Raw genomic sequence first — 70,580 nt, 5'->3', positions numbered from 1 at the left:
CGAAAATGGAGGTCATTTTGAAAACACGCCATGAAAAGAAAAATGGCCATTACTCAGCCATGCAAAATCCAATCTGATCCAAAATTGATATGCATGATTGTAGTCTGACTTTGACCACATCAGAAGTGGAAAAATCCAGAACAGGTGTAGCGCCACCTGCTGGCAAAAGGAAATGACATGTTTTACTTGGAGCATCACTGCTCCAAGTAAGATGAGCCGACACACCTCAAAATGATGTCCACCTGTTAAAAAGCCATTGAAGTTTACTCTGATAAAAAGCCATAACTTTCAATGCGGGGGTGTGGTCGTGACAGAGCGGCGAAGTTGGGCGTCTCGCCATGCACACAAAAGTTGCTCTCACGTGCACATTCCTTGTCCAATCTCACTGAAATTCAATAGAGGTGATGAGGCTTCCATTCTGAACCCATGGATATGACAATCTTGGACGAGCTCCATAGCGCCACCTAGATATTGACAAATACATTTTATGTCACATTCTGACCTATCTTTTCTCTGTGCTTTGTCCGACATTCATAAAATTACAACAGGAGATACTCATAAGGGTCTTCTCTCATCGTCTAAAGTTTCATGGGTGTACACCTGACGGTGCCTTCGCAAGCCACCACCAAACAGGAAGTGGTTGATTGCGTTGCAGTCAGATAATTAAAAATTCATAAAAAATCAGCCGTTTGTATCACAAGGCTGAGATTTCAGAATGAGATGCCTCTTACATATTTCCAACTTAGATATACAGCACTTGCATGGGTGAACAAAAACGGCTCAATAGCGCCACCTACCATGTTTGTTTTTGAGAGCCCCGCCATGTTCTTTAACATACAAGCTTGATTTTTACAGGACATGTTCATCAGATGGAGACCTACAAAAAAGTCTCGTGGTACCAAGCTGTCAGTTGCACAGGAAGTCTGCTATATTGGTGTCAATATGTCATTTTTGCTGAATTTTGGTCATTTGCAGGCCTCGTTCTAGAACGAACTCCTCCTAGAGATTTTTGAACAATGACTCCAAACTTTGGTTTTGTAAACTAAACACATGTCCGATCCTAAATTGCGAAGCTTTAAAGTTTTTACCGTTGTTTGTGAACGTGGCGGCGCGTCAAAATTTGAGGTCATTTCGAAATCACGCCATGAAAAGAAAAATGGCCATTACTCAGCCATAAATATTCTAATCTGATCCAAATTTGTTGTGCATGATTGTAGTCTGACTCTGAACACATCTGCAGTGGAAATATCCGAAACAGGTGTAGCGCCACCTGTTGGCAACAGGAAATGACATGTTTTACTTGGAGCATCAATGCTCCAAGTAGGATGAGCAAACACACCTCAAAATGACGTCCACCTGTTGAAAAGCAATTGAAGTTTATTCTGATAAAAAACCATATCTTTCAACGCAGGGGTGTGGTCGTGACAGAGCGGCAAAGTTGGGCGTCTCGCCATGCACAAATGTTGCTCTCACGTGCACATTCCTTGTCCAATCTTACTGAATTTCAACGGATATGATGAAGCTTCCATTCTGAACCCATGGATATGACAACTTTGGACGAGCTCTATAGCGCCTCCTAGTTATTGCATAGGGCACGTTCTGCCCTGTATTTCCTCTGCGCTTTGTCTGATATGCATGAAATTAAAACTGGAGATACTCAGAAGGGTCCTCTCTCATCATCTAAAGTTTCATGGCTGCACATCTGACGGTGCCTGCGTAAGGCACTGCCAAACAGGAAGTGGTCGATTGTGTTGCAGTCATAGAAAAAGCTTGATAGGAAATCAGCCGTTTGTCTCAGGAAGCTGAGATTTCAGAATTAGATGCGTCTTACAAAGCCCCACGTTTGAGAAGCAGCACTATACGTACGAGAAACATTTAACCACCTTAATCACCCTATTGTGCTGAAAGCAAATTTTTGGACATTTTGACTTAAGCAAATATTTTTATTATAACTTCTGTTTAGTTTATCAGCACCAAAATAAAAAATATTTACATTTATAAAATGAACTGGTCAACTCTAGGATTTTATTTATTCAATCTTACATCCTCAAGCTTTTCATCAGTCTCCCCTGCTGCAGGAGTGGAGTTAGCCCCCCCCCAACCCCCGGCTGTGTGCTCACATGTAAATTAGCCAGCAGTGGCAGACAGAAAGTAGAACAGTTAGAAAGCCTAGTTCAACACTAAAATACAGCAATTTCCGTCATCCGTAGCACTAATCATTGCTTTTTTATTCATCCAAAATACAATTAACTTTATATTTTATCTTTTTTTTTTTAACAAACAAAACATATGAATGTGCTCCAAAACAAAACCCAGCCTCAGTACACTCCTACAGATGTAACATCAGACAGTAAATGTCTCTTTTATGCTTTTTTAATCAATGCTGCAACTTCTTTTCATTTCCTTTCTATACATCCAATGAAATTAAACTACAACGACAACAAACACAACATATAGCAAATGTCTCTAAGAAGATTGCATATATACAATATGCACCACCTTTAAACACCAAAGAAATAACAAATCTTTCTAATAAAATCACAAAAAATGGAACACAAAATGTAAAACCCAAATTAGGAATTGCAATTTTAAAAAGATACATTTTTCAGCAGCTTTTCAAAATCAATCACATATTTTACTCTTCTGTGGATGAAACAAAGAAGTCCAGAATAATGTAGCCACTTCTCCAAAGTCTCTGTCACCTTCAGTTTTAAACAAAGTCTGTGAAAATCCATTATACATTGGTCACATGTATTCGGAGACCTGCTAAAAGTGCACAATTGTAAAAGCTCTTATATAGACAACTGTTTGTTTGCTTAGAGCTCTAAATATAAAAAAATGCTTTTTATCAACTAGACACAGATGGAGAACCACATCAACTGGAATAGTAACAGGGTGGCATGTTTAGGTTTAAACTTACATCAATAGACAACATGAAGCTGTTCATCACATTTTTGACCTAAACATGTAAACACATCCTTGGCTCTGTGGTTAGGAAATGGTAATTGGGAATCTCTTCATACCAGGAGCCAGCCTGAACATTGGAACATCACCACAGTGCCCATCCAGACTGGGACAGCAACGGGGTCCACTTCACAGCCATGAGGCTGCTATGTTTAACTCCAGCTGTCCCAGCAAGGGAGACAACTGCAGCAACATCCACTGACCAAGCTGACAAGCCCTGGCAGAAAAGATCCCCACAAGAAAAACACTGGCTAAGGCAGGCTGGTCAAAAAAAAATATAGTTTTGCCAATGTCTTGCAGCTCGCAGATCAAGTGGTTTAGTTTTCCAGTAATGTCAGTCAAGAATACAAGTTCAGATTCACCATATTCATATTCACCATATTCAGCAGATATCTCCACCAATAGCACCTTTAAAATCCTGTTCTGTTTTGCTTTGCAGCTGAGGTTTTTTATGCTTTTCACAATAGGAGTCATTATGTGTCCAGAGCCAATCACTTCTGCACATAAGGCCTACTGGTGAATGACGCAGCAGTAATGCAGACATTTTGGAAAGTCTGGGTCAGCTTTACAGTGAGTGATGAAACCTGTTTGTCGGTCAATCATAGCAGGAGCCCCGTCTGAAGGTATGGCTACCAGCTTTTCTAATGGTACCTTTTTCTGCACAAAAACTCCTTCACCGTGTTATACATTTCAACTCCTCTTGTAGTTGTCTGTTAGGGCAGATGTGTCAGGAGTTCTTCTCTTGTGGAAACCAAAAGCTATGCTGTACTGTTGCCGTCCACAGACTCATCACACTGGACGTTAACCACCTGCACTTTGCAAGATCCCGGTCCAGCTAATTGGCCAAGTTATCAGACATAGCTGACACTCATCTAGACATTGTAGTGGAAATTGAATGAGTTCTATTGTTCTCATCCTTAGGGACAGTGATAGGAATTATCATTGCTTGTTTCTTAATCTGATAAAACCTTCTTCTACTTGATGAGAAAATGAGCAGGCCTAAACGAGGCTTAGATTTAAGAATTTTTTTAATGCTATATGCATAAGTCTTTGTCCTTTAAGGCAACAGATTGCAGTCTACCCCCCCCCCCCCCCCACAGGCTGCTGTCATATTAACATTAGCTTGGAGCTCCAGAATGGACAAGAAAAAACAATGAGAATGGCTCGAGCAGGGCGTTGCTCACGGGGCGGTCGCTCGTGCCAGGCGGTGGCACGTGCTCGGGCCCGATAAATGCTACTTGTAGCTTTAATTATTATTATTATTTTTCTTCTGCCGGAAGAATCGCATTTTTGAGGCCTTTAACATACCCCAAAACTCACCAAATTTGGCACACACATCAGGGGTCGCGAAAAATTTCGTATTTTATGAGAAATTGGCATGGGTGCGCAAAAATGGCTCGACAGCGCCACCTACACTGACTTTTGTCCCGACGCCCCGCATACGCTTTAACATACAAGCTTGATATTTACAGGACATGTTCATCAGATGGAAACCTACAAAAAAGTCTCTTGGGACCAAGCTGTCAGTTGCACAGGAAGTCTGCTATATTGATGTCAATATGTCATTTTTGCTGTGTTTTGGTCATTTGCAGGCCTCCTTCTAGAACGAACTCCTCCTAGAGATTTGTGAATAATGACTCCAAACTTTGGTTTTGTAAACTAGACACATGTCCGATGTTAAATTGCAAAGCTTTTAAGTTTTTATGGATGTTTGTGACCATGGCGGCGCGTCAAAATTGGAGGTCGTTTCGAAAACACGCCATGAAAAGAAAAATGGCCATTACTCAGCCATGCATAATCCAATCTGATCCAAAATTGATGTGCATGATTGTAGTCTGACTCTGAACACATCTGCAGTGAAAAAATCTGGAAAAAGTGTAGCGCCACCTGCTGGCAAGAGGAAATGACATGTTTTACTTGGAGCATCACTACTCCGAGTAGGATGAGCCGACACACCTGAAAATGACGTCCACCTGTTGAAAAGCCATTGAAGTTTACTCTGACAAAAAACCATAACTTTCAATGCGGGGGTGTGGTCGTGAGAGAGCGGCAAAGTTGGGCATCTCGCTATGCACACAAAAGTTGCTCTCACGTGCACATTCCTTGTCCAATCTCACTGAAATTCAATGGATATGATGAAGCTTCTATTCTGAACCCATGGATATGACAATCTTGGACGAGCTCTATAGCGCCACCTAGTTATTGCATTGGGCACATTCTGCCCTGTATTTTCTCTTTGCTTTGTCCGATGTGCATGAAATTAAAACTGGAGATACTCAGAAGGGTCCTCTCTCATCATGTAAAGTTTCATGGGTGTACACCTGACGGTGCCTGCGTAACAGGAAGTGGTCGATTATGTGCACCCAAATAATAGAAATTTATTATAAATCAGCCGTTTGTCTCAGGAAGCTGAGATTTCAGAATTAGATGCCTTTAATAACCTCCAGCTTTGATATGTAACACTATAGGGTCTACGAGAAACTTCATCACTTGATTTTTTTAATGAAATTTTGGACTGAACAAAGATTTTTAGCATAAATTCTGTTTAGGTTATCAGCACCAAGAATTCAACTTTCATAGGCATTTATGTGCTACTGCTTCCTAAAAAAATTCAGAATGATTGAAGTTACAGGTGAACTTTTACACAACATTTCATCCAAAAAGGTCCGAAAACGTCTTTTTAGGCAAAACTACAAACACCTATTTTTTTTCATAACTTAATCATCATATATCAACACCATTTATTTTTTTAAATGTAGGGATCTGTGTTTGCTGCCTTCCATATTTTTTTCAGAAGTCCAGGTGAAACAGATGATTTTAAAAAAATCCTGATTCATCCCAAAACCTGTGCTTTTTCCGTCTGGACTCCAAACAAGTGTGTTTTAAAATTACTTATGCTTCAAATATCCACACCAAGTTTCACACGCATATAGCTGAACATGTCTAAATGCTTCTTGAATATTCTTTACAGATATAAAATGAACTGGTCAACTGTAGGATGTCATTTCCTCTTACATGCTTAAGTCTTTTCCTCATGCTGCAGCCTGCTCCTCAATCATCCCTGTTGCTGGAGTCAAATTTCACCCCCCCCCCCCCCCCCCACACACACACACACACCAGCTGCCAGTTCATATGCTAACTAACCCAGAAGTGAGGTGACAAGAGTTTAGACACAAGAGGGAGGGCAGACTGCTTTTTCATTTGTTTTGTATGTCTTTCATAGATTTTTATGAATAATCATTGCTTTTCTAGTCATGTAAAATGCAATTAACTTAATATTTTATCTTTTTTTTTTACAAACAAAACATATGAATGTGCTCCAAAACAAAACCCAACTCTCAGTACAGTTCTACAGATGTAACATAAGACTTAGACAGTAAATGTCTCTTTTATCCTTTTTTAATCAATGCTGCAACTTCTTTTCCTTAATATAAATCCAATGAAATTAAACTACAAAACCAAAAAACACAACGTATAGCAAATTTCTCTAAATAAATTATGTGTATATACAATATGTAGCACTTTTAAACAAAATAATAACAAATCCTTCCAATACAAGCACAGAAAAATGGAACACAAAATTTAAAACCCAAATTTGAAATGGCAATTTTAAAAAGATAATTTTTTCAGCCTGCTAAAAGTGCACAATTGTAAAAGCTCTTTTATATAGACAACTGTTTGGTTGCTTAGAGCTCTAAATATAAAAACAATGCCTTTATGGACGTGGCACGGATGGCACGGATGTTCAGCAGGGTAAACCCCAGGAAAGCGGCGGGACCTGATGGAGTTCCCGGAAAGGTTCTGCGGGCCTGCGCCGATCAACTCTCCCAGGTCTTCACAAAAATCTTCAACCTGTCGCTAGCTCAGGCTTTCATCCCTGCTTGCCTGAAGTCATCCACTATCATCCCGATACCCAAAAAGTCCTCATCCACAGCCTTCCTCACGGACTTCCGCCCAGTTGCACTCACTGCTGTCATCACAAAGTGTCTGGAGCGGCTGCTCCTGGGACACATCAAAGACTCCCTCCCTCCAATCTTCGTCCCCCACCAGTTTGCTTACAAAGCAAACAGATCAACGGATGATGCCATTTCCATCACCCTCCACACTGCGCTGAGCCACCTGGAACACAGAGACACCTACGCCAGGATGCTCTTTGTGGACTATAGCTCAGCCTTTAACACAATCATTCCTGACATTCTGGTCAACAAACTGTCTGAACTAGGACTCCACCCACTCACCTGCTCGTGGATCAAGGACTTCCTGACAAACAGACCACAGACAGTCAAACTTGACCCCCACCTGTCCTCCACCCGGACGCTGAGCACAGGCTCCACACAGGGATGTGTGCTGAGTCCTCTGCTGTATACACTGTACACAGCAGACTGCAGACCAGCCCACACCAGCAACACCGTGGTGAAGTTTGCAGACGACACTACTGTGGTGGGGCTGATCTCTGGGGACGACGAGACGGCCTACAGAGACGAAGTCCTGAAACTCTCAAGGTGGTGTCAGGCTAATAACCTCATCCTGAACACCACCAAGACCAAGGAGATCATCCTGGACTTCAGAAAAAACAGAACAGATCCACCCCCACTCTACATCGATGGAAACTGTGTGGAAAGGGTCCACAGCTTCACCCTCCTGGGCACCACCATCTCTGCTGACCTCACATGGTCTAACAACACCATGACTGTCATCAGGAAGGCCCAGCAACGCCTGCACTTCCTGAGAAAACTTAGGAGGAACGACGTCAGCCAGGAGCTGCTGGTAACGTTCTACCGCTCAACCATTGAGAGCATTCTGTCCTATGGCATCACAGTGTGGTTTTCCCACTGCACTGAAGCAGAACGGCAGAGTCTCCAGAGAATGGTAAAGACAGCGCAGAGGATCATCGGCTGCCCCCTCCCCTCACTGAAGGACATTTACCAGTCTCGCTGCCTCAGCAGAGTGACTAGCATCACCACTAACTCCACCCATTCTGCTTTCCCTCTGTTTGAACTGCTGCCCTCTGGAAGGAGGTACAGGTCCATCTGAACCAGGACAAACAGACTAAGAAACAGCTTTTTTCCACAGGCAATTATCATACGGAATGCACATACGTCCACCAACCACACCTCACTCTAATTTTACTACAATGCGTGCAATATCCTGACTGTCTAACCGGGTCACTGTGCAATAACTTGATATTTATTAAGCTGTGCTCACAGCAACTCATGTAATTCCATTCTATTTTATTCACAAATATTTAATATTTAACAGTTTCTGTCCATATTGTTCATTTTTTGTTAAGAGTTGTAAATACAGTATTTCTTTTTCTATTCTATTTTTATTTTTATTTTATGTAACTCCTTCACTCCAAGGCTGCTGCAATTTCATTGTATCCCCATGTACAATGACAATAAACGATTCTGATTCTGATTATATCACTTAGACACAGATGGAGAACCATATCAACTGGATTGGTAACAGCAACAACCACCGACCAAGCCGGCAAGCCCTGGCAGAAAAGATCCCCACAAGAAACACTGCAGGCTGTTCCATAAAAAATATAGTTTTACCATTGCCTTGCAGATCACAGTTGAAGTGGTTTAGTTTTCCTAAAAAAATTCAGAATGATTGAAGTTACAGGTGAACTTTTAGACAACATTTGATCCAAAAAGGTCCGAAAACGTCTTTTTAGGCAAAACTGCAAACACCTATTTTTTTGCATAACTTATCTTTCAAATATCAGCACAAAAAAATTAAAAACGGTAGGGATCTGTGTTTGCTGCCTTCCATATTTTTTTCAGACTTAAAAGTGTAACAGATGATTTATAAAAAATCCTTTTTCATCCAAAAACCTGTGTTAAATCTGTCTAGACTTAGTATTAAAAACTCTCCAAGATGAATGTGCCTGACTCCAGCTGCAGGTGGATCACAGACTTCCTGACGGACAGACAGCAGTATGTGAGGCTGGGGAAGCTCGTCTCAGATACTCGGACCACAAGCACCGGATCCCCCCAGGGCTGTGTCCTTTCACCCCTGTTACTCTCCCTGTACACAAACAGCTGCACAGCTGGTCACCTGTCTGTCAAACTCCTGAAGTTTGCTGACGACACCACACTCATCGGCCTCATCTCTGACGGAGATGAGTCGGCCTACAGGAGTGAAATAGCCAGGCTGGTGTCATAGTGCAGCGCTAACAACCTGGAGCTTAATGCTCTGAAGACAGTGGAGATGACAGTGGACTTCAGGAAGGCCCCAGCCCCCCTCCCCCCTGTCATCCTCTGTGACTCCCCGGTGACCTCTGTGGAGTCCTTCTGCTTCCTGGGAACCATCATCAGCCAGGACCTCAAGTGGGAGCAGAACATCAGCTCCATCACTAAGAAGGTCCAGCAGAGGATGTACTTCCTGAGGCAGCTGAAGAAGTTTCACCTCCCTGAAAAGATGCTGGTAGACTTTTACACCGCCATCATCGAATCCACCCTCACGTCCTCCATCACAGTCTGGTTCGCTGCGGCCACGGCCAGAGACAAGGCCAAGCTGCAACGTGTCATCCACTCAGCAGAGAAGGTGATCGGCTGCCACCTCCCGTCTCTCCAGGAGCTGCACATCTCCAGGACCTGGAGGCGGGCAGCCAGGATTGTAGCCAACCCCTCTCATCCAGGACATAATCTCTTTCGGCCCCTCCCTCCTGGCAAGAGGCTCCGGTCCATCAGGACCAGGACCTCGCGCCACAAGAACAGCTTCTTCCCCACTGCAGTCAGCCTGCTGAACAGTACCCCAACTCCCCCAGGTGACCCCCCCTCCCCCCCCCCCCCCCCCCGCCCACCAAAGGACTGTCGGTGCCACTTACAGGCCCCACCATCCCAGCCCATCTGTGCTCCCACTTTAATTCACCTTACTCTACTGTATATAGTGTGTTGTTGTTGTTAACTTAATTTTTAACTTATTCTTAATTGCACTATACACCAAGTCAAATTCCTCGTTTTGTAAAGTGCGCTCTACTGAACCTGGCAATAAAACTTTTTCTGATTTCTGATTCTATTAATCATTGTTTTTTATTCATTCAAAATGCAATTAAATCAATATTTTATCTTTTTTCTTTTCCTTTTTCTTTTTTTTTTATCTCTTATATCCTTTTTTATAATCAATGTTTGAACTTCTTTTCCTTTCTATTGTCATGGTTTCAGTTTGTTGTCTTTTTTTTTCGCTTTAGTTCTTGTTCTGTCTTGTTTGGTTCTGTTTCCTGTTTTATTTTGAAAGGTTTCCTGTCTTGTCATGTTTCTTGAGTTTTACTTCCTTTGGTCCCCATCTGCCCTAATCGTGTTCACCTATGTCTTGTCTGCCCTGTCTGTATATAAGTCTTGTCTCTGCCTTCCTCCTGTGCTGGTCCATTAACTTCTGCTCATGTTGATCACGTCTTCTTGTCTGGCGTCCATGTCCCTTGCCATGCCACAGTAAGTTTTTGTTTTTAGTTTTGTCATCCTGCTCTGCAGCACTTTTTGTTAGTTAAATAAACCCACTTGCCCTGAACCCGTTTGCCTCCCGTCTCTGCGCCTGGGTCCTACCTGCTCTCGAGCCTCCCCCCCACACGACATCTATACATCCAATGAAATTAAACTACAAATCAACAAACACAACTGATAACAAATGTCTCTAAAAAATGATGTGTATATTTGCAGAACCTTAAAAACACCAAACAAATAACAAATGCTTCCCAATTAAAGCACAAAAAATGGAACACAAAAAAAAAAACCCAAGTTAGAAATTGCAATTTGAAAAAGATACTTTTTTCAGCAGCTTTTCAAAATCAATCACCAATTCTACTCTTCTGTGGATGAAACAAAGAACTCCAGAACAATGAAGCCATTTCTCTAAGTCTCTCTCACCTTCAGTTTTAAACAAGGTCTGTGAAAATCCACCATACATTGGTCACATGAACTCAGAGACCTGCTAAAAGTGCACAATTGTAAAAGCTCTTTTATATAGACAACTGTTTGTTTGCTTAGAGCTCTAAATATAAAAAAAATGCTTTTCTATCACCTAGACACAGATGGAGAACCATATCAACTGGATTAATAACAGGGTGGCATGTTTAGACAACATGAAGCTGTCCATCACATTTTTGACCTAAACATGTAAACACATCCTTGGCTCTGCGGTTAGGAAATGGTATTTGGGAATCTCTTTATACCAGGAGCCAGCCTGGCCATTGGAACATCGCCACAGTGCCCATCCAGACTGGGACAGCAACGGGGTCCACTTCAGAGCCGTGAGCTGCTGTGTTTAACTCCAGCTGTCCCAGCAAGGGAGACAACTGCAGCAACATCCACTGACCAAGCTGACAAGCCCTGGCAGAAAAGATCCCCACAAGAAAAACACTGGCTAAGGCAGGCTGGTCAAAAAAAAAATAGTTTTGCCATTGTCTTGCAGCTCGCAGATCAAGTGGTTTAGTTTTCCAGTAATGTCAGTCAAGAATGCAAGTTCAGATTCACAATGTTCATATTCACCATATTCAACAGACATCTCCTCCAATAGCACCTTAAAAATCCTGTGCTGTTTTGCTTTGCAGCTGAGGTTGTTTACGATTTTCAGAATAAGAGTCATTATATGTCAAGAGCCAATCACTTCTGCACATAAGGCCTGCTGGTGAATGACGCAGCAGTAATGCAGACATTTTGGAAAGTCTGGGTCAGCTTTACAGTGAGTGATGAAACCTGTTTGTCTATTGATCATAGCAGGAGTCCCATCTGCAGTCACTGCTACCAGCTTTTCTAATTGTACCTTTTTCTGCACAAAAACTCCTTCACCGTGTTATACATTTCAACTCCTCTTGTAGTTGTCTGTTAGGGCAGATGTGTCAGGAGTTCTTCTCTTGTGGAAACCAAAAGCTATGCTGTACTGTTGCCGTCCACAGACTCATCACACTGGACGTTAACCACCTGCACTTTGCAAGATCCCGGTCCAGCTAATTGGCCAAGTTATCAGACATAGCTGACACTCATCTAGACATTGTAGTGGAAATTGAATGAGTTCTATTGTTCTCATCCTTAGGGACAGTGATAGCAATTATCATCATTGCTTGAATTTTTTTCATGCTATATGCAAAAGTCTTTGTCCCTTAAGGCAACAGATTACAGCTCCCACCCCCCCCCCCCCCCCCCCCAGGCTGCTGTCGTATTAACAATAGCTTGGAGCTCCAGAATGGACAAGAAAAAACGACGAGAATGGCTCGAGCAGGGCGTTGCTCACGGGGCGGTCGCTCGTGCCGTGCGGTCGCACGTGCTCGGGCCCGCTAAATGCTACTTGTAGCTTTAATATTTGTATTTTTTTTGATGGACAAATGTGAGATACGCATAATATTTTGAATTTAATCGAGTTTGGCCTATACTTGATGTGTCATTAAATAATAATTAAAATGATTGTGTCTTACTTGTTTTTTTTTCATTATAGATTTTTACAAGGAGTTACTTTATTTGTATGGGTGGTACAGGGAGGTTTTTATTCCATTGTTCAGAACTTTGAGGGGTTTTTAATTAAAAAAGGGCTTTGTTACTTAACTTTGTCAAGTTTATCAGCCATTCATGGTATTAAACTTCAACAATCCATGTCCTTACTGGCTTGAATGAAAAGCATCTACAAGCTCAGTTACATAGATTCTGGCGTAAAGGCAAAAACCAAAATCACAGATATTCAAAAGATGTTAATTTGACAGCAACATGTTTAACACTAGAAGGTGATGTTGTTGCACTGTTTTTATATTTAGAGATGGTACATATTTAAATGTACCATAAGATCAATTATTTTCCAAGTTTTCATTTGATCCATGGTTTGTGGAAATCGGTAAAGAATTGAGGGGGCTAGCCCAATTTTTGTGGTTGATGCCTGCCTGTCCTTAACTGGAACGGTCGGGTTCTGTTGACGTGACTCAGTGAATAGCAATGGCGCACGTAGCTATGGATAATAGCAAATAGGCAAGATAGATAGATAGATAGATAGATAGATAGATAGATAGATAGATAGATAGATAGATAGATAGATAGATAGATAGATAGATAGATAGATAGATAGATAGATAGATAGATAGATAGATAGATAGATAGATAGATAGATAGATAGATAGATAGATAGATAGATAGATAGATAGATAGATAGATAGAAATGATTTACCCACATTATCAAACTTTGTTTTTTCATAAGTAATCCTCAGGGGGCAGAGAAGTGTTGGAATAAACTTGGTAAGGCTGTTGTACAGCTGAAAAATCTGTTGATTGGCAACATATTATTTTACAAATGTTTAAAGCTGTATGTTAAATCACAGCTACATTAGTTCAAGGTCATTATTTACACTGAATAAGGAGTTTTTGAAATATGTTTATATAAATATTTATCTCCATAAATTACTACTGATTTTTATCTTTTATAAGCCCACATTTGCATAACTAGCTCTATCCAGTTATTTTGTAGGGAAGGACTTAAATTGGTTAATTTAGAATTTCTTTGTAAATTAAAAGTATTTTGACCTCTTAAAAATACAAACCCCAGGTATAGATCAATGTTTTGCAGGTGAACTTTTTTATTTCACCCAAACACAATTACCATAAATTGTATATTTTATCTTCAAGCCATATTGGAAAGAACAAGTTAAGGTCTAAGTTTGTTTTCTTTTTTTTTCTTATTGTGATCAAGCAAAACAATCAAAAGTTCTCACATGCAATAAAAATTTAAAGAATAACAGTTAACCTAAATTCAAAAACTTCTAAATTCAAGGATTTGCAGTAAGTGTAATTTCATTTGATTCAATAAATACACTTAGTAACAGAAATGATAAAAACAAACACAAAACAATGTCTCCATTTATTCTGCAAAGATGAAACATTTCTTAGATACTGTAATATTCAAAGTTATGTTAAATGAGCACTGAACTGCCATATATATAGTACAAAATGAAGGAAAATGTTTGGAGTTTCACTGCTTCATGCTGTTGTACACGCATTCGCTCCATGTGGGATCCCTTAGTCGTCTGGACCTGTTTGCCAAGTTGGTACAGACGGCTGCATGGTAGACTTTTTCTGTTGACTTGAAACCCTGTAATTAGAGAGTTCATAAGAACACTATATTTATGAGACGACTGGGAATGAGAAGGATTTATGTATGAAGCAATGGAGACTCACAACAACACTCTGGAACTTTGTGTGTTCTCACACCAAAATATTTAAATTGTTTTCAGACAAAACAACTTCAAACTGGCAGCTGCATGATTTCCTTATTGCCCCAAAACAAGGACCTTGTCTATGTTTGGGTGCACCATCCATTAAATCCATCCATCCTTTTTCCAAACCCGCTAAAGCCCTTTTGAGCTAGAGCCCATCCCAGCAACCGTTTGGGAAGGCAGTTTACACTCTGGACAGGTCTCCAGTCCGTCCCAGGGCCACACAATCACACTCACATCACACTCATAGTCAATTTAGAGTTTCCAATGAAACTATGCACCAAATCTTTGGATGGTTGGAAACACTGAATAAAAGCCACACATGCACGGGGAGAACATCCAAACTCCTCACTCTGAGGCTAGACCATGCAGCCCAATATGTGATTAATGTCACTTAATATGTTTTAACTATAGAAGAAACAAGCTGAATATAGCAGAAAAAGGCTGAAAGTAATACCAATAGGCCTTCATTTGCAGTGGATCTGATATGATTCAGATTTTCACAGTATTGTGCTAAAGTCTTTGACCAAAGAATAACATTTAGCCGCCTTTAAAAAAGCATTTTGTAGCTAAACAGTTCCACAGTGTTGCTTAGTGTGTATCCAATAAGTCAAATGAAGTTATTTACCATGGCACCTTTGGGGGGTTGTGATGACCCTTGTATTAAAAAAAAGAAAGAGATTTAGTCCAAAATGTAATATTTACAAACTCAGATTTTATAAAAAAAAATTAAGAAAAGTTTTAGCTACCTGACATTTTTCTGTTGTGTGATCTAGTCATCAAGCAAAGTGAGATCCCCAGGAAAACACACAGAAGAGTCGTGAAAAAGAGCGCACCACTCCAGAGATAGTTTTGATACGGGACCTCAGCTTTAGAAAAAACATATATTATGAACAACCTTTTAGTTCAGCTTTTTAGGTTCAAATTTCTAGTGATGTAATAACTCACCTGTGAGGTCCACCTTGGTTCCGTTTCCAAACAGTATGTGTCCACATGAGACAACAGCACAGTAGTAGATCCCAGCATGAGACTCTGTCAGGTCCGGCAGCTCATAGACACAGCTGTGTGTTTGTGTGTTGTTCTTTCTCTCACACTGATCATTCCTGCCTCCATGAGTGTAAATGAGTCCTGGATGAGAGTCTTCAGAGTCTTTGAACCAGTAAACTCTGTGTTCTTCATCACAGCTCCCAGTGTGGACTGTACAGTTCAGAGTCACAGAGTCTCCTGCATGGATGTTCTCAGAGGACGACTGATCCACTGAAGTCTGGATGGTTAAATCTGAACCTTTTACATTGACTGTAATACCATCTGAGAATTCAAAGTTGTACAAATAGCTGCTTGCACAGTAATACGTTGCTGAATCTGAATAATGTAGGTTTGCAATCATCAGGTGATTGTTCCCTTTTCTATTATCCAGTGTAAAGCGTGAACTGTTTCGGAATTCCCCATGGAACACTCCTTTGTTTTCATATTTGTACGAGATAGAAATGAGCTTCGGCTTCTGCCCTAAGCTTTGTTTATACCAATAAAATCGAGCATCAACCACATCTTCATAGAAACATTTCAAACTCAAGTTGTCTCCAGGTTTAACGGTCAAAAAATCTGTGTCATGACGGAGAGATGATGACAGGGAGGAGGTTTTTGTCTGAGCTGAAGGAAGAGCAAACAAAATAAAACACAATAAAAACATAAAGCCATATAATAAATCAAAAAGTCTGGTCTGAACAAAAAAAAAAAGGAACTCACCCATTTCACCAGAGAACAAAACTGTCAGAAAGATCGCACATGGTATGGATGCCATAGTCTTCAGATTTTCTTCCTCAACAATAGCTCTTAATCCCTTCTTTGCCTTTTATTGACAGGGTGTGTTTGACAGAATGGACACTTGTGATGTAACACTCCCTCATACTGACACCGTCTGTTAAGTTCAGTGTCACATTTTCTGCAGATTTCTGAGAAAAGGTTAGCTCTTCGCACACAAAAACCACAAACTTACATCTTTCCTGCAGGGCTATCCAAACTGACACATTTGTGACCAAAGCTGAGTATTTGCATGCATCAGCCTCCCAGCAGTTTCTTTTGTCTCATTTCATGTTACTCGCTTGTCTTAAATGTTAAGGGTGGTGCTAGAACTGTAGGTAACTTTTAGAAATAATGTTAGCGATTTGCAATGTATATTTAGTGAAGTATTATTGTTTTTTAAACATTTATCTCTAATAATAGATACTGTTTTAATCTTGCAGGTTACTCAGTTGTTTTGGATGTTGTATTTTAAGCTTTTTCTGAATGTTTCTAAAAAGAAAGTTTACTGACTTCCCATTACATTTTTTTAATGTGTCTAGGGCTGTGAACTGTGTATTTGCAAGAATCTGGCGATATGATACATATCACTATAGAAGTCACAATATGACGTTTTCCAAAGTATATTGCAAAATTGTACTAGGGATAAGATATCACAATTTTTCAGTGTGTGATTTTGAAAATTCTTTGTCTGAATACTAAAGAACCTTTTACATAAAATTGCATAAAATATGTTTAATTTAAAGTGCCTATACCATGTTAATATTTCATAGTAAACAATATCCTTCTCATGGGTTGGGAGGGGCTGGTGCTCAGAGCGCAGGATTCTAAACGAAACTCAGAAATGCATGAACGGATCAAAATAACGCTTTGAGGTTTCTTTTCTTTGGAGAAATTAACATTACAATTCACTTAAAAGCTTTAGAAAAATAGATTTTGCACAGACTAGGCTCTGTAATTATCAAATCAAAGTCCTTTTTTCATCTTTTAAGCTTTATCAAAAAGTGCTCCCAGTGGTCTTTTAATTATGATCATGCCACTTTTTCACCAAAAACAAAAACAAAAAAGTCATTTTCTAGTTTCTGCACAGTAGCAGGAGTTCATAAGAAATTCACCTTTGAGTTGTGGGTGGAAGGAGCCTGTGGCTCGATTCTCGCTTCTAAATCACGACCACGAGGTATTTTTTTGTTTGCTCCTGATCTTCAGTGATTTGAAAAAAGAAATACTTAGAGAAAAATGCCACAGAACATGGTAAAAACACCAAATACACAATTTTATTCTGAGTGGTTCTTTAAACACTGCAACTGTTTCTTATACACAAGTTACTTTAACCTAAAAAAACTCAGTTATTTTCTTTTGGTAAATTAAGACATATTTGTCATCGCGTCACATTGTCTGGCATTTACGACAAAATATTTTTCAGTATAAAAGAACAAAAAAAGCATAAATATACTTTAGCCAATAGGGTTCTGCCTGTTATTGAGAAAAAACGTGCCTCTAAGTCAGCTTAAAAGTTCTTATAAATTTAGCAAGTGGCTGCTGGATTACAAGACAAAAGAACCAATAAAAAATTTTCAACATGGGAGATTATCTATTCCAGCGGATAATGGCGAGGTAGCCCCCAGGCCTGTCCCCACACATGCACTCACACACATTCTCCTGGTTGGCCCCCCCACCCCCCATCGCAAACTCCCTGACCCCCCAGCACTGCATGCCTGGCGACCGCTTCAGTCAAAAGGATCGCACACCAGGCTACCCTGACAGGACCAGGCGGGTGAAGACCGGCCGCCCCTCCCCGATCCCAACTATGCGTTGTTGTGTGGGAGTGAAGTGTGTCTGCTGCAGGTATGGTGGTGTGAATTCTGTATTTGCTGTGTGTGGTGCCAACATGCAGTGTGTGTCTAAAGTGAAGTCAAAATTGGGTGGCATACCGGTGAGAGATGAGCCCGGATGTTTGACTGTGCCCCCCCTCCACCAGACCATCCCCACAAGGCCCTAGATGAATCAAGGTGTCTAATATCCGAGTAAAAGTGGAATGGAGGGCGGGTGCCGACTTGACCCCAAAGAGAGTCACCCCCAGTAAGCCCCCCCAGCATATCCCACCCATCCAATTCCCGGAGCCCTGAGTGCATGTGTGCAAAATTTGATGGGGTGGGAGTGGAACGGAGCAGACGGACGGGCACAACCAAGGAACGAAGGGTCCCCCCGAGCGACTGGACCCCCCGACAGCCGCAGTAGGCGCCTCACCTCCCAGGGTGACCGGGCAGCCAGGAGACAGCCAGCCAGCCGCAGACAAAGATTATTGATTTTTATAGATTGGTCTTTTCTTTGCACTTTGTTGATGGTCCCTTGGCAGTCGCCTTGCTGCTGTGTCTGCATTTACAGCTCGAAAATAACATTTCTCATTAAAAGGCAAAAAAAAAAATTTTTTTTTCTTTTTAAACACATTTGTAGTTCACTCTCTGTTAAGGTAAAATAATACTTGCTGTCACATTTGAATCTTCATCAGAAGTGTTATTGTTAAGTCTGAATCTGTGAATATCTTTTTAACTTTACTGAACTGAGACTATTTCTGATTTTCATAGTGACCGTAATACTAAAAAAAGGTCCCTTAATTTTATTTTTCATGCGGGACAGTGATCTTCAAAGTAGGTCACAGAGACTTAGTAACACAGTGGAAGTGGTTGTCACACAGACAGACTCAGATGGGGAGAGAAGCTGCCGTTACCGGGAGAATCTCTGAACGATCTCATGAACCCTGAATGGATACGTGGTTACCGATGTTTTTGGAGAACTCATCAAAATAAATTCACTTAATCTCTCAACACCATCTGCATCTTCCATGCACTGTAAATGATACAAACACAGACACTGCTCCATGTAGCGATCAGGCTAAAAAACATTAACTGAAAGCTCCTCCCACACGAAACCGTGGCGTCAAGCTCAGGAACACAGTCTACCTAGCTGGCTGGTAGACTGTCGGCAAAACAATCCCCGATTCCCTTTTATTATAGCTTTCTTTTGTTGGTAGTTACTTTTTATTTTTTGTTGTTACTTTTTTTTGTGCCGCAATGGTGGTTCTCGGCCACCGTACTATTCGCATCCTTTGTTACACAAAGTTGCCCATATGTCACTAAGTTCTGTAGAAACAACCGCGATAATTATAAGTAAAGATCTACCACAAGATGGTTCTCAAGATGTCTTGATGTTGTTTTCATGTTGTGCAGCAAACATTGCACATAAACACACAGGGCGACAGTCTGGGAATTCTTCAGATCCAACAAATGAATTTAACCGTCAATACTGCCGATCCAGATGGGCATTAACAAACAACACAGGGGGAGAAAAATATTTAAGGGGCCAAAGATTTCTTTTAAAAATTGTAATTTTGTTATTTTTGCAATGCTTGAAAAAGCTTGTATTGATCATTTCTTAATCTTTGTCAATAATGGTAATAATATTGACCCAAAGATTTTTTGCGTGGGTTTCCCCTGTAGCTCCGCCCCTAGTATGTTACGGGAGAGGCTGGTCCATAATGTTACAGGAGAAGTTAGCAGACGTACCCAGGCGCAGAGATGAGGAAGGGGCAACGACAACGACGGCTCCCTCCCACAGCCAGACTACTCCTGTCGGACACAGAGGTGGGGAACTGGGGCCAGTCAGCAGTCCGAAGGGACCTGGTTCTCTCCGCCTCCTGGAGCCGCATGTCACGCATTCCTGGATAAAGGAAGTCGTCCGACTGGTCTTCATCTGCCTCACGGCGGAATCCTCCAAAAAGAAGCATGTTCCTCACTGCTGGGTACATGTCTGGCTGGTCCACTGTTACAGGAGAGGCTGGTCCATAGTATGTTAATCCCCTGTTTTGAGAGTTTCAAGTTTTGGAGTTTCGAGTTTTGGTTAGCCTGCTCAAGCAGTGGTTTTTGTTTGTAGTTTTGTCGATCTCATTAAATATCCTGTTGCCTGGAATCTCCTGCCTCCTCATCCTCTCTGCGCCTACTTCCTACCTCTCCCCTAACATGGTAGCAGATACTTTTCTAAAGGGCCAAGGTCAAAGCAAAGTAACCTTAAAGGAGACAGATTAGATTCAGATTTGTCTGCTATGTCTTTTTGTGTTGTCTCTTTGACTGTTCTTAACATTCTTTGAGGCACTCTTTATCCATGTGAATCTAAACTTGTGCAATTTGAGTTTAGTCTTCCATCAATTTGTGCAGAGAAACGTTACAAGCTGACATCCATTTTGTACTGCACAAATTCTAGGATCACAACAAGGCTGCTTAGTGCTTCCGATTATCTCTCAGTCTGAGTCCTCATTTCCTGGCCTTTCAGCTGCTGACTTCCAACTGTTTGCCCCTCCAGGCTGGCAGAAAAATCCAATATCCTCTGATCCCAACCACAAAAAGTCAGATGATCAAAAATTCAAATAATTACACATTTTAGACGTCTTCCACAGAAAGTTGAGACAAGCACACCAACCTCCACTTGCTCTGTGGATCATGGGTGTATCCAGCTGCATGACTTTCATTCAGATAGGGAGGGGTCTGCTGTCACATTCCTGCAGGAGGTTGCACAAGAATGAAAAATCAAACAGGGGTCCGCAAGTACTTTAGCTGAATGAAAATATTAATTAACTTAGTCAAGTGTACTTATCCACTGAAGTGTTGTAAAGAGATATTGGATGAGTAAAAAAGTATTTGAAGAGTGCATGTATGTACTCCCCCCCACACACACATACACACACACACATACACACCCGCCCAGACATGCACTGGTACTGTTATGCCAGCAGAAGCAAACAACTTCCTGTGACACAATTCTCTCATCATACCTGAGGTTTGTATGCAGAGTGCAGCTGTGGTAAATCTTGGTGTCCTCACTGACCTACAGCTACATTTCCTGTTTGTGCAAAGTGAGGCGGGGGCCGCTGCATGGTCTCCGGTTCTAAGAACGAGTCAAAGCTGATATGGAAAATCAAAACTCAACTGAACCGTGTGGTGTGATGACTGTGAACCAGGTCGTGTGGCTGTGAAACAGCAAGCCGTGAAAACTCTGAAGAGCCCATGAAGACCTTTGTTAGGTGACAAAATCCAACTCTGCGACATTTTCACATCATTTTCAAAAGTGTTTGAATTGTTCCAAATAAATAACTCATCTTCTCAGTTGAAAGTGACACAACTCAAATATAAATAATTCATCCGTACTTTGACAAAACCTGATGGTCTAATACATTTGAGCTTAGCTAATTTAGTTTAGAAGGTTATAGTTATATGTTCAAGTACAAGTCATAACTGTCACGGGGGGGCTCTAGAGCAGGTATGACCCAAATGCAGAGGCGGGAGGCAAACGGTTCCAAGACTAGAGGGTTTAATGACAAACAGAAGGCGCTGCAGAGCAGGATAACCAAACAAAACAAAACTCACTGTGGCGTGGCATGAAACATGGAAATGACAGTCTGGGACGATGAGGCATGAAGACGTTAATGGACCAGCACAAGAGGAAGGCAGAGACAAGACTTAAATACAGACAGGGCAGACAAGACACAGGTGAACACGATCAGGGCAGATGGGGACCAAGGAAGTACAACTCAAGACATGACAAGACAGGAACCCTTTCAAAATAAAACAGGAAACAGAACCAAACAAAACAGAACAAGAACTAAAGCAAAAACCAAGACAAAACAAACTCAAACCATGACAATAACAACGTCTCTCTTTCACTAGTTAGATTAACCCAGTACACACATGAACACTGAATATAATTCAATAGGACCGTGCCTCTCTGGGACGGTCCTATTGTAAAACACAATTGAACTTGTACAAAATCACTGACACCTTTTTGTTGGATCTGTCACGGGGCACAAAATCACTCCCACACACACACAGTGATACTTTTAGTAACCAATTAATCTATGAAGCATGTTTTTGGACAGTGGGAGAAATCTAAAGTCCTCCACATGGAAAGCATGCAAACTTTACTCAAAAATGTCCCACCTTTTTGAGGAGGGAACAAACGTTGACCATTATGACATAACTGGCTTAAACCTTTTTTTTTGTCTCCTGGAGCTTTCGTCCGGCTCTGCAGCCTCTTCTTTTCCATCGTATTTCCTTGGAAGTCTCTGGTTTCTCCATATACAGAAGGGTGGTGTTGCGCAAGGCCAATAGCTGATTCCTGGTGTAAACAACGGAACCGCTGCTGAATCCATTCATGTCCAGAAGGGATGCTCAGAAAAGTCCAGAAAAAAGGAAAAATCTAAACATGAGAACTGCAAAAGTAGTCTCCCCATGGACAGAACCACATCATGCTCTGGCCACTTCAAACTCTGCCTCATTACCATAACCCAACTGCCATAGCGCAAATGTACAAAGTTCCTTCTGCCTTTTAAGGTTTAACACCGTCAGATTTCTTTCTTTTACTGTTACCATAAAGCCTATTAAAGAATGTACAGTATAAAATAAAAAAGAAAGAAAAATTACTGGTTGTGTTATAAGGCACTGCAACAAAAAAGATGATTCACAAGTGCAACCACACAAACATCCTGTCAGGGCGGGAAAAATGACAGAGCCAATGATGCCGAAGTTGATAGGATGAGTTTCGAAGGCAGCAACTCAATGCATTTAGGTATGTATACAAGGTCTAAGCAAAATGCTGCAGTTAAAACTGAGAAACAGAATAGGGAAGAAAGGGGATTGAAGTAACTTTGAATGTGGTATGGCTTATGGTCGAGCTGGTCTCAATATTTAAGAAATTGCTAATCTACTGGGATTTTCATCCGCAACCATATCTAGGATTTACAGAGAATGGTCAGAAAAAGACAAACTATCCAGTCACCAGCAGTTCTATTGGTGGACATGCTTTGTTCATGCCAGAGGTCAGAGGTGAATGGGCAGACTGGTTCAAGGTGATAAAAAGTCAACAATAACCTCTCGTTGGTTATTGTTGTGGGGGCTACAGCAGAAGATCACACCGGGTGCCATTCCTGTCAGCTAAAAACAGGAAACTGAGGCTACAACTCACACAGCCTCACCAAATCTGGACAGAAGAAAATTGGAAAAACGTTGCTTGGTCTGATGAGTTTTTATTTCTGCTTCAACATTCGAATGGTGGGGTCAGAATCTGGCATAAACATGATGACAGTATTGATCCATCCTGCCCTGTTTCAATTATTCAGACAGATATTTTTGGCACTCTTTGGGCCCCTTACTACCAATTGAGTATAGTTACAATGCCACAGCCTATCAGAGGATTGTTGCTCACCACGTCCATCCCTTTATGACCACAGTGTACCATCTTCTGTGGCTACTTCAAGAAGGAAAATGCACCTTGTTATAAAGCTGGAATCATCTCAGACTGGTTTCTTGAACTTGACAATGGGTTCACTGGACTCAAATGGCCTCCACAGTCCTTTTCTAGTCCATTCCTGTGGTGAGTTATGATATTTTAAAGTAATAACTGAATTGCGCAATTCCACCACAGCAAATCTCTGCATGTGCCAAAAGCAAAACCTAACAGCTCTGCGTCTTGGTAAGATGGAGTTTGGTTCCCTGCGAACCTCACTGCTATTACACTGCTATAATAATGATCAGTAGTGACACCCTGATGACCAAAACTGCCACAGAATTCAGGCAGCAAACCGAGAAAAGATTCTTGGATATTTCATTGTGTTTTGCACATTTGAATGACAGTAAACGTGTTTCTGTACAGGATTTGAATCATGATATTGATGGCCAGGTAAAGTTTTTTCATTTTTCCTTGATTTGCACATTTATAGTTTAGGCAGGTGTTTCATTTTTTTTCGTAGCCTATCTTGAGTCTAATATCAGGAGCGCTTCAGTGTCAGATATAAAATATTCAGTCTGTATAAAATTAAATAAACCAAGTGGTTTCTGTGAATGAATGTGTAATAATAAGTGATTTAGCTACCATGTTGGTGGAGACATTTTTTCCAATTGAGTTTTTGCTCTTATGTTACTGGTCTGGCCCACTTGGGATCAGACGGGTTGAATGTGGCCCCAGAACCAAAATGAGTTTGACACCCCTTCTATTGAGTATTAATTGAACCGGTGTAATCATGAGTGCAGAGGTTACACATATTTGATCCACCATTAGATTTATTACATATTAAACTTGCTAAATCTGTGTGTACCATCTGCATCCGTGTGTACCATCTGCAAGGGGGTATTTGCTCAAGTATTATATCTCTCTTTTGAATTTGCAAAAACCTCTCAGAACAAAGCAGTTTTCAGAGTTTATTTTACTGTCAGTTAGGAAACCTCTACATTCATTCTTCACTGAGCAACACCTTTGCATGGCACCTGATCTATGCAGTGAGTCTTCTGTTTAATAGCTTCACCGAGGGTCTTCAATGTTGCATACCACCTATATTTTGATGTTTGTGTTCCTAATCCTGAAGGTGTAACTCATTTGCCTCTCTCAAAAAACGTTGCTGCTTTATCTTCAACTTTCTTGATGAATTTATTTATTATTTGTAAGTTGTCATTGTGTGTGTTACTTTGAGAATGACCACACTATGCCATCTGTCCGGACACTTCTGCGGACAGATGGCATATCATATCATCCTTATTATGAACTTTACTCCGTGGGCCGTTGCATGGCCTTCTCCACAGCCCTCATTATTTTGTTAATAAAGTTAATTGTTTCCAAGGGGACCCCGAAAGGGATTCGATGGATGAATGAATTTGAATGTTGTAGCTAATCTGTTGACCAGCAGGGAGCAGTTATGCACCAACAAAGGAGACATTTTTGCTTCTGAGGTTACAAAGGTTACAAAGATAATCTGGATAAGAGAAAACTGAAGGATTCCACATCCCTCAGATGTGGTCGTGGCAGAAGATGACACACTCAAATACTTCAGTTTAGTAAAGAGATGAATGAAGAAGATGAAGAAGAAAAAAGCTGAATGTTGTGTCTTCTTTTTGTGGGCGTTCACAAAAACTGTGGTTGACTGGAAAAGCTCTGCAGATCATACAAGCTCTGTGCTCTATTGTTTATCTGCAGCATTAGCAGAGAAACCAACACAACAGCAAAAACATTCAGTGCCTGTTTTTTAAATCAATTTATCAAAGAAAAATAAAAAAATCAACAAAGAAATCAAATCTGTCAATTTTTCTTCCAAATAGGACTTTGGAAGGCAGTTTAGTGTTTTCAGATGCTGTAGTCAATGCTAAAAAGTCCTGGACTTTTAATTCACCCGCTTTGCTGTGCTCATGTCAACTTCAGTAGCTGTTTGGTCAGTCCCTCCTGTCCTGCGTTTGGATAGGATGTGGTTGCATGTGTGATGCAGTTTGTTTGCTGCAACAGGTACTAATCTCACACTCTCGGACATACTCTATCTTATTCTGACACAGAAAGAAGTGGCTTTTTAAATTGGCTTTCCACTATTATGCAACACTTTACGTTATGCAACACATTACTAACACAAAGCGTTGCATAATAGCGCAAGGGTGCTTTTCTTTGCTGCAGAATCAGATGATTTACATTGTTAGCTCAACATTTTCACCAACGTGAAGGGTTGCATATCAGCACAAGACTGCATTTCTCTGCTTTTCCACTGCAATTACTTTAATTGCGTAAAAAGGTTGAAAAGTTACAGTGGTTGAAAGTCAACACTGGAGCTCAAAGCGTTAGAATCAGAGATGATACTGCATCTGAGCTAGGGGGTGTTGAAACCCCACCAGGGGGTCGGTCTTAGGTCCCTGGTTTCAAGCTCGAGAGGAGCCCATTGAGGTGTTTCTGGCATCTCCGGATGCCTTCTGGACGCCATTCTGGACGGCGTGGGGAGGTTTTCCAGGCGTGTCCCAATGGGTAGAGGCCTCCGGGAGGAACCAAGACATGCTAGAGAGACTGCATCTCTAGTCTGGCCTGGGAGCACCTTGGAAAGAAAGGGGGATTGGATGGATGGGTTTTAATGTGCTGAGTCACTCTGTCTTTTCACTGCTGCCTTGACAACTTGAGCCAGGTGATCCTTACTCATTCTTGAGGCTCAGCTGTTTGCTCAAGGGGTTTGTAATCGAACTCCAGTTGTGATACTGAACTCTATCCAAATCAAGAAGCTTTCAGATACCATTTTTAGATGGTATCTGAAAGCTACCATCTAAAAATGGTATTGCGGGGGAGGTAAAAAAAAGAGTATGTTAAGGTGGGATGTTGAGACACAAGTACAGTATGATGCAATGAAAAGTGAAGGTGCAGAGTTCTATAAACTACAAAGGCATAAAATTGATAAGTCACACAATGAAGTTGTTGGACAAAGTAGTGGAAGGAAGGCTGAGGTCAGAGCTGAGTGTTTGTAAGAAACTGCATTTTTATCCTAGGTAAAAGAACTAAATATTTATAGTTTGCTTTGAGGATCGGGCTGCACGGTGGTGCAGTGGTTAGCACTCTTGCCTTACAGCAAGAAGGCCCCCGGTTCAAGTCCCAGCTGGGGGATATGAAAATTACAACATTGATGGGGACCTTTATGTGTGGAGTTTGCATGTTCTCCCTGTGTATGCGTGGGTTCTCTCGGGGATCTCCGGCTTCCTCCCACCATCCAAAAACTTGCTTCATAGGTTAATTGGCAAATCTAAATTACACAGTGTGACTGTGTGAGAATGGAACATTCTACCCTGTGACAGACTGGCAACCTCTCCATGGTTGAAAGTCAATACTGGAGCTCAAAGCGGATAGGCTCCAGCAGCCCCATGACCCTGAAAGGGACCAAACGGAATACAAAATGAATGCATGCATTTAAGGATAATTCTGGAGAAGGACGTATATGACAGAATCCAGAGAGAGGAGCTGTAGTATGGATGACGAAGTCTGGTAGAGACATACAATACAAACTTTTGGTCTGTGCTGTATGTTGGAGTTGTTCAAAAATGTATAAGAGCTGGTTTCTGCTCTGGAAAGTAGAGGAAGGAATTTTAGCTGCAGCAAGACAGTTTTCATTCTTATACACTTACATTTTTGGAAGGCCTTTCTAACCATGTGGAGGACCCTTCCTCTTACATCCAGACTTCAGTAGATCAGTCGTCCTCTGAGAACATCCATGCAGGAGACTCTGTGACTCTGAAGTCCTCAATAACTTATCAGCTGCCAAGACGAGGTCCGGAGACGCTCTGCCGCAGTTCTACCTCCAGCCACGCCGCGAGCCATGCTCTCGCCAGGATCATTCAAAAGCTAAAAACTAACTAGCCATTAAACTTACTTACCAAGCCAGCCACTCCTGTGATCATTCTGGGTTTCAGCGTCTGGGTCTGTCTCGCCTGAACAACATGACAGAGTCAAAAGGAAAAAAAAAACTAAAGGTCTTTAACTGCAATGTCAATGTTGTTCCTGCTCAACAGATTATATCCTCATTAACTTTGTTTCACTGTGATTTAAAGTGGTAAACATTAATCCTGACACTGACTCTGGTGCCAAAACAAAATCACATGTTGTGTGTTCATGTCTACCAGGGGACAGAAGATCTCCATTACGCTGCTTAAAGGCCTGTTCACACCGGGACGAATTTCGCCGGCGATTTTCGCCGACGTCTAACGCCTCGTGACTAAACAAAGGGCACCAATGAGAGTGTGCACACTGACGCGAAAAAACGCCACGCGACAAAGCGTCCAAAAAAAAAACGCCTCGGGTTTTTTTTTTTTTTTTTCGACGCGTCGCGTCGAAATCTATTTGACCAATGAGAATGGCGCTTTTGCACACGTGTCTGGAGCTTCTGAAGTTACAGTAAAACACAACTTGGGGGCGCTCAAACACAAAACTGCCTTGCTGAGCACACATACCAGCGAAGAAGATAGACGCCAAGTAGCGTCAACACTGCCGCAAAGAAATAATGACGGACATTCTTAAATATCCCCGAACCAAGCACCAGTTGGAGCTACTGGTGCTTGAAATATTCATGTTTTCTTTGTATTATTCTGACAAGCGCGTAAATACTTGCTATCTTCTTCTGAGTGAAAAGCGACTTTAAGAAGCGTAAAGTTGCGCAGCGCCACCTTGTGTACAGGAGTATTTCTGTTTACATTAAGCGCCATCTAATGTCAGGGAATGAAATTGCATGTTCGCTCGGCTCACCGTCAGCGAAAATCGCCTGGGTGTGAACACAAAAAACGTGGCGAAAAACGCTGGCGAATAACGCCTGGCGAATATTCGTCCCGGTGTGTACGGGCCTTTAAGGCACAATAAGGCCAACAAGAAGACAGAAGACAGACATCCCCAATGAAGCTGTGTACTCTAGCGTAAAGCTGTAGAGCTAGATTTGTTTCTGTTTCTATGAATTAAACTGTTTAAATCACTCATATTAATGACTCAATGCCAGATTTATTCAGAATCAGTTTCTTCTCCAAATCAGATTTAATAGTTTCTTTTTAACAAAGTTATGAAATACTTTTGTTATAAAGCTCTGCTGTATTCATGTGTTTTACTAAAACTCAGTTTTTTAACTGACTGTTTTAATAAACATGCAAACCGTAATGTTTACATTTTGCTTCAAGTCACAAACTTTTAAAAGTTCTTGCAAGAACCAAAGATAAAAACGGTAATTCCCGACTGTCTTCATCAGTTTGTTTGGAGTTAAACACCCCAGCCCACAGGAGGACGGGGCGGACGCAGCCTTCTGGATTCTCTCTTCTTTAGCTTTGTTTTTTTTAGTCTTTTCTCTTTTGTTTTTGTGTTTTATTATGAGGGGCTTATTTTATTATTTTTTTTGCATGAGTTGGGATTGGTGCTTTTGCATTCTTGTTTGTTTTTATGTACAGCACCTAAAGATCGTATTGTTATGCTTCTTTTCCGTCTTCATCGTAGTTTTGCTATGATGGTTGTCCGCCACTACTTAAAGACTGGTCCGTTAAAACCGTTAATGACGTCATACCGGTCGGCGGCGTTAAAAAGTTTGGGGACCACTGCTTTTCATTATACTCCGTTCACATTTGTGATGGTGGCAAAGCTATGCCAACCAAGCCAGATCACGGGGGGCATTGTGGGGATCACTGTCTTGCCCAAAGACACTATAACACATAATAAACCAAAACAGAACCAAACCTGTGAAAAGAGGTCATCCGCTTTACCTCTGCACCACAGAATGTTTGTTTCTGTACATTTGTGGTGGACATACTGAAAGCTAACTTTTTTGTAAGAACAAAAGAAAAGTGTGTTGAACAACTATAACATATACATCGACCTGCTGACTCAGGCCTCACCTTCCTGTATGTTTGTATCAGGTCTGCGGTCACAAGGTTGTTTTAAACACTTTTCTGTCTCTGCTTGACAAATTTTTGACAAAAAGTCCTACTGACTATTGAAAATGTTGGTTATAATGCTATTTTATTGTTAATCCGTGAGCAAAAGAAACTTCAAGAGAGCAGAATCTTTCTTTTTATTAAGCTCTTTGATTCAATTGTATTGTAGAAACCTTTGCTCTTTAAAGTCACAGAAAACAATAGAGCATGAATATATAAGAGCTTTGATGAAATGTTACAACAGAATCAAGTTGCATAATGATGAATTAAGCTTTGACAGTTTGCTAATATTTGAGTTACAATGAAACTTTTACATTTTGTCAACCCCCAAATGTCAGAAATTTGCATTCGATCTCATGGACTTGCATCACTTTTTCTTACAAAGAGCACACAACTGAGGATAAAGAGCAGAAGAACCCCGGTTCTGATGACAGACAGCTGGACTAACACTTTAATCTGAGCTGCTTGGCCTTCAGTTTGATTTGTCATGATCAGCTTGGTTCCACTGCCAAGCAGCATTTTCCCACAAGAGGCCACAGCACAGAAGTAGGTTCCAGCATCAGAGGAGTTCAGGTCTTTCTTCTGCAAACTGTAGGTGCAGCTCTGTGAAGGAGGCCCTGGAGCAGCGACAGGTCTGCAGTCTTTTCTCTGTGTGTGGAGGACCCCCGGTTGAGAGCCACGTCTGAACCAGCAGACAGTTTGTGCTTCCCCACAGTTCCCTGAATGAACGGTACAGCTGAAGGTGATGGAGCCTCCAGGCTGGATGGTCTCTGACGTCGGTTCCTGGATGATGATTTCTGTGGGGCTCTTTTCTACAGAGAATCAGCTTAGTGAAAATCAGAATCCTTCCTTGTAGAATCACAGCATTTAGCCAAAATTCACCAATGAAAAACATCAAAGGTGCTCACCTTCAACGCTCAGAAAGAGGCCATCCCCAAATTCCACCATGTTGGAGTGCGAGCTTCCACAGAAATAAGTGGCTGAATCTGAAAGCTGCACATCAGAGATGTGTAAGTGGTTGATGCCTTCCTCCCTCTGCAGAGAGAATCGGGGTTTCTTCTGCAACCAGTGGTCCACTTTAGATGGGTCATCGTATTTGTAAAAGAAAGACAGGAGCTCAGGTCTTCCTCCAAGAGGCTGCTGGTACCAGGAGAAGTGCATCGCCATCACGTTTTCATAGAAGCATTGCAGAGTCACATTTTCCCCGACAGAGACGGATCTGACACCAGTGTCCTGTTTAACTGCTCCAGCCCAGATCACAGCGGACAGATGGACTGAAGAAGAGAATATCAGAGATATGGTTTCATGTTTAAACTGTAAGCGTGAAAAACAACTAATATACTCACATAATCCACAGAGGATCACACGCAGCTGCATCTTCTCAGAGCTCTCGATGTCTGAATGTCCGGAGACAAAAAGCTGACAACAGTCGAAAAATAGGTCACATTTGATTGGGTGTTTAGAAGGTCAATTTATAAAAAAAAACCTATATCCTCCTATTATGACGAAATAAACAATTGAACACTAAAAGTACACAAATGGATATGCAGGGATAGAGCTTGTGTTTTTTTATTGCATTAGTTTTTTGTGTTACGGTAATTCTTTATTGATTTACTAAATATTAAGTTTTAAACATTTAAATGAAAATTCACTCGCCTGTTTTCCAGACTTTCAAAGCTGCTTTACCGTACTTCAATTGAATTCTTTGAAAACGGTCAACTGTAGTGTCGTCCAAAAGTGGTTAGCTGCAGGGCAAGCGCTCTGCTTTGCTTCTTTTCTCCTGTGTAGCTCAGCTCAGACGTGTCCTTTTACACACGATTACCGGTACACTGAAAACAAATGTGACTGGATAAGACAACAACGTGAATAAGTAACTGGCCTATGTGTTCAATTTGCACAAATTATTACCGGCATATTAAAATCTTTCAATTATTAACTCACTCATAGAAATAGAATGGAGTATTGCTGCGTTCACATCGAATAAATTGATGTCAGCCGCCTCTATTTGATGCCCCAGACCTATGTGGGAGGAGCTACCACCAAGTGTTTCGAGCCTGATCGATACAAGGAAAAGTGTCTGTTTATATCTCATTTCCAACGTATGGAAGACACTGAAAATGTTTAGAAATCAGGTTTCTATCGGCTACTTGGCAGTGGCCCCCCTCCTATGGTTGCCGTATGGAGTGCCCCCCCCCCTCTTTCGGTTTTATTTGCACCTTAGACATGTAGGGTCCTTGGTAGGGGGGGTGCTTGGACATCACTGCAAGCAAGCAGCAGATGTCCTCCTGGCACCCTACCCGCCAATTTTAACCGCACCTTAGACATTTAGGGCCCCTTGGTGTGGAGGGTGAGGGGACATCACTGTGAGTAATCAGGAGATGTCCCCTTAGTGCCCTACTCGCCAATTTTAACTGCACCCCCCTTAGTACACACACCCCTCCCCCTTCAATATATACATTCAAACATAAACACACACACATGCACACAAACACCCTCTCAAACACACATACACGCACACACATTTTACAAGGAAGGTGGGACCTGGGTCCATCTGTCCCCTACCCCTTCCCTGGTGGGGGGTGCGGGCCCCTTGGCGATGGCGGCCGTGTCCCTTGGGTGCCGGCTCCCTGGGCCCGGCGGTGCTCTCTCCGCACGGTGGGGGGGTTCATATTACACCTGAGCCGGGGGTGTTCGTGTCCCTGGGGGGTGGGTCCTGGTCCTTGCCCCTGGGCGCTGGGCCCCGCCAAACTTCCAACATGGCCGAGCCTGGTCGGGCCATATTTATAACACCCCTTGTGGGCCACCCTTTTTTTCCCCGGGGTTCCCCCCTCCTGGGCGGGGGCGGCGGGCCCCTGCCTTGCTCCTACCTGGACCAACCGTGGGCCGGGTGGGTGGCTGCCTGGAGTGCGGAGCGGGTCTCCCTTGGGGGGTCCTGGCTCGTACCTGGGGTCGGGGCGGGGGGATGCCCGGAACTCCTGGGTGGTGGTGGGGTGCTCGTCTGGGGCTGTGGGCGTCCCTCTCCGGTGGGGCCCTGCGTTGGGCACTTCCGGCGCGGCGGGGGGGCTGCTTTCTTGGCTGGGCTGGGGCGGCGCTCTCTTTCCCTCCGCGCCTCCCTGCTCTCTGGCTCTGGGGGCCTCGCGGCGGTCCTGCTGGCCCTGGCCTGGGTGGCGGTCTTGGTCGCCCAGGGGGCGGTTGTTCCCTGCCTGTTCCCGTATGGCGTTGGGGGAATATCGGCTGCCGCTGCTGCTGCGGCGGGGGTCTGGGTGTGGGGGTGGCTGGGCGCTCCTCCTCCTTCTTCTCACATTCCACCATCCGTTTTAGAAGAACATAAACACTCACTTGAGCACAGGTATTAGCTCACCTTTGCACTAATAGTTTGCATGATTGAATGAATGAAAGATTTCACACTAGTTGGTTTAAAGGCATAGGTATGCGTTCATGAACACTATCTGTTTTGTGTACATGTTGACATGTGGACATTTTTGCAGCTAGCAGGTGTGTTGATAATATTTGAGTGTGTGTGAACAGGCCCCGCCCTTTTTGTACTACATTTGAACCGTACCGTAATGATAAACAACCAATAAACCTGTCTGCTCTATGCTGCTTCATGGTCTTACCCCCCTTCCCCTCCTATTATCACCCTCCTACCCCCCCTCTCTCTAACGTCCCTCTCTATTCTTCCCTTCTTTACTTTTCCGTCCGGTCCAACACCAAAGATTTTCAAACATGATTGAAATTAATAAAGTTTGGCCTCAATTACAAAAGGGGTTTATTCAGACATACCTTTGGTTTGTCTGAAGATTAATAACCCCTCTTGTTAAAATAAAATATGTCCAACACAAGAGGCCCTCAGCTCTCATCTGTTTGCCTAGCTGTTGGACAGGACAGGTTAAAAAAAAAAAAAAGAAATCAGGTTTATTTGTTTTGAAGAGCTGTAAAAAACTAAATGTTTGGTGTTGATGGTGATCCTTCCTTATTTGATGGATTTAAAGGTGGGAAGTTTGTGATGAGTTCCAACAGCAGCTCTGTGTCTCTGAAAATCAGTGGAGTGGATGAGTCTGATTCTGGGCTGTACTTCTGTGGATTCTACAGAAACAGACATACAGTCATTGGAGATGTAACACAACTGATCATTAAAGGTAAGATCATGATTCTCTGATCTATTTCTATTTATCAATTCAATAAAGTCCTTCATTCTTGACAGGGAAAGATGATGATTCCAATGATGAGGAAGTGGGAAACTCTCACAGTAAGATTCTTCTTTTCCTGGAGATTCTGTGATTGTTTTAGTATCTGTCACATAAACCAGAATGTAACCTGTCAATGCTTCATAGATGTGCATGTGAGGATGGACCTGCTGAGTGTCCTCCTGGCTGCTCTGACTGTCCTCCTCTCTGCAGTGGTTGTTGTTCTGGCCGTAAAGATCAGGAGCCTTCTGACAGGTAACTTAATAAATAAATACATTTATTAGAAACTGAACTAATCCATGTTTTGTATTTACATTCAGCTGCACGAAAAGAACATGAAAACACAAAGGTAATGTCTTTTTTTTAAAGATTAAAGTTATATTTTTATTGAGACAGCAGTGTCACTGTGATGTGAACAAACTTAACTGTAGACTTTTCCAATTTTAATATCTTTGTCTAGAAATTGTTCCTGAGTTTGTCTGTGGCTTAAAACCAAGCCAACTGTTTGTTTTTTCGTTTTGGTTTTTAATGTGTGCCTGTGAAGTTTACATTTTAAACATTTTAGTGAAGATTGAATTAACAATTAAATTGAATTTCTGAGTATTTCTTTCTTTCAATTATTGTTACTCTGGAGCAGATGAAAAAAATGCCATTTGACAAAGCTTGTAGCAGTGACAAAGAAGCTACCAGGGCAAGCCACAAGCTCCTGGTTCCGCTTACAGATGCATTCACTTGCAGACAAATAGATCCATGTACATCTTGGTAAACCTTTTCCTGAATGGCTGGATGGCCTTAATATTGCCTCCCATTGTTAGAGGCTGTAAGGACAGGGCGTAAGCACATGGATGTTGGGGGGGGCTTACTTCGCGCCAACACTCCCACCCACGACTTAGAGGTTAAATTCTTATGAACTCCTGCCACTCTGCAGAAACTACGTCCTAAAAAACAACGTTGTTTTGTTTTGTTTTTTTGGGTGGAAACAGCTAAATCACAGTAAAAGACTTCACACCGGGACCACTTTTACATTAGATCAGAAGATGATTGGAATAGGAAGATAAACTAAAACTGACATAATGCTACTTAAAATCAGGATGACTGTCTTTTTACTCGTCTGGTTTTCTGTCAGTGGATGAACAGAGAAAATGAACGGATGTGCAGCTTTCCTTCCTGAGCAGTGTTTGCATGCATTTGTGGGCAAGCGGCAGATTTTTTACTTCAGCCCCCCACCCTCCCTTTTCCACTGCGATGATAGCAGGCCGCAGGCTTTCAGTCATTGTAGAAACACCATGTCCAACAAACACTGCCCCACTTTCACATCATGGCTTCTTTTTTAGCTTTGGTAAATGCTTTTCTGCACTAGTCTGTCCTGAAGACAGGAAACACTGGTTTTATTTGCTTCTTTTTTCACAGTAAATACCTCTTTCAGCTCTCGTAGTCTTCTAAATATGTTGTGGCTTCAGGATAGATGACATAAATTCAAGCTTTACAAATAGTAACATGCGAGACACATTTATTCCTGGTGCAGCAAGATCTGACATAACAAAAGAACAAATAGCCCACTGGAAACAATGCAAATAAATATTGTAATTGTCACTTTATAAACTGCTGCAGAATTTTCCCACCCATGTTAACTCCATAAAAACAGTTTGGAACTGACTGAGTTAGTGTAGTTGAAGTTTTTTTTGCCCCCACAGTTGAACACTACTTTCCTTGAACAGCACTGACTGTTTTTTTTAACTGTAAATGTGTCAAGTCACCAATCAAGAGAGAAAACCCACCTTAGCTTTAACCCTTAAAAATTAAAAGCACACAAGCATGATTGTCAACTTTTTAGCACAGCATTTGCGCTACCAACCCCGTTTTTTTTTTACCTAAACTGAATACTTGTGCCAAGCTGAGTTCTGCTTGCTTGCTATGGTTTTCATGGCTTTGGCAGGAGCATGTGCAACAAAACCTTTAAGTGAACTGTTTGAATAAAAATCAACGCTCTAATGAGGATTTTTGTTGAGGGTTGTAACGTTTTCTTCATACTTCTTGCCTTAATAAGTCCCCCCTGCACCTGTACTTAAGCTCTGTGTCGTCCCGGCTCACATTGATACTCTCATGTATTTTCGGCTCATCATGAACCGGCTAGACTATTCCCTTTTTTTTGCCATCTCATTTTTAGGGAAGTCCTAGCTTTAAGTTTCTTTGAGTTGTTCTTAAGTTCCAGAATAAAGTCCTTCTTTACTCGTCTTTGTTCAAGTTTTAAGGTTGAGCCAGAGTTTTTGCGTGGATAGTTTCTTTTCACTTTTTAATTGATTTTTTCTTTTACATTTTGACCAATTTCAAAGACAGACTAACCATTTTATATGTTTAATTGTTTTATTTTGATAAAACTAATTTTTCACGTGGTGGCCAACTGACACCTTACCTTGCCCAACTAACACCAAAGATTATAATTTTTGGTCACAACCCCCTTATAAACACGGGAGTAAAAGAAGTGACTTGACCACTGCAGAAGCCAAGTGACCTGATGAGTGAACCAGCAGGCCTTTCTTGTGAAGAAACCTTCATTTTTCCTACACTAGGCTGAAGATCACGGGAGGCGTAAAGCCCCACTGCTGGACCATCCGGCCCGAATGGCCCTCTCCACCCCTTCTGGAACAGGACCAAGTAACTCCAGACTGCTTGGTGATGAACCAGGCCCTTCGCTCACTCAGTCACTGCTTAGTAGTCAGAGTTAAACTTAACTTTATCATCACAAACATCTTATTTCAATTATCTCTGAGGATCCATCCTCAACTCATCACTTAAAATTCCCACTTCAGCTATATTTTTTTCTCTTGTAAAATCGTTCCAGATGTTTAAACCTTGTGCTATCTTAGGTGACCCCCCCCTTACATTGACGTGTTCTCCCTACCATGACAAAGGTGGATAAAGGTGGAAAGATTTCATGTAATCTTGGACACCAGTGAAGATCACAAATCATTGAAGAAAAAAGGTTCAGCGCACTGTCTAGTGGGTCTAGATGACCCAACTCCCAATGTTAAAGTGCCTAGGATAGCACAAGAATTACTAGAACTAAAGAGCCTCTCACTTTATACATAGGTTCAAGTGACACAGAAATACTTAGCTGCAAGTGAAGCCAATTAGCATGAATTGGTTAGCATCTTCTTTCCAGCAGTGAAGTAGGTAATTTCTTCTAAAGATGGTTTCAGAGAGGAGTAGGTTCAGACTTGTACTTCTTCAGACGCACTGCTTCTCACTGACCAGACCTGAGACTGTCTCTCTTGTGAGAGTACCTGAAACGCACTGTCCAGGTATTACATGCCCCAAGCCGTGGTGCCTTGCTCTCAAGGCTGTCTGCAGATCCTGCTTCTTCTCAACTGGCAGTCCTCTTCTCCTCAAGCTTCAGCACCTATTGGATGAGGTTATTCAAAAGCTAAAATTATTTACAAAAATATATGCAATGTGGAACCTCATAAAAGAGACCACATATCAAGTCTTTCTAACTAACTTCATCAGAAAATCTGAATAAAAAATTAAGATATAATACGACTGAAATCTGATGTAAAAGTAAACAAATTTCATTGGCTTTATGCCATTTTGTAAGGATTTTACTGTGCAGAAATTTCAAATGGTGTGCAGAATGGTGAACTTTAATTTTCCTATACTTGCCCATCTCTGTATCTGGGATCTAGTGAGTGGCGAGAGACTCCGTTTCAACATCAGCAAAGTGCTTCTTTACTACTTCCAAAGGGTTCTCTTCATGGTTTTGATTACCTGGTCATCATCCTCTTTATGACACAGAATAAGTCTGTGGACTAACAAATTAAAAAATGAATACATGGGAGAATGGTTTATTTCAAACAATAGCAATACCTGTTATGACCGGGACCACATCAGCTGCAGTTGCATCCTCTCTGTTCACCTTTCTGGTCAACTCTTTAAAGAGGATTAGAGCATCTACAATGTTCTGTATGAGCCCCCATTGGTTAACTGTCAATACTGCTGGTAGTGTGCGATCAGTTGCATATATGCTAAGAGGCTGTTTTTGTTCCAGTGTGAGTGCCATGTTTCTCTGTTTCTGACAAAGCTCTGTGACTTATTACCCTTACAAATCTTTGCCCATTTCATTTGGATTCTTGGTTTTGTGGATAGCCAATTTGTTTGCCATGTCTGAATGGATTCATGTTTAAGACCCATCTCTGCTCTGATAACAAATTTGAGTCCATTCGCAGCATTAAGCAAGAGTGTTCATCCGTGTTGATGTTTTATTAACTTAACTCCAGCTTTTCATATTAATTCTGTGCTTCCCCTTAGTTGAAAAGATACTTTTAAAATCGCCCTCATTGATACATCAACTGACCTATTTCATATCAGCTCACAGAGGTGAAACTGTGTCTTTAACATGTTTCCATGAAGTGGATGATGTAATTTGGGTCTCCTGGTACAAAAAAAAAAGAACTTTGGGGCAATAGCTACAGCTTGTCTCTACATTTTTTAGATATTTAAAAGAATTTTGTTTCTACCATGAATTTAATAAAAATCCATGCTTGAGTCTGAATGCACAAAACCAAAATAATCAGCGGACAATTTTAGATCTTAAATTTTAGACATTATTCAGATTCTGCTACTTACTTGTGTGTAGCAAGTCTTGACATGGACCTGGTTTTCAAAGAAGCTCTTACAGTCGATGTAAAAGGACATCCATGCAGGAGACTCTGTGACTCTGAACTGTACAGTACACACTGGGAGCTGTGATGAAGAACACAGAGTTTACTGGTTCAAAGACTCTGAAGACTCTCATCCAGGACTCATTTACACTCATGGAGGCAGGAATGATCAGTGTGAGAGAAAGAACAACACACAAACACACAGCTGTGTCTTCAAGCTGCCCATAAAGAACCTGACAGAGTCTCATGCTGGGATCTACTACTGTGCTGTTGTCTCATGTGGACACATACTGTTTGGAAACGGAACCAAGCTGGATCTCACAGGTGAGTTACAGTGATGATATTTGTGGTCTGGGGTCAACAAAATAGTAAGTCAAGGGTACCATCATTTGTGTCCAGGCCTGTTTCGTGATTTAAGTTTTGAAAATCATTCTGTCGAAGCATTGTTGAAAAGCAATGTCTGACTTTCATTGGTTCAGTTTCATAACATTTTTATTTATTATTACTTTTGTCAGATTCTAGTTATTTCTGTGACCTTTGTGAGCTTCTCTTTCATTTACTGATGGGTACTGTTGGAAAATATAATCTGTCGCTTTGAGATTACTTTCCTTGTTGCATGTTCAATAAAGTCGAGAAGGAGAAAACCACGGGATTCGTCCGGATTAAAGATTAACAAATTTATTCCCTAACAATATTTCTAAAAACAGAGTAAAACAAAATAAAACAGATCGATCTGGGTGTCCAAAATCAAAGCCTGCAATACGCAAGATGTTACATTCCGAATTCACATGCAGCTTGTCTGGAGACACAGGAAAATTCCTTGAGTTCAGACTTTTAAGCATGTGGTCAGAACATCCTCCCCCGGGAGCAAGATGGCCGCCGAATCTCCCCCTTTGGTCGCTGGAGATTGGCTGACAGAGGAGCCCGCCTACTTCCTTCCGTCCATCACAGCATCTGGTCTCTGGCTTCCTGCTTCAAACGTCCAGGGGGGTTATTTCAAAGACGGACCACTGTCCGACCACCAACAGTGTCCCCATGGGGGTCCAGCACAGCCGCCCGGATCCCTCTCCGCAGGCAGTCAGTCCCAACCCTTTGTCCTTCTCATGCGACAATTTAATTCTGGTCCATGTCAGATCTACAGTTAAGGCTTCCAGATGGTCTTAGAAGATCAAAGACTGTTTTCTCCTGGAGGGGGATGAGTTTGCAGCTGCAGCATGAAAACCTCTTTACATATGCAATTATCAGGAAGTCCCTTTTAATTGAAATGACTGAAACCCACACACAGTAAACCTGAAAGAAAACCTTCAAAGAAATAAAGATAAGATAAAAACCTAGGAGAAATAAGAACCAAAAAAAATAAATTCCTTCAGTACCAACAGTTTTGTCCACCTTTATAACCCTAAGGTCCAAAGGTGGTAAATGATGAGAGAGCAAAGCTCCTGCGGGTCGTCCAGATACAAACTGACAGTATGGTAATGGGATGGCATTCGTATTTTAAACAGAGGAAAGCTGTTGAGATGGATGTGGCAATATGAAGACATTGCAAATCAGGAAGTAGGAACTTGAGAAACTGGTGAAATCATGAGGAGCTCTGGGAAAAGTTGTAAAATGCTCAAGTGAGGGTAACAGTGCTGTTCAGAAAGCTGGGTTCAGTATCCTCCAAACTGTAGGAGTCGTTGCATCCAATATTTGGAAAAAGCGTTGAATTCTCTATTTAGCTCGAAATGCTAAACTTGAACAGGGTTTTGTTGGATAGTACAGCTTAGAGCACCAACCAACACTGACACCGGAAAAACGGGCACAGATACTGACAAAATGTTGGTAAGCATCCATCCATTTCCATCTACTTTCTCTTAACCCTCTATATCCCTTTCGGGGTCTTTTGGTTGCCGGACCATGTCCCGGCTACTGTTGGGTGGAGGCGGAGTACACACAAGACAGGTCGCCAGTGTGTGGTAGGGCACACAACCCCACTCACACAAACTCACTCATGCACTATTGGAAAGCAGAAAGTAGGAAAGAGGGAATGTTATACGGCCTACCATTTCAAAGACTTCAAACTCCCTGTAAGAAAAATCTGTTTAGCAACTGTAGTATTGGCTGTCAGTTGTTGTGCTACACGCTGTCTATTAGTATTGAGTTTTTTTTTCATTGCAGTTCCACAAAAAAGACCATAGCTTAGGCATGTAGGAATTAAAAATATGCAATGTTTAGCCTGTTACTAGTTTCCTCTTTAAGTGCTTATCTGGAGTCACTTTTTAAATGTTCTTTAAAATAACACACACACACACAGCATTATCTGTGTGACACCAAACATTTCTCAAATAAAGTTTAAAATGTATTAAGTTGATGGACTTGATTACAAAACAAAATGTCATGTAATTGAACTTTATCATCTAATATAAGACTGTCTGACTTCCATTAAAGATTTCAAACTAAAAGTTCCTCAACTTTCTGAGATCGCTGCACTGATCTTGTCTAGATAAAATCTCGACATGGTTTGTTTCTGTGAACATGTGATCATATTTCCTAAGAAGGGAAAGTGTGTGACTTCAGACAGACCAATCATACGCAGTCTCTCGTCTATAAAGTAGAGAAGGAGTCAGCTTCTTGTCACTTTGGGCCAGAATCCAAACATGGTGACACCTGCTCAGTTTGTCGTCATTCTGACATGTTTGCTTTCAGGGAACACTGGTGAGTTATGATATTTCATGCTTAAAAACATTGATTATTTTTAATCTGTATTAAGATTAAGGTATATATTATTTTTTTATGTCTTTTTTATTCTTTATTTTAGCACAGAGCATTTCTCTGGGATCATCTTCATCTGTTCTTCAAGAAAGTGTTTTTAAATCAGCTCACATTGGAGAAACTGTGACTTTACCATGTTTCTATAAAGAATTTTATTTAAAATATGTCTCATGGTACATATATATTCTGGGGAAAAAACCAAAACAGTTATCTTATTTACGTAAATATGACAAAAATGTAACTCTTAGCGATGAATTCAAGAACAGGTTTACTTTAAAACCAGGAAACCAAAGTAGTCATTTGATAATTTCAGACCTGAAACAATTGGACTCAGCTACTTACTTCTGTATAGCTGGTTATCAAACACACCTGACTTTCACAGCAGCTTTTACAGTTGATGTAAAAGGTTCAGGTTTAACCATCCAGACTTCAGTGGATCAGTCGTCCTCTGAGAACATCCATGCAGGAGACTCTGTGACTCTGAACTGTACAGTACACACTGGGAGCTGTGATGAAGAACACAGAGTTTACTGGTTCAAAGACTCTGAAGACTCTCATCCAGGACTCATTTACACTCATGGAGGCAGGAAAGATCAGTGTGAGAGAAAGAACACAAAAACACACAGCTGTTTCTACAAGCTGTACACGAAGAACCTGAATCGAACTCATGCTGGGATCTACTACTGTGCTGTTGTCTCATGTGGACACATACTATTTGGAAATGGAACCAAGCTGGACCTCACAGGTGAGTTACAGTGATGATCTTTGTAGTCTGCGAAGACACATTAAAAAAAAAAAAAGTTCAAATCAGACATGTGTTTGTGTGACTCTTTGCAGGTCAGCCGAACTCTTTGTTGGTGTATTTCTTAACTGGATCTTTGACCTTCATGAGCATCGTTGTTATTTTTCTTGTTTACAAGATTACAAAAGATATTTGCTGCCAGTCTAAAGGTAAAGAAACTATGACTCTTACTTTTTCTCACTGTTCTCTGAAAATGCTTTTAAACACTTTGTCTGTTAAACCAGATCAAATATCAGCAGCTGGCTCTACACCACAAACAGAGGTCAGATTTTAACTTAAAATAACACCACATACTATTGTCTCAAAGGTTAGAGTTGATTTTTCTTTGTATTTTTTTTCTTCAGATTGAGAGCGAAGACACAGAAAGTCTTCATTACGCTGCTATCAATGTTAAGAGGTCCAACAAATCAAGAAGACAGAACGGCTCCATCACAGACTGTATTTATGCGAGTGTGACACAGCAGAACTGAATCTGTTTTACATCAACGTTATTTCCTACAAATCGTTTATCTACTTTTTGTATGCTTTTCTTTTTTTTTTTTTTTTTGCTTTACTTGTTTTCTAGGAATTATCTCTGCAATATTTGTTTATGCAAAATAAATAGATGGATGTTCTACTGTAATGACTTCGTAAAAAGTAAAATTCTGAAAACACTTTTTTGAAACTTGTTTAATTTTTTTTTTTTTTTTAATAAAACTTGTTTACAGTACAATGAATGTGTTTACCTGTTTGTCATTTTCTTTGAAGCCCAGACTAGTTTCTGGTTCTCTGGAATTTTGCGGCAAAACCGCAACATTGACACATAAAGATACTGGAACTCCTGCATAAGTCTTGGCTTGTGTTGTGGGACGGATGTCAGACACAGACATGGGGTTATTAATATAACAGGGGTTATTAATCTTCAGACAAACCAAAGGTATGTTTGAATAAACCCCTTTTGTAATTGAGGCCAAACTTTATTAATTTCAATCATGTTTGAAAATCTTTGGTGTTGGACCGGACGGAAAAGGAAAGAAGGGAAGAAGAGAGAGGGATGTTAGAGAGAGGGGGGGGGGTAGGAGGGTAATAATAGGAGGGGGGGTAAGACCATGAAGCAGCATAGAGCAGACAGGTTTACTGGTTGTTTATCATCACGGTAAGGTTCAAATGTAGTACAGAAAGGGCGGGGCCTGTCCACACACACACTCAAATGTTATCAACACACCTGCTAGCTGCAAAAATGTCCACATGTCAACATGTACACAAAACAGATGGTGTTCACACGCATACTTATGTCTTAAAACCAACTAGTGTGAAGCATTTAATTCATTCAATCATGCAAACTATTAGTGCAAAGGTGAGGTGAGCTAACACCTGTGCTTAGGTGAGTGTTCATGTTCTTCTAAAATTGATGGTGGAATGTGAAAAGAAGGAGGGACATTGCCCAGCCATTCCCACACCAAGACCTCCGCCGCAGCAGCGGCAGCCAGAACCCCAGAGAGAGAGGAGCCAGAAAGCGCCGCCCCCCCGGAGCAAGTCCAGGCTCCCACCCCCAAGCACAGGCCCTAGAAGAGCTCTGGTCAGGCCTCGACGGGACCGAGGCAGCCAACCTGCCGGGGCAACCGCCGATTGCCTCAGTGGAGACCCCGACCCCCCAAGGTCCCGTACCAATAGTGGGCTCCCCCTCCCCCCCGGAACGCCCCCCCACAGGACAGGGCCGACAAGCCCCCCACCCCAGACCCTGCAGCCGAGGCGGATGACACCCAGAGCGACCGGGGGTCCCAAGAGGGTTGTCCCATCCCGTCCCAGAGCCAGGGCCCCCCGCCACCCCCCCCCCCCCCCAGCACAGGCAAAGGGATCACCCCCCCAAGTCAAGCCAGACCACCACTCCACCCCCCCACCACGCACCCCCACACCCAAGCCCAGAGGCTTGATAGTGTTCTTCTTGATACCAGAAAGAAGAGCACTACAATAATCCATTCTAGATGTTATAGAAGCATGGATTAATAGTTCAGCACTGGCTTTGGACTCTGCCAACAATTCTAAGATGATATAATGCGGTCTTTGTAACTTGGTGTGTGTGTGCTTCAAAGGTAAGATCTGCATCTCAAATCACACCGAGGTTACTGACTTTACTGCACACATTCAGGTTAAAAGTTGATTGGACCTTTTCTCTCTCAGCTTCAGGATCGACAATTAAAATCTTTGTTTTGTCTTGATTGAACTTTAAAAAGTTCTCTCCCATCCACGTTTAAAAAGCAGTTGTCTACAGGCACCGTTTTCAGTGCAGGTGGGTAGCTGTTGACTTTGACTGGGAACATTATCGGGCGGTGGAAGGAATACTTAGAGGATCTCCTAAATCCCACTGACACGGCTTCTTTTGAGAAAGCAGAGGATGAAGACTTGGGGGTGAGGCTATCCATCACCCGAGCTTAAGTCATTGAGGTAGTCAATGTGTTCCTCGGTGGCAAGGCCCCAGGAGTGGACGAAGTTCGCCCTGAGTACCTCAAGTTGCTTGATGCTGCGGGAGTGTCTTGGCTGACAAGTCTTTGCAACATTGCGTGGTAGTCGGGAACTGTAACATTGGACTGGCTGACAGATGTGGTGGTTCCCCTTTTTAAGAAGGGGGACCGGAAAGTGTGTTACAGCTACTGGGGAATCACACTCCTCAGAAAGTCTATGACAGGTTACTGGAGAGGAGAGTTTGTCCAATCTCAGATCCAGAAACAACAGTGAAGTTTCCATCCTGGTCATGGAACAGTAGACCAGCTCTACGCTCTCTTAAGGGTCCTGGAGGGTTCGTGAAAGTTCACTCATCCAGTCCACATCTGTTTCATGGATTTGGAGAATTCATACGACTGCATACCCCGTGGTATCCTGTGAAGAGTGCTCTGGGAGTTTGGGGTCCGGGGAGCCTTATTGAGGGATGTCTGGTCTCACCGGAGCAAGAGTTTGGTTTACATAGCCAGCAGTAAGTCAGACCTGTTCCCGGTACATGTTAGACTCCAGCAGGGCTGCCCTTATCACAGGTTCTGTTCATAGTTTTGCAAGTGATGTTGTCCTGTTTGCTTCATCAAGCCAGGACCTCCAGCATGCATTGGGGCAGTTTATGGCTGAGTGTGAAGTGGTTGGGACCGCTAAATCTGAGGCCATGGTTCTTGCCATCTCTCGGTGGGTGGAGTGTTCCTGCCCCAGGTGGAGGAGTTTGAATATCTTGGGGTCTTCTTAACGACTGAGGGAAGATTGGAGCGCAAGATTGACAGGCGGATCTGAGCAGCGTCCGTAGTTATGCGGTTGCTGTACCGGTCCATTGTGGGGAAGAGAGAGCTGAGCCAGATAGCAAAGTTCTCAATTTAACGGTCGATCTTCATTCCACCTGTGGTCATGAGCTCTGGGTCATGACCGAAAGAACAAAGTCCCAGATACAAGAGGCTGAAAAGACCTTTTTTCTGTAGGTTGGCCAGGGATCCCTTAGAGATAGGGTGAGAAGCTCACTCACCCGCGGAGAGCTCGGACTAGAACCGCTTCTTGTCCATATTGAGAGGGGCCAGTTGAGGTGGCTCAGGCTTCTGTTCCGGATGCCTCCTGGACGCCTCCCTGGGGTGGTGTTCCGGGCATGTCCCACTGGACGGAGGCCCCAGGGAAGACCCAGGACACGCTGGAGAGACTTCGTCTCTGGGCCGGCCTGGGAACGTCTCAGGGTCCCCCCAGAGAAGCTGGAGGAAGTGGCTGAAGAAACTTTTGAACATGCAAACAGGAGAAAATTTGATATGCGTCAAAACAGAGGTGGTGTGAAGGCAGCATCATACTGTGGATCTAATTCAATATTAAATTGCATTGTTGTTTGATGGCCAATAAGTTTTTGATTAACAGCTTTATTTCCCCCCATACCATGCAGTAGATTTCACTGAATGTAAAGAAAAAACTGCCAACATTGCAGCTGGGGCTGCTTAAACGCTTCCATTCACATAAGAAAAACTTCACTGTGTCACATTCAAAACATGTATTTGATGTTTCTGACTTCTTTACTATGATCTTCCCCTGTTTTTACATACCATCACTCAATGATCAAAATAAATTTTGTTCATGAGAGCTCAGAATCCATCAGGACCTCTGTTCATTTTCCAGCATTTTTCTCAACTGGTCTCCTGAACACCAAGTTATTTGCTGCTTGTGGTCAAGGATGAAGTTTTCTTGTGTTAAAGACTGAAACACAACATACCATTACAGAATGATCAAACATGTTATTTCCGTTTTTCTATTTTTTTGTCATTAATTTCGACTTGTAAAAAATAACCTTATTTTTTAGTACAGTGATGTTTAGCTGCACTTTTTTTCTTTTCAGACTCCTTATGTTGAATGTATTGTGATTATCTGAGCTGAGATCAGACTATAATGCTCTGTCTTCCTGTCAAATGTCACTTCTCACATTCTCAAGCTGTTTCAGATACTTATCATGATCATTCAAACCACCAGAGCCTTGTTTGAGTCCCCCTATCAAACATGTCTTTGCTTCTCATATGCACAGACTGACAGCAGTTGAAATAAAAAAAACAGATCTTTATTCAAACAGAACTGTAAGTCTTTCTTCTGACAGAATACATCACACAAGTCTCCAACTTTCTGTTTTCTGCAGGTCGTCCATTTTTTCTGGATTTTGAAAACTTATGAGCAGCAGAGTTTGGGTCAGAAGAATCTTGAGTCTGAAATACAGATATTCTGAATTAAATGCTAACAGCAGAAAACTAATGAAGAACCATGGACTAAAAACAAAAAGCTTCACCTTCAGGCTGTCAGTGTGCAGATTTTCCTTTGCTTAAAAATTGAATATAAAGGCCATATGTCAAGTTTTAGTACAAACACGTTGAAAATGTGCAAATTTGCCTTAAAATTTCTTACTGAACGTACCTGCACAATGATGTTTAAAAATAACAACCAAACCAAGAGCACCAAAAATGGAAAACCCCATCAGAACAGCCAGAATCACAGTCAGAAGGCTGGTATATGGATGTTTCACACAAAAAGTAGAATCTGTTAAGTCAGAAAAAAATCCAAATGTTACATGTTACATTTTTCTATTACATGTTTTGCATGTAGATTCCTTCAGCCCTCAGTTAATTAACACTAAAACAGTGAATGTTTAAAAGACCAAGACGTGATCTATGAAAACTCTTACAGATTCAGAGATGTATGTGATTTAGATCAGGGGTGCTCACACTTTTTTGGCGTCAAGCGTTTGGCTTGAATCGACAATGTCTTGAAGATTTACCTACCTACCTACCTATATATATATATATATATATATATATATATATATATATATATATATATATACACACACACACATATATATATATACTATATATATATCCTAGATATAAAAACTCTTAATAAATGTTTGTTAGTTATGTTTATTAGTTACATGTTTATTTGAACATTATTGTTTATGTACTGATGATTAAAAACTACACAGTAAGATTACACAGAGATACTTTTGTATTAAAAGATGAGGCGTTTTATTACAAAGACAGAAAGCAGCAACCATCGTATGTCATGCTCTGTTGTAAACCGTGCAATGCCGGGAGCATCATGGCATTTCCAAAGCGTGCTCCGTACGAAGCGCTTGCCACGGGAAAATAACAGCTTCCTTAATGAGCTCGTATTTATCAGGCGAGAACTGCAGAACTGATAGCAGGAGGAGACACGCGGGGCGGCTTCAATAAACAGAGTGATCTTCTGCCGGGAACTCGACGTATCGCGGGGCAGAGAGCAACTTTCTGATGACAGAGAGTTTGTGCACAGTGAATTTAAACACGCGTCTGGAGTGACGTTTGTATCAGAGGATGTCCGATTGGCCAATCTACATGTCAATCAAGTTCTGTTCCTTGTCAGTGAGGATTTTGATTGGCTGGTGGATTTTTAAGAAGTACTTTTTTTTTTTTATCTTTTCTGGCCCACGATCTACACTCCTGTCCTTGAAGATCGACTGGTCGATCGCGATCGACGTAATGAGCACCCCTGATTTAGATGATGTTAAGAGGATCACAGCAATAAGAAAAGCATTTTCTGAGGAGCAGGAACCTTACTGTATGACTTACACTTCTCTTTATCTTTGGGCTCATCATCACCTGTAAAGAAAAGACATGAAGGAAGTTCATGAATTCAAAAGCAGAAAGAGATCAGAGAATCATGATCTTACCTTTAATGATCAGTTGTGTTACATCTCCAATGACTGTATGTCTGTTTCTGTAGAATCCACAGAAGTACAGCCCAGAGTCAGACTCATCCACTCCACTGATTTTCAGAGACACAGAGCTGCTGTTGGAATTCATTTCAAATTTTACACCATCAAATCCATCACAGAAGGAAGGATCACCATCAGAACTAAAGATGGAGGAGATACAGCTGACTTCGGTGCCGTTGACCACTCTAAACCAGTCTGTCTGAACTCTGCTTGCGGTGAAATCAGAGCAGAGCAGAGTGACGGTTTCTCCAGACTGGACCTCCACAGTCTTAGACTCACAGAAGCAGCCTGAAACAGACAACAGACACTACCTTACTGAAATTAATGATGCTTCATTCAAAAGTCAGTTCATGAAAGAAACAGCAACTTTACTGCCGCAGAGTTCATCAGATTACTTACTGCGGCTGCAGAGAAGAAAAGTCGTTACTACGATGAGGCTCCTCATTCTGTCTTAAACAGGATTTCAGTATCAAGACACTTTATAGTCAAGAGGGCGTTTCCGCTGGGCGTGGTATTTTATAATCTTCAACATATCAAATGAGCATGTGAAAGAAGACGAATGCAGTATGTAAAGTTTTGATAGATCGTTGATGTTTCCCTCCTGCTGACTTTGCGCTTTATATTCTCTGTTAGAAATCCTCCGTCCTTCATGTGAAGTCTGCTGCTGCTGTCAGTGCTGTTTCAGACAAACTGTTGTCTCAGTCTTCATTTTCAAAAATACAAGAGAGTGTTATCACAGACTCTTTGAAAATCTGAACCACGGTTACTCTTTTTTTTTCAATCTTGCCGATGTCCTGCGGTCTTGGTGTACAGAGTTCAAACTGCAGCCTTTTCACCACAAACTTATAACCCTATTGACCTTTTTGTGTTACGAAACAGGTTGTTTAGTCAAATTCCCTTTAGAAAATACAAAATGTAATCACAAGAGGTCACAATCCAGTGGTTCCGTGTGCAAGTCTCAGAGGAACCAAATCCAGACGGTTGTCATGTGATGTAAAACCCGAGCTGAATCAAAAATGGCAAAGAATTTTCTGCTGAACCAGGCTCAGCACCTCCACCACCATATTATTGGAAATGGCACTGCTGTTGGTGAAATAATAAAATCGATTAATCAAGCTGAATCGATCCAAGCTCAGTAAATCAATGATTGATCCATAAAAGTACAGATCCATCTATATGCCTTTGCTTCTCCGGTGACCTAACACAGCAGTAAAGCCAAAGTTTGCTATTAATGCTAATGTATATTGGTATTTCCCATAGGATGGCTAATGGTTGTGCTTCAGCTGGTTCCAGAAGTGCTCTATGTGGTACAGGTCAGGGGACATAGCTGGCTACACCACATGAGGCACTCCCACTTCCTGAAGTCTGCGGTGCCAAATAGAAATCCTTTTTACCTGCCACGTACCTGTCCTCATTTTGGGTTCCAGCATCTGGAAGCGTAGAAATCATGACAGAACAAACTGGCCCAACTCCGGACCCAGCTGACCCAGAAGGACTCTGTTTCGCTGTCAGCCAACAAGGTATCGCGCTGGGGCGTCAAGCCGACGCGCTGTCTCAAATAGCATCCGCCCAGTAGGAACTTTTTCGACGCCTGGATGGTTTAACACAATTTTAATGGATTTGTCTGGTCAAATAGCTAGCCCTGCAGCTACGGCTACGCTTCCAGCGCCTAGTAACGTCATCACTTCTGCTTCCTCTCCACGTCCGGAAAACTTCAGTCTCCAACCTGAGCCATTCTTCGGCGTCGTCGAGGCATGTGGTGGCTTCCTACTTCAGTGTTGTTTACTATTCCAACAAGCTCCAAGGTTTTACCAGTCCGACATTAGCAAAATCACCTTGGTTATTGATTCCTTTCGTGACAAAGCTCTGCAGTGGGCTCAGGCATTCTTAGTGGTCAACCCTACATCTCATCTGACATTTGAACACTTCATACTGGAGTTTCAGCTGGTGTTCGATCAACCTAAAAAGCAGGAGGAAGCCACACGTAAGCTGTTAACCCTTAAACAACGTAACCGGTCAATCAGCGACCATGTCATAGATTTCAGGATCCTGGCGGTGGAGGCAGGGTGGACTGATCCCGCGTTACGAGGAGTGTTCTATCAATCCCTGAATGATAACATCAAAGACCATCTGTGTACGCAACCTGAAACCCACACGTTTGAGGAACTCGTCACCGCTGCCCTGCTCTCGGACACCCGCCTTAAGGAAAGACATCATGAAAAGACTACCCATCCCCGCAAAAGCCCCGTGCGGTCAGCCCAGGGTACAGCACAGCACTCTTCATCTGCACCCATGTCTGAACATTCCAGCAGTTCTCCTGAGGAACCCATGCAGATCGGGCACTCCAAGCTCTCCTCCGAGGAGCGGCAGAGACGTCAGGCGGAAGGTGCGTGCTTTTATTGTGGCAAATCTGGACATCTTGTCAATCAGTACACTGCACGTTTAACTTTGCAGCCCCCCGCTAGATGAGAGGCCGTGGGTGGGTGAAAGAACTCTTGCTTCCAAGAACTTCCTCTATGTTCCTGTCAAGTTATGTCATGCATCTAAGATTGTTGAATCCCGGGCCCTCATTAACTCTGGAGCTGAACAGAGTCTCATCGACCAAAGTCAGCCTGGCTAACTGTTTGCTTTCTGCTGTTCCTTCCTTGGACGTCACCCCGGTTATTACTCCTGAAAAGATTGATCTTTCTAACGTTCCTGAATGTTACCACGACTTACGCACTGTCTTTAGCAAATCCAAAGCCTGTTTGCTTCCATCCCACAGGCCGTACGATTGTACCATCAACTTATTGGAAGGAGCTCCTCTTCCTAAGGGTCGGCTATTTAATCTTTCAGGGCCCGAAAAGGTCGCCATGGAGAGTTACACTCAGGAGGCTCTCTCCTCTGGACACTTTCGGCCCTCGTCTTCCCCCGTTGGCGCCGGTTTCTTCTTTGTCCAGAAAAAAAGATAAATCGCTTAGACCCTGTATTGACTACTGGGAACTTAACCAAATAACTATTAAAGACAAGTGCTCACTCCCTCTCATTAGCTCCGTATTCGACTCCATTCAGGAGGCCTGCATCTTTTCCAAACTCGACTTACGCAACGCTTATCACCTGGTTCGGATTAAGGACGGGGACGAATGAAAAACTGCATTTAATACCCCTTTGGGACATTTTGAATATCTCGTCATGCCCTTTGGCCTTACTAACGCCCCTGCATTGTTTCAGCGACTTGTCAATGACGTTCTCCGCGACTTTATCACCGTTTCGTGTGTGTCTATATAGACAACATTCTCATTTACTCCAAAGACCCCAGTCAACACCCAGCTCATTTTCGTCAGGTTCTGCAAAGGTTATCAGAGAATCAGCTATTTGTCAAGGCCGAAAAATGCCAGTTTCACTCATCCGTCCTCCCCTTTTTACGGTATATTTTCGAGGCGGGCTGTATCCGCCCAGATCCAGCTAAAATCGAAGCGGTTTACCAGTGGGAGCCCCCCACCACACGCAGAAAACTTCAACAATTTCTCGGATTCGCTAACTTTTACCGTATGTTCATTAGGAACTCTAGTAGTATCGCCGCTCCTCTCACCCAGCTCACATCTACCACCAGATCTTTCCAATGGAACTCTATGGCCCAGAATGCTTTTGACACCCTCGAAGGACTCTTTGTTTCTGCTCCCATCTTAATTCAACCAGATCCCACCATACAGTTCGTGGTGGAGGTCGACGCTTCTGATTCTGGTGTTGGGGCTGTCCTTTCCCAGCATGAAGAAAAAACCAGAAAACTTAAACCCTGTGCATTCTTTTCCAAAAAACTCACCCCGAAACTACGACATGGGAAATCGAAAACCACTCACCATCAAACTAGCCTTGGAGGTGTCAGGAGCCGGGGCCAGGGCGGTTCATCTTTTTCTCACTTCCGGGTTTCGGGCTTTTATTTTGTTAACTCATGTTCTGTCTTCTGTTGGTTCTTTAGGTAACTTACCCCGGTCTTCACCGGCACCTGTGTACCCACCTGTTTTCATTTATTGTGTGTGTATATAAGCTCCTGTTTTGGCTTCACTTGTCACCGGATCGTTCTACTTGTTTGACCTCTGTCTTTACGAGCTTAAGAGCCTTCCTTGGATTAAAATATCCTTTTTGATTCGAACTTCTGCCGTCCTGCTTTTGTGTCCGAATTCACACCCTTGACATTACGATCCGGTCATCATGGACGCATCGGACGCAGGAGTTCCACGAACGAGCAGCGACGCACAGGAGAGGGTCATTCTCCAGCAGGAGGAACAGCTAAATTACCTCAGACGAGGTATGCTGGAGATGGCTGGGCGCCAGGAGCAACAGCTGACCATGATCGGTGATCGCATTGAGACATTGGCAAAGCAGCTCCAGCAGCCGCCGTCATCTCATCCGCCACATCACTCTACCTCTGCGCCGACACCGGTGATTCCAGTCCAGACGACGTCACTCGCCCCGGGGGTTCAACTGGCCCGACCAGAGAGGTTTTCCGGCGACTCAGGGGATTGTCGGGCGTTTATCACTCAATGCGAGCTCCATTTCGAGCTGCAGGCAGCCAGTTTCCCTACTGATCGGGCCAAGGTGGCATTTATAATATCACACCTCTCTGACAGAGCCGGAGCATGGGCCACTGCGGAGTGGCAACGTGGAGGAGCGACCTGCGCCTCTCTCTCTGCCTTTCTCGACGCCTTCACCCAGGTTTTTCAACACACGAAACCCGGCAGAGAGGCGGCTCGGGCGCTGATGCGGCTGACACAAGGTAACCGTCGGGTGACGGATTGTGCTATTGAGTTCTGGACTCTCGCTTCAGAGAGCGGGTGGAACCCCGCAGCGCTTACGGACGCTTTTCTAGAGGGATTATCAGAGGAGCTGAAGGACCACTTAGCTCCCTTGGAGCTGCCCTCATCCCTGGAGCCTCTTATCGCCCTGGTGATTCGTATCGACAATCGACTGCAGGATCGTCGGCGGGGGTGCCGGGTGGACGTTTCCCAGTTCAGGGGACACCCTGACGTTTACGTCCAGCCCTCCCCTCATATGTCTTCTGTTACCCCCACAGTGCCTCCTGCAGCCCCGTTGGAGGAACCTATGCAGCTGGGTCGTGGCCGTTTGTCCCCCACTGAGCGTAGACGAAGGATGGCAGCAGGTGAGTGCCTTTAATGTACTTTACTTTACTGTACAGCTTCAGTACATCCAGAATGCTGCTGCTCGAGTCCTGACCAAAACCAGGAAGTATGATCACATTAGTCCTGTGCTCAGGTCTTTGCACTGGCTCCCTGTACCTCAAAGAATAGACTTCAAAGCAGCTCTGCTTGTGTACAAGTCTCTCCATGGCCACGCACCAAAGTACATCTCTGACATGTTAGTGCCATATGAACCATCTCGTACTCTGAGGACCTCAGGGACCGGCCTCCTGTTGATTCCCAGAGTCAGAACTAAACAAGGGGAATCAGCGTTTCAATATTCTGCAGCTAAAATCTGGAACAGCCTCCCTGAAGGCGTAAGACAGGCCTCTTCTGTGTTCATGTTCAAATCTAGACTTAAAACATTTCTGTTTAGCCGTGTATATGACTGAAAGGTCCTATCTGCACCTTTCTTTCCTTCCTTTCTTTTTAAATCTTTTTTTTTCTTCCTTTTCTTTTAAAGTAAATTTTATGTTGATTATTTCTATGATGTATTGTGATTTTAATGCATTTTTCTGTTTTGTGAAGCACCTTGAATTAGTTTGTGTACGAATTGTGCTATACAAATAAACTTGCCTTGCCTTGCCTTGCCTTTACTGTGGTCAGCGGGGTCATTACTGTAAGAACTGCCCAAAAGCTTCCGCTCGTCATTAAAGGTGGGCACACTGACGAGCGGAGGCCAGGTGCCCGTCGATTCTAAATCCACCTCCTGTCTTTTGGAGGGTCACATTGTGTCTAAGGGTGGGGGGTTTCCTGTTCGGGCCTTGTTAGATTCTGGGGCTGAACAGAACCTTATGGATGCTGAGCTAGCCAGACAGGCCGGTCTTAGGACCAAGTCGCTTCCCCGTCCTTGGCGGGTGATCTCCCTCAACGGTGAGGTGGTCGCCACAGTTAACCAGATCACTGAACCTGTTCACCTCATCCTTTCTGGGAACCACCACGAGCATACCAGTTTTTTTCTTTTTGAGTCCCCTCGTAATCCGGTGGTTCTAGGATTTCCCTGGCTTCTGAATCACAACCCAGTCATTGATTGGCCAACCAATCGCGTAGTCAGTTGGAGTACTCATTGTCACAAGGCCTGTTTACGCTCAGCTCGGCATCCAGAGTCTGACTCCGCTGACCCGGTAGGGGAGCCGTCCTCACCTGACCTCTCCAAGGTGCCTCCTGAATATCATGACCTGGGGGAGGTATTTTCCAAATTCCGGGCTCTCTCCTTGCCCCCGCACAGGCCGTATGACTGCTCTATTGAACTGCAGCCGGGTGCCACACTGCCCAAGAACCATCTCTATAGCCTGTCCAAACCTGAGAGGGAGGCAATGGAGGAGTAGGTAACTGACTCTCTTCAGGCGGGCCTTATCAGACCTTCTTCGTCTCCTGTGGGGGCGGGGTTTTTCTTCGTGGGGAAGAAGGATGGAACATTACGCCCATGCATTGACTACCGAGGTTTGAATGCCATTACGGTAAAGAACCATTATCCTCTTCCACTTATGAACTCCGCTTTCGAGACGCTGCAGGAGGCCCGGTGTTTCACCAAATTGGACCTACGGAATGCGTACCATTTGGTTCGCATCAGGGAAGGTGACGAATGGAAGACGGCCTTCAACACGCATTTGGGACATTACGAGTATCTGGTGATGCCTTTTGGACTATCTAATGCTCCAGCTGTATTTCAGGGCATGATAAACGATGTACTCAGGGACTACATTCACCATTTTGTTTTTGTGTACCTTGATGATATTCTTGTTTTCTCCAGGAGTTCCGGCGAACATAGGCGGCATGTTCATCTGGTTCTTCAGCGCCTATTGGAGAACAAGCTTTTCGTCAAGGCAGAAAAATGTGATTTTCACTCCTCCAGTGTGTCTTTTTTGGGTTTTGTGATTGCGGAGGGGGAGGTGCGACCGGACCCAGCTAAGGTCAGCGCGGTGGTTGATTGGCCTGCTCCGGTCAATCGGAAGCAGCTTCAACGATTCCTGGGGTTTGCCAATTACCTACGCCGTTTTATTAGGGGTTATAGTTCGGTCGCGGCCCCCCTTACGGGTTTGACCTCCACCTCCTCTCCTTTTGTTTGGACAGAGACTGCAGAGGCAGCTTTCCGGCGGCTCAAACACCTTTTTACCACCGCCCCAGTTCTCATCCAACCGGACCCCTCCGCCCAGTTTATTGTGGAGGTTGATGCCTCGGACGTCGGGGTTGGAGCTGTGCTGTCCCAGCAGCAGGGTGCTGACAACAAGCTTCATCCTTGCGCTTTTTTTTCCCGCCGGCTTACTCCGGCGGAGATGAAATACGACGTGGGGGATAAGGAGCTTTTAGCTATTAAGCTGGCGTTGGAGGAGTGGCGGCACTGGTTAGAGGGGGCGGGACAGCCTTTTGTGGTCTGGACGGACCACAAAAATCTGTCTTATATCCGGAACGCAAAACGGCTTAACCCGAGGCAGGCACGGTGGTCACTTTTTTTCACTCGGTTTGATTTTGTGGTGTCGTACCGCCCTGGCTCCAAGAACATTAAACCAGATGCTCTCTCCCGACAACTGGAACCGGCTATGGAGGATTCCCTTCCTCAGACTGTAATTCCTGCCTCCTGTGTTCTGGGTACCCTCTCCTGGCAGCTGGAGAGGGAGATCAAGACTGCACAGGCCCGGGAGCCAGACCCTGGTGGGGGCCCCCCTAACAGACTCTATGTTCCCAGGGCCGTAAGGAGCTAGGTCCTCCAGTGGGCGCACGCTACTCGGCTTACCTGTCATCCCGGGGTACACAGGACGATCGCCTTCCTGCGTTGCTGTTTCTGGTGGCCCAGTTTGGCGAGGGATGCCCGGGAGTTCGTTTCTGCCTGCACGATCTGCGCCCAAAACAAGGTCAACAATCGACCCCCAGCGGGCCTGCTGCATCCCTTACCTGTTCCGAGCCGCCCTTGGTCCCACATAGCTCTAGACTTTGTGACCGGCCTGCCCTCATCTGCTGGCAGAACTGAGATCCTGACTGTTGTGGACCGATTTTCTAAGGCAGCTCACTTCATGCCCCTGAAGAAGCTGCCTTCGGCCTCAGAGACCGCCAGACTCATTGTGGAACACGTGTTCAGACTGCATGGGATCCCGGTTGATATAGTTTCTGACCGTGGACCACAGTTCGTCTCACAAGTGTGGAAGACTTTCTGTGCAGCTTTTGGTCCCACAGTCAGTCGCTCTTCGGGTTTTCACCCACAGTCAAATGGGCAGGCCGAGAGAACCAATCAAGACCTGGAGGTGGCCCTCCGATGCATCTGTTCCCGGCACCAGACCTCTTGGAGCACCCTTCTGCCCTGGGTTGAGTATGCCCACAACTCAATGACGTCATCTGCCTCGGGAATGTCCCCATTTGAGGGTTCTCTAGGCTACCAACCCCCATTGTTTCCAGAGCAGGAGAAGGAGGTGGCGGTGCCGTCGGTACAACACCTCTACCGCCGCTGCAGACGGATCTGGAGGGAGGCTCGCGCTGCTCTTCTTCGCTCGTCCGCAGCTAACAAAAGACTGGCTGATCGGCATCGGTTACCGGCGCCTACCTACGTGCCAGGTCAGTTAGTACTCCTGTCCACTGCCAACATCAAGCTGCGGACAGAGTCTAGAAAGCTGTCTCCACGATTCATCGGACCGTTCGAGGTGGAGAAGGTCGTCAACCCTGTGGCGATCCGACTACGCCTTCCTCGGTCCATGCGCATCCATCCAGTTTTTCATGTTTCCCAACTCAAACCCCATGTTACTAGTCCTCTCCAGCCCCCTCCATCTCAACCTCCGCCACCTCGCATCATCGACGGTCTGCCTGCATGGACGATCAAACGTATCATGGACGTCAGACGTCGGGGCCGGGGTCTGCAGTACTTGGTTGACTGGAAAGGTTACGGTCCTGAGGAGAGGTCCTGGGAACCCACATCGAGGATGTTGGACAAAGGCATGCTCAGGGAGTACCACAGGCGTCACCCTGACAAGCCCGGTGGTGCGCCCAGAGGCACCCCTTGAGGATGGGGTACTGTCAGGAGCCGGGGCCAGGGCGGTTCATCTTTTTCTCACTTCCGGGTTTCGGGCTTTTATTTTGTTAACTCATGTTCTGTCTTCTGTTGGTTCTTTAGGTAACTTACCCCGGTCTTCACCGGCACCTGTGTACCCACCTGTTTTCATTTATTGTGTGTGTATATAAGCTCCTGTTTTGGCTTCACTTGTCACCGGATCGTTCTACTTGTTTGACCTCTGTCTTTACGAGCTTAAGAGCCTTCCTTGGATTAAAATATCCTTTTTGATTCGAACTTCTGCCGTCCTGCTTTTGTGTCCGAATTCACACCCTTGACAGGAGGAGTGGCGGCACTGGCTGGAGGGAGCGGCTCAACCATTCATAGTCAGGACTGATCACAAGAACCTTGCTTATCTCCGTACCGCTAAAAGACTGAACTCCCGTCAAGCCCGTTGCTGTTTGTTTTTTGATCGATTCAATTTCTCCATCACTTACAGACCAGGCAGCCGCAACATAAAACCAGACGCCCTTTCCCGCAAATATTGTATACACAAAGCAAACTTTATAGTGGGTGTGGGCTTCATAAGGCAAAGTATTTTAATTTGTTTGTGGATTTGGTTTTCTTGCATGACATTTTAAGCTGCACGGTGGTGTAGTGATTAGCACTTTCACCCCACAGTTAGAGGACCTTGATTCAAATCCCCAATAGAACCTTTCCGTCATGAAATGCCTCCTTTTATCGTTTTATGTTTTGATTAGTCTGGCAGGCTGGGAGTTTTCCTGGATTCCTTCCCCTCCTCTGAGGTCTCCTGTGAGAGTCACAGCCACAGTCTATTTCTCATTAAGGTCTGATAAAAGGTGAGGCTGTCTTGTGTTCAGTGTCTTGGAATCCACTGGTTCCGGTTATTCTGGTTATTAAAACCTTTGTTAGAGGACCTCTTGTCATGTCCTTCCTGCTCTTGGGTTTCATCTTTGGCCAAACCGTCACACTTTCTGTGCAGAGTTTGCGTGTAGCTCCGGCTAAAGTCACCATGGCCTCATTTTGGGACCATTTTTGTCCCAAAGCTCTCAGAAGTGTTTCCACTGGTGGAAACTTTACACTGTACTTCACAAAACTTTACCACAGGAATAGAGGTTAAACAGAGACCCTACTCTGTGCTGAGAGATGGACCCTGATAAAGGTGTAAAAAGATGACAGGGGATTTACCAAAGCCACAACTTATGTGTTGTTCTGTGATGCAGAGATGCTGATGCATGTGACTGCAGTGCATCATGAGATATCCGTCAACACTGTATGGTAACTTTATCTTTTCATTCAACATGAGCAATATGCAGCAAACTGTAGCTGCTTATCGTCTCAGGATGACATCTGCCTTCAGACGCATCTTGCTTTAAATGACAGGCAAAAGAGATTAACTTTCACGTTTGACTGATTAATTGTCTGTTAAAAAACAAAACAAAAAAGAAAGGACGGGACCCTGCCGTGCTAGTTTTATTTTTTTCTGACATTAGTTTCACATGCAAAAAGGTGCACTCAAGTAGCTCTATAAGGTGAAGCCACTGACAACAGAATCATAAAGAGATGTTTCTAGAGGGAAAATATTAAACACCAATTCATTATCTCTGTGAACCCGGTTAACTAGAGTCTATGAACCACAATGTTTGCTATTTCACCCTTTATAAATGTAAAGTACTTCAGAATGTTTTATAAAAAATTGTCACTGAACTAATCACAGTTGGCTGCTAAATCCTTCAAACTAGAAACAACACTGTGCTCTAAAAGGTCAAGCCAGAAAAGAAAATGTCAAACACGTTTTTCTCTGAGCTGCACCGTGTTGTGGTTAGGACTCTCACCTCACAGTGAGAAAGCCTTCCTTCCAATCTAGCTTCCTTCCATCATTAAGAATCATGCATCTTAAATTAATTGGTGACTCTAAATGGTTATTTATGTAAGAATTTGTGTTGTTGCTGGAGTGGCCAACTGTCCAAGTCGTACCCTGCTTTGCTGGGTATGCGCTGTGAACCTAAGCAGGAATTAGCAGGCCTAGAATATAGATAGGCAGATTGTTTTACTCTATAAGACTTTTTCTATGCCCTCATCAACCCTTCTTTCATTTAAACCTTGTGCTATCCTAGGCACTTTAACATTGGGAGTTGGGTCATCTAGACCCACTAGACAGTGCTCTGAACCTTTTTTCTTCAATAATTTGTGATCTTCACTGTTGTCCATGGATTACATGAAATCTTTCCACCTTTATCCACCTTTGTCATGGTAGGGAGAACATGTCAATGTAAGGGTGGGGTCATCTAAGATAGCACAAGGGTTAATGGTGGGTAATTACCAATAAATTAATCCAACCATTCTGCTACCTGGTTATTTCTGTGAGCCTGAACAAGGAAAAGTCAGACTTGGCATTGTGTATGGCAGGGGTGCTTATTGCATTAATCGCAATTGACCGTCAGATCGTGAAGGGCATGTAGGTAGATTGCAGGCCATCAAAAATAAATAAACAACGGCACCTGCTACCAGGTCCACAGTTCTGGCCCGGGGGATCTGAGCCCAGTCGGGCAGCAGTGTCTTCTAGGAGCATGTACTCCTCGAAGCTTGCTTAACCTACAATGTGGAATATACCACTGACCAAGTGGACCACACATTTCTGAAATTTTCCCATGTCACTAATGTCACCATGGGTTCTTATTGCTTAACATGTGGATGTCACTGAGCCACAATCTAAAGGTCCTTGGTGCAGAAGCCCCATCCTTTTTTCATAATACCTGAAACAACCTTAGTTGTGAATTGGTGCGTTCTCCAATTCAAAAATTCCTCCAATTTTTGAAGTGCTAGAATCATCTGATCAGCTGACCATACAGACTGTGAGCTAGAGGGTGGCATCCAGAAAGGAAGATACCAGCAGGGACATCTTTGAACTTTGTATATGTTAGCTATGTGACCATCCATTGTCAGTTCCTGTTACACCAGAAGAAGCAAACAACTGTCTGTGACACAATTCTCTTATCGCACCTGAGGTTTGTAAGCAGAGTGCAGCTGTGGTAAATCGTTGTGTCCTCACTGACCAACAGCTACATTTCCTGTTTGTGCAGAGTGAGGCGGGGGCCGCTGCATGCTCCCCAGTTCTAGCAGGAGTCAAAGCTGAAATGGAAAATCAAAAGTCAAGTGTGTGGTGTGATGACTGATTTAGGTCGCATGGCTGTGAAACAGGAAGCATTGAAGACTCTGATGAGCCCCTTGAAGACCTTTGTTAGATGAAAAAAATAAAACTTTAACATTTCAAAAATGTTTTCAAAGGTGTATTAATTATTTTAAATACACTAATGGATATAAATAAAATACAGAGTTCTCTTGTTATTTGCAATTCATCTTTTACAGTTTCAATGTTTTGCAGATTTTTTTCATTGTAATTTTCATGTGTTTTTTTAAACAACACATTGTGTTCTGTGTCCTTAGTGGCTGTTAACAATGTCAATCAATCTCCTCCGTGTTGTGTATCCTGTACACAATATGTTTAGTTTGTCACATTTACATAAATCTTTGATCGGAAGCAGATCTTTGCTTTTATTCTATATTTCTAGACTTTTTGTTTATGAGGGCTTGAACTTTGAGAGATTAAATAAATAAAGAAGTGTATAAATTGTACAGTGAGGAGTCTTGCAGCCTTAAAACATCTATAATCCTACATTTCCTTTATTGCAGGTTATTTAAAGAACTTATGTTTGGCAATAAACAATGGAACAGTGTACACCATCAAATTCACCTGATTTGGTCGAGAAAACTTCTAACTCCTCATGTAAAAGTTCTAAAACTCAAAGGGAAATGTTTCAAAGATAAATGATTCATCTCTACTTTAACAAAACCTAATTGTATAACACATTTTAGCTGTATATATATATATATATATATATATATATATATATATATATATATATATATAGTAAACAGTGGTGGTTCTACACTAACTTATTCCCTGGGCGAGTTACCCCACAGCCCCCCCCCCCCCCCCCCCCCGCACACATACAAAATTTGACAACATCCTGTTGTGTTCCCTATCTTCTATTTAGCCATTTTACACAAAAAAATGCATGAATTTTCTAGACTCGTATTACAGGGGGGTCAAACTCAGTCACACAGGGGGCCTAAGTTAAAAACACGCTTAAGGTTTTGGGCCGAAGAAGATAAAAATTTACTGAACACACTAAAGCTAAACTTTTAAACCTTTTAAACTGAACTTTTTTTAACATAATAATGAATAAAAACAGGAACACAAGTTAACTTAAACCCTAAATAACTTGTGATATTTTGCTCTCCATAGAAATATATTCTGTCAAAATTATACAAATATGAACATGCTGCAGAACAAAACAAAGAAAGCCTGGAAATATTAATAAGAAATTACAAATCAAATATTTCCGTTTTTTTTTGCTATTTTATCATTTTTTAGAGCATTTTTTTTAGAGCTGGACTCCTGCTTCATTTTTAGCAATAATTTCTTAATGTGTGACGTCCTGTGTGAGTCTTTGTGAAACATATCAGAGGGATTAGATCTAAAAAAACTTATTGTGATTAATATTTTTATGTCTTATAAAACATTAAAGAATAAATCATAGAATTCATCAGTGGGATAACTCCAAAAATATTTGGCATTTCCCTAAATTTGTGCAACACCAACAGCAGAAATCTTCCAAAAAAACTCAATTCTTAAAAAATGGTCAGCGACGCTTTCTGGCTCCTCTCTCTCTGTGTGGGGTGGGTGGTGCTGGGCCTGGGGTGTCGGCGCCTCCGGGGGTGGGGCCCCTGGGCTGGGTGGGCCTGGCCCCCTTGCTGGGGGGGGGGGGCAGCTGTCTGACCACCGGGGGACAGTCTACCAGCTGTCCCCAACTTACCCACTTCCTCATATAACCTCATATTAGGGTAAGGGGGTGGGGGGCTTAGCCTGCGATGGGCCTTGGGGGGGAGGGGTTACTAGGCAGTGGCCCCCCTCCTATGGTTGCCGTATGGAGTGGGCCCCCCCTCTTTCGGTTTTATTTGCACCTTAGACATGTAGGGTCCTTGGTAGGGGGGGTGCTTGGACATCGCTGCCAGCAAGCAGCAGATACCCGCCAATTTTAACTGCACCTTAGACATTTAGGGCCCCTTGGTGGGGGGGGTGAGGGGGCGTCACTGTGAGTAATCAGGAGATGTCCCCTGAGTGCCCTACCCGCCAATTTTAACTGCACCCCCCTTAGTACACACACCCCTCCCCCTTCAATATATACATCCCAACATAAACACACACACATGCACACACACACCCTCTCATACACGCACACAAATTTTGCAAGGAAGGTGGGACCTAGGACCATCTGTCCCCTACCTCTTCCCTGGTGGGGGGTACGGGCCCCTTTGCAACGGCGGCCGTGTCCCCGGGGTGCCGGCTTCCTGGGCCCGGCGGTGCTCTCTCCGCGCGGTGGGGGGGTTCACATTACATCTGAGCCGGGGGTGTTCGTGTCCCTGGGGGGTGGGTTCTGGTCCTTGCTCCTGAGCGCTGGGCCCCGCCAAATTTCCAACTGTGGCCGAGCCTGGTCGGGCCATATTTACAACACCCCTTGTGGGCGCTCTTTTTTCCCCGGGGTTCCCCCCTCCTGGGCGGGGGTGGCGGGCCCCTGCCTTGCTCCTCCCTGGACCAACCGTGGGCCGGGCGGATGGCTGCCTGGAGTGCGGAGCGGGTCTCCCTTGGGGGGTCCTGGCTCGTACCTGGGGTTGGGGCGGGGGGATGCCCGGAACTCCTGGGTGGTGGTGGGGTGCTCGTCTGGGGCTGTGGGCGTCCTTCTCCGGTGGGGCCCTGCGTTGGGCTCTCCCGGCGCGGCGGGGGGGCTGCTCTCCTGGTTGGGCTGGGGCGGCGCTCTCTTTCCCTCCGCGCCTCCCTGCTCTCTGGCTCTGAGGGCCTCGCGGCGGTCCTGCTGGCCCTGGCCTGGGTGGCGGGCTTGGTCGCCCGGGCGGCGGTTGTTCCCTGCCGTTGTCCCGCTGCTGCTGCGGTGGGGGTCTTGGGGTGGGGATGGCTGGGCACTCTCCCTCCTTCTTTCCACGTTCCACCATCCATTTTAGAAGAACATAAACACTCACCTGAGCACAGGTGTTAGCTCACCTTTGCACTAACAGTTTGCATGATTGAATGACTAAAATATTTCACACTAGTTGGTTTTAAGGCATAAGTATGCGTGTGAACACTATCTGTTTTGTGTACATGTCGACAGGTGGACATTTTTGCAGCTAGCAGGTGTGTTTATAACATTTGAGTGTGTGTGTGGACAGGCCCCGCCCTTTTTGTACTACATTTGAACGCTACCATAATGATAAACAACCAGTAAACCTGTCTGCTCTATGCTGCTTCATGGTCTTACCCCCCCTCTCACTATCACCTCCCCCCCCTCTAACGTCCCTCTCTTCTTCCCTTCTTTCCTTTTCCGTCCGGTCCAACACCCAAAATTTTCAAACATGGTTGAAATTAATAAAGTTTGGCCTCAATTACAAAAGGGGTTTATTCAGACATACCTTTGGTTTGTCTGAAGATTAACAACCCCTCTTGGTAAAGTAAAATATGTCCAACACAAGAGGCCCTCAGCTCTCATCTGCCTGCCCAGCTGTTGGACAGGACAAGTAAAAAAAAATAAATAAATAAATGGTCAGCGCCTACAACCCCTGTTACGGTTTTTTTGCCCTTGTGGTTTGTTTCCTTTTCGTTCTGGCATGTTTTGAGCTTAACTTCCTGTCTTATTTTGCAGGGTTTCCTGTTTCTTTTTTGTTGTGAGTTTTACTTTGGTTCCCCATCCTTCCTGATTGTGTTCACCTGTGTCTCGGTTGTCTGTATGTATTTAAGTCTTGTCATTCCCTTCCTCCTGGGCTGGTCCATAGTATTGTAACGATCCGGCCGTACCGTCAGTTTAGTAGGGAAGCAAAAGCCAGACTGCTATTTAGATGGCTTCATTGGAGAGCTGTCCATGCCCCATACACCGCACGACCCCGGACAGTCTCAAGCAGAATAAACAGGAGGAGAGACAATGTTCCCTTTTGCGCATCTAGCCCGTTTATTCCAAGCACTCCCAAACAGCATAGAGGTCACTTCAGTACACAACCCTCTGACTCAAGGTTTCACCCTAAAGCTCCCCACTTCCCATGAGCCTTTGGGGCTGAAGGCAGCGCTAACCCCCGGGTCGCTACACTGCCCCCACCGAAGAGGGTTAGTGTCCCCACAACCCTCACATAACTGCATAACTGAATAACACAACACAATTAGCAAAACACAGGAACACACTGGCTGGAGACTCCTTCGCACAATCCTGGGTTTCGACCGCCACCGTGTACAGTCCTCTTAACTGGCTGGGTTAGCACATCTGCAACTGACACAGTTCCATGCCAGTATGTGCCCAGCCAGGAGAACCAGTCCCCGCCTCTGTGAAAGCACCGCCATCAGGGTGCACGTCACCATGGGGGAGTAGACTCTCTCCAAGTGAAGAGCTGCACACCAGCAGCAGAAGATCCCCAGGCATCCCAGGCGATCGCCGTCGTCACTACGGCGGCGAGACGCCAGCTGCTGTAGGGTCTGCTTCGTCAAACCCTCCTCCCCAAAGCGAAGCTCTGCTGTCCGCGCTGACAGGTCTCGCACCTCCGCAGGTGGGAGGTCCAGCAGTGTAGCGCCCTCTAACGCCAGGCCTGGGTGTGTGAGAAGTCCCCTTCGGCGTCTAGCCCTCATGGCCGGTCGCCAGGTTGACCTGAGCCAGGTGTGGTTCCAGCGTTGTTGAGCCATTGCGTCGTGAAGGTTCAGCTGGGCTGCGCACCGTCATCACAGTCTGGTCCAGATGGTCTAGCATTGGGGTCGGGCAAGGCCAGGCTGCAGATGACGGTGGGTGCTCGATCCATCAGGGAGTTGATGTCGCCCTTTTTCCTCCCTTCTCCCAAACTGCCTCCAGAATGGCGTTAGTCCCCACGGCGTAGCTCTCCATGGTGTGGATCTCTGTGGAGTAGCAGCGGCTAAGGATCCCACTTCTGACACCAATGTAACGACCCGGCTGGTACGTCACTGTATTGGGGAAGCAAAAGCCAGACGGCTATTTAAATGGCTTCATTGGACTGATGACTGATGCTTTGACTTTGGCTGCCATGGGCTGGTCTGAAAGTGCTATTTTTGTTTGAAAGTCTTCTCTTTCCACCACACACTCACGTGAGCCAACACACAATCAAAAAGAAAACAACTTTAAAACTGTTTTACTTTAAAAAGTTCAGCTGCAGCTCATGTCTGAAGAAACAAACTAAAACCACATCTAACTGTTGTGGGATCCTTCACACAACCAAAAGCAGAATACTGCCCCATGCAGGCCAGTAACTGCACAAACACATCAGAATAGTTCCAAGGACAAGATGAATCTGACAATAGTTCACACAATAAACATCTAAATACACTGTAAAATCCAATAAGTAAACATTACTTAAAAAAAGCATGCAAACCGATTGCCTTGAAAAAACCAAGTAAGGTGAAACAGGAATAGTATGTAGAACTAACAATTGCCTGTCTAGTATTGTACACTTACAAGAGAGTTCCAGTAACTTAAAACAAATTTGTATGGTATACTTAATCATTTACTTTAGATGTACTTGTCTTAGTATAGACTACTCAGAATTACTATTTTAAACAACTAAATAATTTCAAGTAAAATTCACTTTGTGAGTATTCCTAACTTATTTAAATTCAAATTAATTTTATTTATAAAGCAACTTTCATGTCAAACAGACAACTCAAAGTTCTTTCCATAAAAAACAAACAAGAATACAATAAAAACAAACCCCACATATGAAATAAAATCATTAAATAATCCACTCATAATAAAACACACAAAAACAAGCACAAGTAAAAGAGAAATGACAGAGCTTAAGAAAAGAGAACCCAGAAGGCGCCGTCCGACCCGTCCTCCTGTTGGCCGGGTTGTCAGCATCTATGCAACACAAGCACAACTCATCCCCAGCACCCAATGCCCCAGAGACCCCCAACCCCCAGGCCCAGAGCACCAAACATGGGCACACCAGGCCCGGCAGCCCAGGGAGCCGGAACAAGAGATGCCAGAGGACAAGCATGGTCAGAATCTCTGGGAGCCCGAACACCAAGACCCCGGCCTAGGGTGAGAAAACACTCGTTAACAGTCTAAAATGTAAAAGTAATAAAATAAGAAAGTTAAAATATGACAACAGGTAAAATATGTAAATAATAATTAAAATAAAACAAGATAAGATGTCTAAAAGATATAAGAGGACTAAAAGACATTAAACAAATACATATTTGATAAAATGGCATATAGAATATAAGAGTAAAGATACCACAAATAAGATCTAATTAAAAGCTAAGTTAAATAGATAAGTCTTTAGTTTCTTCTTAAAAACCTCAACAGTGGATGAGGTCCTCACATCCTCAGGCAGGCTGTTCCACAGACGAGGGCCGTAGTGTCTAAACGAGGCCTCACCGTGGATTTTTGTCTTGACTTTAGGGACCATCTGCAGGCCCGCACCTGAGGATCTAAGGGCTCTGGGAGGTTCATAAGCTAAAAGCAAGTCTTCAATAAAAGAAGGACCAAGGCCATGGACATTCTTAAAAACTATTAAAAGAATCTTAAAATCAATTCTGAAGCCGATAAGGAGCCAGTGCAAAGATTTTAAGATCGGTGTAATGTGCTCCCACTTCCTGGTTCTCGTTAAAAGGCGTGCAGCAGAGTTCTGTACTAGCTGCAGGCGATTGAGAGTGGTTTTCTTTACCCCAGAAAAGAGGGCATTACAGTAATCTAATCTTAATGAAATAAAAGCATGAATTAAGATTTCAGCACTGGCTCTAGAGAGAAAGGGTCTCACTCGGGCGATCTTTCTGAGATGGTAAAATGCAGTCTTGGTTACTTGATTGACATGTTTTTCAAAGCTAAGATCTGCATCTAAAATCACACCGAGGTTCCTTACTGTATCACATATTTTCATAAAGTGGGTTGACAGATAAAATTGGACCCTATCTCTCTCAGCTTCAGAACCGATAACCAAGACTTCAGTCTTGTCCTGATTGAGCCGCAAAAAGTTCTCTCCCATCCACATTTTAATATCTAAAATACAGTTTAAAAGGCTATCCAGGGGTCCAGTGTCATCAGGAGACACGGCTATATACAGTTGAGTGTCATCAGCATAGCTATGAAAGTTAATGCCGTGTCTCCTGATGACATCACCAAGTGGAAGCATGTAAAGATTAAAAAGTGTGGGACCCAGGATGGAGCCTTGAGGCACCCCACAAGTCAGTTTGTGCCTTTCAGATGAGAAATCATTTAAATTAACAATAAAATCTCAATCTGTGAGGTAGGATTTAAACCAACTAAAAGCTGTCCCAGTAATTCCAACCATGTCATGAAGTCTGTTTAAAAGGATAGAGTGGTCAACTGTGTCAAAGGCTGCACTCAGGTCCAGTAAGACGCAGATACAGATACTTTCTTTGTGTCAGCATTGGACCTGAGATCATTTAAGACCCTGGCAAGTGCCATCTCTGTTGAGTGATGAGATCTAAAACCAGACTGAAACTTTTCTAAAATGTTATTTTCATTAATAAAATCCTTCAGTTGAGTAAAAACAAACTTTTCTAAAATTTTACTTAAAAATGACAGGTTGGATACCGGCCGGTAGTTGTTTAGATCGGATATATCTAAACCACTCTTCTTCAGAATGGGTCTCACTATAGCAGTTTTTAGGGATGCAGGGAAGACTCCAGTCTGAAGAGAGCAGTTCAAGATATTTAGTAATTCCTCCTCACACGATGTGAAAACTGACTTAAAAGTGAGGTGGGAATGGGATCAAGAGAACAAGTTTTGGATTTCATTTGGGACATCACTTCTCTGAGTGCCGCAGCGTCAATCAAGACAAAACTGTCGAGCGCTTTCTCACCGACAGGAGGACAAGCAGTAGAAAGGTCAACACAGGGTCGTTGATTCCTCTCCTGTAGGATAGATGATCTAATGTCATCTATCTTAGTGGTGAAGTGGACTGCAAACTCCTCACAGGTTTTACTGTCAAAGGTGGATGGTGGGCCAGAGGTTGGATTGATTATTTTATCAATTGTGGCAAAGAGGATTTTTGGCTTTGACTGATTTTCTGCTATGAACTTTGAAAGGTAGTCTTGCCTTGCCTTTTTAATAGAGTTATTGTATTATATTAGAGTGTTTTTAAAAATTTGGTAATGTACTGTTAGTTTAGTTTTTCGCCAATGTCGTTCTGCCCTTCTTGTCATTCTTTTAAGTTTCTTAATATCTTCTGTTCTCCAGGGAGGTGGAACTTTCTCTTTGACAGTTTGTAGTTTAAATGGGGCGACTTTGTCCAGAATTCCGGTGAGTTTATTACTGAAATGCTGTATTGATAAGTCCAATGATGGATATGGAGGAGTTGGTTGCTGATTTTCCAAGTGTGAGATGAAGTTTGCAGCCACCTCAGGGTGTAGACGGCGCCCTCTAATGGTTCTCTCAGGGGGCTTCTCAATCATGCAGTCATGAATCTTAAAAAACACACAAGAGTGATCAGAAATGCCAACATCCACAACAAAAATCACTGAGGCTTTCAGGCTGTAAGTAATGATGAGATCCAGAGTGTGACCTCTGTTGTGGGTGGGCACACCCACATGTTGAACAAAATCCATAACTGTTAAAATGTTCATAAAATCATGGACATGAACTCCTGAAGGGTCATCAATGTGTAAATTAAAATCACCAAGAACCATTATTTTTCTAAAATCCATGTATACTAAAGAAAGCAGTTCAGAAAAATCAGAAATAAAAGATGAATTATATTTAGGATGTCTGTACACTATCAAACACAGCATAACGGGATTATTAAATACAATGGCCTGATATTCAAACGAGGAATATTCATTGAACATGGTGTCTTTAAAGCCAATGCTTGCAGATAAAATTGCAGCAGTCCCACCACCCCTGCCTTGTTTCCTGTCCTTATTTGTGAAGTTAAAAAAGGGGGGTGTTGCATCTGACAGAGAGATTGGTGCACCAGAATTCCAAGTTTCTGTTAAAAACAGGCCATTAAGATTGTGATCTAAAATAAAGTCATGAATAAGAAATGATTTGTTTGAAAGTGATTGAACGTTTAATAGTGCCAAATTCAGTTTGGTTGATTTATTACTGTGACTGGATTGGTGGTGACTGGATGAGTTCTGGATGTGCACTGTTTTGAGATTATTATAGTTCCTGATACGTTTCTTAGGGTAGATAGGTCGTGTGGATATAACAGAGGGGATGGTGAAGGTGACATGTGGTGGTGATGGTTTGTGGGTTATCTGGCTGGGGGGTGTGAAGGAGGGGACAGAGTTTGATTGTAATACTACAGATATTGGCTCTGGGGGGGGGGGGGGGGGGTATTGAAAGTTGATAGTCCTCTTTAAAACAAAGCACAGTGTGTTGGATGTTAGCAGTTAAAATATTGGTTCCGAGAGAGCTTGGGTGAAGACCGTCAGGTCGATAAAAAGAGGGGCGGCTCCAAAAAAGATTAAAATGACGATTTATCGTATTTCGGGCAGATACTCGCTGCAGTGTTTTACAGATAAATACCCTAGGGCGGTTCAGTCAATTAACTCACCTGCTCAGCGTCCTATTTAAGCCCAGGTGCGCAGTTGTTCATTCTCTTTCTTACCTTCAGCGCTCATTCTTCGCCGGTCTCAGTGCCCGCGGGTCTCCTTCTCTTTCGGCGTTTTGCTGTGTTCCCCCCGTCCTTCGGATGGATGATCCCCATTTTTTTGATGTGGGGTTTTCGTTTCGCCGCGTCTGCTCTCCTTTTGCGGCGATCAGCGGGCGGCTGACAGCGCACAGCGCGTTCGTTTCGCCGCGGTCGCGTGCATCTGCAGGGGGTGTGCTTTCCGCGATGTTCGGGATGTCCGTGCCCCCCGATCAGGAGCAGTCCGGGTCTTCTCGTCTGCCGTGGTCAGCCGAATTTCTACGGTGAGCGGCATGCGGTTCTTTTCCCGTGTAGTTTTCTAAGGCTGCGTTCTTGCTTCCTGTTTACTTCGGTGACGTCACGCCCCTAAGGACCCTGGGAATTGTAGTTTTGTTTCATGGTCCTTCATGATGCACTTCTGATTCCTTTTCTGCTGCGTGGTTCTGCTTCGTCCGGTTATTGTTTCAGGGGTTGTGGGGTCTTTTCTGTGGTTGTGAAGGCTGGCGGTCCTCGTTTGGACAGGATTCTCATGCTGGCTGAATTTGTTGTGGCTTTTAGTATTTGTTTTCTGTTGCTGTTTTTTTTTTTGGGAGCTGAGTGTGAATCTTGACTGAATTAATCAATCAATGTCAACAGCAGAATGAATGAAAATTCTTCGATTATAGATGTTAAAAGAAAATTATAGCCAGGTGGAAGCCTCAAAAATTTAGGTTGTTCTAAGTTGTATCATAGTATGCGCGGAGCTCGAATTTGGTTCTTAAGCTCATTTGTGTGTAGTATGCCAATGAAGCATAGTAATTATGGGCGTTGAACTCGTTCTTTATATTTGGATGGAACCTCAATTAAATGGATGTCCTTGAGCGCTTATAATTGGTATGCCAAATGGAGAA

At 43.3% G+C, this 70,580-nt stretch overlaps 5 protein-coding genes, 1 long non-coding RNA gene and 1 pseudogene across 8 annotated transcripts; 3 read left to right on the top strand and 4 right to left on the bottom strand.

The window, feature by feature from the left end:
• Positions 1-13,771: 13,771 nt before the first annotated feature.
• Positions 13,772-17,372, bottom strand: nitr17 (novel immune-type receptor 17). Of its 2 annotated transcripts, NM_001137597.1 has the most exon segments (5): positions 13,772-14,034; positions 14,787-14,815; positions 14,908-15,027; positions 15,107-15,808; positions 15,905-15,959. In NM_001137597.1, coding segments are annotated over 5 exon segments (1,026 nt in total). In that variant the 3' UTR covers positions 13,772-13,914.
• A 2,239-nt stretch (positions 17,373-19,611) lies between these two features.
• LOC144987359 (uncharacterized) lies at positions 19,612-21,506 on the bottom strand. Its single transcript, XR_013651242.1, has 3 exons — positions 21,376-21,506; positions 20,432-20,510; positions 19,612-19,750 (listed from the first exon to the last, which is right to left on the bottom strand). It is a non-coding gene; the product is annotated as an uncharacterized LOC144987359 (long non-coding RNA).
• A 7,810-nt stretch (positions 21,507-29,316) lies between these two features.
• Positions 29,317-30,570, bottom strand: nitr9 (novel immune-type receptor 9). The gene is given in 3 exon segments (NM_001137596.1): positions 29,317-30,005; positions 30,102-30,467; positions 30,540-30,570. Coding segments are annotated over 3 exon segments (855 nt in total). The 3' UTR covers positions 29,317-29,547.
• A 3,560-nt stretch (positions 30,571-34,130) lies between these two features.
• LOC144987319 (uncharacterized) lies at positions 34,131-38,391 on the top strand (annotated as a pseudogene).
• A 2,231-nt stretch (positions 38,392-40,622) lies between these two features.
• Positions 40,623-42,446, top strand: LOC111949274 (uncharacterized). Of its 2 annotated transcripts, XM_023966146.2 has the most exons (5): positions 40,623-40,732; positions 40,836-41,534; positions 41,627-41,740; positions 41,816-41,853; positions 41,936-42,445. In XM_023966146.2, the coding sequence occupies exons 1-5, from the start codon at positions 40,675-40,677 to the stop codon at positions 42,059-42,061; spliced, it is 1,035 nt and encodes a 344-aa protein (XP_023821914.1). In that variant the 5' UTR covers positions 40,623-40,674; the 3' UTR covers positions 42,062-42,445. The 2 variants fall into 2 exon arrangements, with proteins under 2 accessions (XP_023821914.1, XP_023821913.1); XM_023966145.2 differs by having other exon boundaries at positions 41,627-41,853; positions 41,936-42,446.
• A 1,011-nt stretch (positions 42,447-43,457) lies between these two features.
• LOC110014534 (uncharacterized) lies at positions 43,458-48,815 on the bottom strand. The gene is made up of 6 exons (XM_078936389.1): positions 48,214-48,815; positions 47,770-48,102; positions 47,669-47,698; positions 46,479-46,601; positions 46,354-46,385; positions 43,458-46,273 (listed from the first exon to the last, which is right to left on the bottom strand). Exons 1-6 carry the CDS (start codon positions 48,257-48,259, stop codon positions 46,136-46,138), a joined length of 702 nt encoding a protein of 233 aa, XP_078792515.1. The 5' UTR covers positions 48,260-48,815; the 3' UTR covers positions 43,458-46,135.
• Positions 48,816-56,222: 7,407 nt separating this feature from the next.
• Positions 56,223-57,264, top strand: LOC144987161 (uncharacterized). The gene is made up of 2 exons (XM_078936237.1): positions 56,223-56,290; positions 56,382-57,264. The coding sequence occupies exons 1-2, from the start codon at positions 56,242-56,244 to the stop codon at positions 56,978-56,980; spliced, it is 648 nt and encodes a 215-aa protein (XP_078792363.1). The 5' UTR covers positions 56,223-56,241; the 3' UTR covers positions 56,981-57,264.
• The last annotated feature ends 13,316 nt before the right edge of the window (positions 57,265-70,580 follow it).

Source organism: Oryzias latipes, chromosome 18 (assembly GCF_053564925.1).
Source record: "Oryzias latipes strain Hd-rR chromosome 18, Olatipes_Hd-rR_3.1".
NCBI classification, from domain to species: domain Eukaryota; kingdom Metazoa; phylum Chordata; class Actinopteri; order Beloniformes; family Adrianichthyidae; genus Oryzias; species Oryzias latipes.
This window is presented reverse-complemented; position numbering and strand designations above follow the sequence as displayed.

What these genes read in the sequence shown, in the direction of transcription:
- nitr17 (XM_078935714.1), bottom strand. Translation starts at nt 15,959, where the DNA reads ATGGCATCCATACCATGTGCGATCTTTCTGACAGTTTTGTTCTCTGGT. An exon ending in AACCAAGGTGGACCTCACAG is followed by an intron (nt 15,028 to 15,106) that starts GTGAGTTATTAC and finishes TTTTTTCTAAAG; the next exon opens with CTGAGGTCCCGTATCAAAAC. An exon ending in ACACAACAGAAAAATGTCAG is followed by an intron (nt 14,816 to 14,907) that starts GTAGCTAAAACT and finishes TTTTAATACAAG; the next exon opens with GGTCATCACAACCCCCCAAA.
- LOC111949274 (XM_023966145.2), top strand. Translation starts at nt 40,675, where the DNA reads ATGGTGACACCTGCTCAGTTTGTCGTCATTCTGACATGTTTGCTTTCA. An exon ending in AACCAAGCTGGACCTCACAG is followed by an intron (nt 41,535 to 41,626) that starts GTGAGTTACAGT and finishes GACTCTTTGCAG; the next exon opens with GTCAGCCGAACTCTTTGTTG. An exon ending in GCTCTACACCACAAACAGAG is followed by an intron (nt 41,854 to 41,935) that starts GTCAGATTTTAA and finishes TTTTTTCTTCAG; the next exon opens with ATTGAGAGCGAAGACACAGA.
- LOC110014534 (XM_078936389.1), bottom strand. Translation starts at nt 48,259, where the DNA reads ATGAGGAGCCTCATCGTAGTAACGACTTTTCTTCTCTGCAGCCGCA. An exon ending in GCCCAAAGATAAAGAGAAGT is followed by an intron (nt 46,602 to 47,668) that starts GTAAGTCATACA and finishes CTGACTTAACAG; the next exon opens with ATTCTACTTTTTGTGTGAAA. An exon ending in TTTTAAACATCATTGTGCAG is followed by an intron (nt 46,386 to 46,478) that starts GTACGTTCAGTA and finishes TCAATTTTTAAG; the next exon opens with CAAAGGAAAATCTGCACACT.
- LOC144987161 (XM_078936237.1), top strand. Translation starts at nt 56,242, where the DNA reads ATGCATCTGTTCCCGGCACCAGACCTCTTGGAGCACCCTTCTGCCCTG. An exon ending in GGAGCACCCTTCTGCCCTGG is followed by an intron (nt 56,291 to 56,381) that starts GTTGAGTATGCC and finishes CATTGTTTCCAG; the next exon opens with AGCAGGAGAAGGAGGTGGCG.